Source organism: Rattus rattus, chromosome 5 (genome assembly GCF_011064425.1).
Source record: "Rattus rattus isolate New Zealand chromosome 5, Rrattus_CSIRO_v1, whole genome shotgun sequence".
In the NCBI taxonomy this organism is placed as follows: Eukaryota; Metazoa; Chordata; class Mammalia; order Rodentia; family Muridae; genus Rattus; species Rattus rattus.
The window spans coordinates 13,196,182-13,267,861 of record NC_046158.1 but is presented as its reverse complement, the minus strand read 5'-3'; the positions used below and the strand labels follow the sequence as shown (position 1 = coordinate 13,267,861).

The 71,680-nt window shown below is 47.3% G+C and overlaps 1 protein-coding gene and 1 pseudogene across 1 annotated transcript; one reads left to right on the top strand and one right to left on the bottom strand.

Annotated features, from left to right (window-relative positions):
* The first annotated feature begins 22,196 nt into the window (after positions 1-22,196).
* Ptgs1 (prostaglandin-endoperoxide synthase 1) lies at positions 22,197-43,781 on the top strand. The gene is made up of 11 exons (XM_032903168.1): positions 22,197-22,281; positions 22,380-22,475; positions 28,345-28,461; positions 28,787-28,927; positions 29,095-29,238; positions 31,810-31,991; positions 32,078-32,161; positions 33,908-34,154; positions 36,215-36,501; positions 40,755-40,902; positions 42,502-43,781. The coding sequence occupies exons 1-11, from the start codon at positions 22,275-22,277 to the stop codon at positions 42,855-42,857; spliced, it is 1,809 nt and encodes a 602-aa protein (XP_032759059.1). The 5' UTR covers positions 22,197-22,274; the 3' UTR covers positions 42,858-43,781.
* A 15,733-nt stretch (positions 43,782-59,514) lies between these two features.
* LOC116900113 lies at positions 59,515-60,021 on the bottom strand (annotated as a pseudogene).
* Positions 60,022-71,680: the final 11,659 nt, after the last annotated feature.

The following is a 71,680-nucleotide window of genomic DNA, read 5'->3' as shown; positions in this document are numbered from 1 at the left end:
ATGTCGTGTGTTGATTACATTTTCAAAGGGCTCGTGATCCACACACGCCTGTACATGTCACATGAAGATCACAACACTTGACATACAAATCCTTGTGGAAGGGTGTCCTGAGATGACTGATAGGGACACATGACTTTTGAAATTAGGGAACACATAGTTGAGATCTATGACATAGATGAACTTACACAGAGTAGTGACAGCCACTCAAGGAGCAGGCATGGCCTGTGTATAGTACAAAAACAGTGGACACACGTATTACACATGCATAGTTCTTAGATGTATGTGGCTGTGAGGGTGCGTGCGTGCGTGTAAACCAGGGTGTGGTGTGTGGATTGGTTGGTATGTTGTATCTGCTCTCAAGATTCGTCTGTTTATTAGCGATGCATGTTCTGTGCGCTGTTGCTAAATGTCGTCCTAAAACTAAATTATTAATAACGACTGCATTCAGGACAGCCCTGTCCCCACGACAGTCTCCTTATTGTGCTCTACAAAATATAACGTAACTTTAATGTAAGACATCACTCATTTTGAGTGGATTATGCACGTTTTGGTGGTGCAGTGGTGCGTGCCCAAGCAGTCAGAGAGCACAGGAGAGCATTTCAGTGAACGCCTACGACCCACCTGTCTCTGTTCTCCCACACAAATTGCAGAGGCACAGGCACCTGGATGACTTCTTTTGTAGACGCTGGGGATTCGAACAAAGGTCCTCTTGCTTGCACAGTGATTGACAAGCCCATGGCTGGCTCTCTTCCTCACTAGCTCGCTAAATCAGGTGCCTCAGTTCCAAGTGTCTAGCCAAGGGCCTGGGTTGCTGCAGAGGCCCAAGCTGTGTTTGCTGAAGCAGCACGACTGAGGCTCAGGCGCTGAGACACTGCGCTCCACCCGGGGAGTAGGGCCAGTGCCTGGCACCGCGGATGCACTGAGCATCCAGGCAATAACCTGGCCTCCCGGATTACTCCTGCGCGCTGCCCAGCGGGCTGGGGAGGCTCCTCCTGCGGTCTCCCGGGGCGCGACCTCGTGTACCCGAAGGGGGAACCGGTTTCCCGGCGGCCGCAGGGCGGGCAGGAAGCGGCGCATTGTTCCCTGGCTGAGGCCGGAGGGGAGTTCCCGGTCTGCGCGCACTGGGGAGAGGAGAGCTGCGTCCGCCTGCAACTCGCGCTCTGCTGACCCCTGGCATCCGCTCTGCTCTAAAGCTCTTGGATCTAGGTTCGAATCCCTGTATGCAGTCTCCTTTAATTTCCTCCATAGCCCAGCTCGGGGTCAGACCCGAGATGCCCTTAACTCCCTCTAGCCTCCTCACTCTTCAGCCCACCTCCGAAGAGGAGTTTTACTAGCTGTAGAAAAACTAGTAACAGGGCTCTACTGAGTTCTCTTGCTGCAAAAGGGGGTTTCCTACATTAGAGCCTAAAAGGCCCTCTTCTGGGCAGGGATTTGCCTGCGAGTATTGTGATGGATGGGGAAACTGAGGCCTGGGAGAGGACAATATTGGCTTAAGGTTGCCAATCACAAAGACTTGCTAGCTCAGAAGTTTGATAATCCCAGGGGCCTTCTCTATGTGTGCCTGAGACGGCCACCTTTGTGGCTGTGGGTTGTAGCAGATCGAATTGACACTATTCTAGGTGTTAGTAAGGGTGCTAATTAATTAATAATCATTGATTATTAGTTGGTACCTAGTTAACTATGAGGGTGAACGAACTGCACAGTTACTCACTGAGTTCCCATACCTTCTGCAGTGAGGCAGGAAGAATCAGAGACTCAGAGATGTCCTGTCACTATGTGGCTGAGGTCACACAGCAAAATGGCTGTGAAGTAAGGTGACCTCCACCCACAGTTGGACCCAGACCTCTCTTTCTGGATTCTGTCTCCTGCCTATTGAAATGTTGGGGACCTGTCCTGAAGTGCCTTGGATGGCTGGGCCTAGAGATTCTGATCATGGAGGAACTGCCTCTTCTCCACCCCTGCCCCCCACCCGGGAACCCTACACCGAGGGTAATTGAAATCAGATGTGGCAGTGACCCGCAGAATGCTCCCGGGAACCTGGAAGCATTTATTGTCTGCAGGGGAATCCAGGGCTCTCTCCCTGCTACCCTCCCTCCCACCCTTTCTCCCCTCTCTCCCTCATTGCCTCCTCCCCAGGCAGAGCCTCGGGTACTGCCTGGGGTTAGAGCTGGGCCTTGATGAATAGGGCTGCTGAAAGCGAGTCCAGGCTTCCTCCTTCCTGGGGATATGGTTACAGGGGGCCAGACTTCCTGCCCCTCTGGCAGCCTCTCCTTCCAGAGTGGATCTGCAGGCTTTCAGGATAGGATCTGAACAGCTGGCCCAGGTTCAGACAGTCTAGGGCTCGAATGTCACCTCCTCAGGGAGGCCCTCCTTGACCACCCCATAGGAACCAGCCCACCTACAAGCAGTCCTTCCTTCAGCTCAGATGCCTAGCAGTTATTTCTTCTGATCGTGTTTACCTTGCACCCCAGGTAGCTGAGGGAGAGCAAAGGGTTTGCTTTGCTCATGACCGTAGGTTGTAGTTCTGGGCCTACACATATGCTCAACAAATACCTACTGAATGCAGCCCCCTCCCCGCCTACGGAATGGCTCTCACTGACCTCCGACAATGGGATGTGACCTTGGCCCTGACCTCCAGACCCCACGTCATGACAACTTCACCCTCTTTTGGTTTCGGGCTCCAGTTTCTGTGGCTTCCTGTTCTAGCTGTGTTCTACTGTCTCTGGCCCTGACTTGGGAGCTCCAGGCTGACCTCTGATCTCAGGTGTCTCTTGTCGGCCTTGGCTTTCAGTTCTCCTGTGTGACTCTGGCCAAACCTCTTGCCTTTCCTGAGCCAGCAGGATTCTTCTTCAAACAAGAGCCGATCCGTGAAGCCCAGGATGGATCTGTGACCAGCAAAGGTGGAAGGCTGTGGGGCTGATGCCTGAGTGACCTTTCCCCTGTTCCCTGGTGGTGACCCAGGACACTCCTGCAGATCCTGCAGTTTGAAGAACATAGTTTGAAAACCCACTTACTTGATTTTTTTTTTCAAAATATTTTGTATCCTCCCCCCGTGCGTGTGTGTGTGTGTGTGTGTGTGTGTGTGTGTGTGTGTGTGTGTGTGTGTGTAGAGGACAATTTTCAGGGGTAGCCTTTCTTCTGCTGCTATATGGATTCGGGGGTGGGGGAGGGGATGGAACTCAGGCAATTACCTTTGCCTGCTGATTTGTCTTGTTGGTTCCTTCTGTCTTTCTGTGCCTTTTCTGAGTGACTGGCTGCAGCGTGTTGGCCCATCATTTCCTCCTGACACCAAAATGAATGGGTTCCAGTGTGCTAGTCTTGGTGCTAATCCCTTGCCTGATCTGTAAGCAGCCTGGCACAGTCGCAGGGGTACAGGAGGGGTCCCCGCTGGCTGAGCACCTAATGTGGCGGTGGGGAAGTCCTGTTGTGAGAGGGCACTCCCCCTCCTGCAGCTCCGTGAGCAGACAGGGTCCTTGGGTAAAGAAGGGACACCAGTCTTCCTAGCCGGTGAAGCTTTGTCCCTGGGTGCGTGCTGTCTGCAATTCAGCCCCACCCCTCTGTCTTCCTCGGTGCTGATCGCAAGGCCTGGAACTGTGCCCATAGATAGTAAGTGCTCAGCGAACAGCCAGCCAGGGAGGCTTCCTGCATGTGACCTGTGATGAGTTTACCGGCTGTCTGCCACCACCTCTGCATTGACCGTGATCTCTGTGCAGAAGCCACACATTTCCCTGTGCACTGGCCTCGGCTGGCTTCCACTTGGGGGAGGCTAGGCATACTGCTCCCAGGCAGTCAAGCATAGCCTCCTACCCTGGACACTCAGGTTCTGCTTGGAGCGCCTGCTGTAGGGCCGAGGTGCAAACAACAGGACAGTGTGGGGGAGAGGATACGGCACCTTTCCTGGCAAGCCTCCAGGGCTGATGTTGGGGGGGTGGGGTCCACTCAGTGGGGTGGGAGAGGGGCAGGAGGGAATTCTCACGGAATCAATAATGATGTGCGCCACAGATCGCCTGGTGCTGTTTGGATGCGTGGGCAAGACACTGGAGTGATAGGGATGAAGACAGGTGAGGGGGTTTCGGCTGTTCAAGGTTTCTCAACTCCACTCTAACAATAGCAGGCTGGTGTAAGTTTGGTCTCAGTTTTCCAATGTGGGTAGACTTGCGGCTGACTCAGGACTTTGCTTCAAACAAAAAATGTTACCTCAATTCCCTAACAAGCCTCACAGGGTAGGACACCTGCTCTGGCTAAGCAGTGCAGGAGCCCACTTCTCCTGCCTTCTTCACCGTGAGTGCAGGAATTTGTTTTTGAGAGGCCCTGGCAGAGGTCCCACTCCAGTTCCACCACGGTCAGGGGCAGACAAACCCTCCAGCCTGGCCAGCAGGAAGCCTCCTTCTCCAGAGTCTTGCCCGAACAGACATGAAAAAGGTGGCCTCTGCTGCCACCTGGTGGTCACTTCGGAATACGGTCCTGTGCGCGGGGGGGGGGGGTGCGCAAAGCTGCTCTAAGGACCGAGGTACGAGCCTATCACGTGCCTTGCTTTTTGTGTTTACTGAGCATGGGGATCCAGAACCCTGGCTATCTGTGCAGAAGCCTGAAGTTCATAATTAGCTCCTTCCTTTCTCTTCATTTCAAATCCAGTCTGTGTGGAAAATGTAAAAAGGAAACTCAGTATCTTTCTATCCAAGGGTTAAACAAGACACGTTTCATTTAAAAACAAATATAAAGAAGCTACTTGGAAGACAGTCAAATTCCTTCCTTGTCAGCACTTATTTTCTTAATCTGGAGTTTTGTTTGTTATGTATCTGTGTGTTTTGCCCACAAGCCTGTTGGTGTTCCTGATGCCCAGGAAAGCCAAAAGAGGGCGTCAGATCCCTTAGGATTGGAGTTTCAGGTGGTTGGTTCTCCCCGTGAAAGTTCTAGAAGCCGCGCTTCCAGCCCCGAGGTCAGCACTTCCTGAAGTAAAAAATGTGTGTACTAGTTGCTCAAAATCACATCCCGATTATCAACTGTGACACTTTAAATGAGCCGTCACGTAAGGATGTGAGGCGGAAGGAACCCTGGTGCGCAGGACCCATTTACAGCAGCAGTGAAAACCCAGCAGTACTCTCCGACTGATTTGGTATGACTGTGCACCCTCTGCACAAATCAAACTTACTGCCCTGCTGAAATACTTGGGATCGTGTGGTTATTTTCTTGGGACCCCAGACCCGCTAGGCAGCTACGGAATACATCTCCTGATATCCATCTTGAAGACCCGCTCTGGGCAGTGCCTCACAGTGGTCCAGGCCCGCATTCCAGTGCCTGGCTCCAACTTTCAGAGCTCACGTTTGGTATTAGATGGTCCTGCGACCTCAGTCGGGTTGCTTGACTCAGTGCCCCAGTCTAGAAAGCAGAGTAAAGATGACCGTGCCTCCTTCAGGGAGATATCTTTCGGGCGAGAAGAAATCCCATCTAATAAGTTGTGCTGGGTTGGGGTCGTCTACAAGGTTAGAGGAGCCATGCTCAGGCAGGGCTGTCTTGACTTGTGGCACTCCACCTGCAAGGTGAGGGGTTCCTTGAACCACTCTCAGGTCTGAGAATCCTCTAGAAGGACTCACAGAACTTCCCCAGGAGCTGGTGTGCTCAGTTTACGGGTTAGTTCCAAGGGGGGTGCGTGTGAAGGGCGACTGAAGGAAAAGACAGAGCCCTGTGTTACTGTCTGTCTGGATGTGCCGCTCCGGAGCAAGGATGTGATATTATGGAGTATGGCCAGGAGGTCACCTTTACCTGTTCTGAGATGATTTGCATGGTATTACTGGGATGGGGGAATCAGTTAAAGTCCCCACATTCTGTCTCCAGGCTGACAGATATTGCCTGATCCAAAGTCCCATGACTTAAGCCATGTGCTTGGTTTCTCCCACGGCCAGTCCCCCACCCTAAGACAAGGCAAGCGTGGTTAGCCCACCCCAGTCACATCTGTGAGAGTATCTAGTCTGCCCCAAGGAGACAGAACATTCAGAAGGTCCAGAGAACTTGCCAGAAGCCTAGGGTGAAGCCAAGTCCATGACTACACAGATGTATCTAGAATGCTGTGTGGTGCTTACGTGCATTCACAGTCTTAACCATTAGTACACAGTTCCCATCTGTTTCCCAGAGGCCCCGCCCCTCAACCCCTGGACCTTTGCACATGCTGCTGTCTCTGGGAAGAGCGTTAGGGTTGAGCTAGGTGCCTTTTGTGTATGTTTCTGCCTCTTCTATCATCTCCACAGCCTTGCCAGTTGTCTGTGCCCATCTCCCTCTGTCCTTTCCCATCCTGGTGCTCAGACAGAGTAAGCACCGGGCAGCCAGTTATTAAGTTAACTCTTAATTCCTCACCACAGGATGGAACTTGAAAACCAGATCTGGAGAAAGGATCTGCATGCAGAAGGCACAGGTCTAATAAGGAGCCTGTTACCCGCTCAAGCACAGTAACTGCACGACAGGTTTAGGGCCAAGCCTTCACGCCATCTTGTTTCTCATTTAGATCCTTGTGTGTCTGACTACCTCCATGTTAGAGAAGCTCACAGGCGAATCTCCCACGGGCTCGAGGGCACATGGAAAGCCAGGCAGGACTCTGGCTCCTGAATGGCCTTTTGAAAGGGGCTTGGTGGCAGCCGGCCTAAAGGGCCGTGAGGCACAGGAAGACAGGAAACAATGTACCACACACGGGTTCTGGAGATTAGAAAATTAAATTCCATTTTCATATGCTCCAGTGCCTTCCTAGGAGGAGTCTGTGTTCTGGTGAGGGGGGGGAAGACACACAGGGTAACCCCACTCATCTGCCAGAGGAGGGGGCAGGAGCCAGCACAAAGTGTAGCCCCCCTCCCCAAACTGCCTCAGGAAAAGGAGCTAGTACACAGGTAGCCCTCCCCCCCATCTGCCATGAGGTTGGGGGAGGGGAGGAGGCTGTACACAGGGTAGTTCTATCCTTCTGCCAAAGGCCGTTTGAGGTCCACACACTGCTGTCTGGGAGGCTAGGGCCTAGGGCCGGTATCTCCCTTCACATCTGTCCCAGTCTCTGTTGAGCCCAGGGTTGGGTGGAGAGAGAGGGCCTGAAAAAGGGGAAGGAAGATCGCCTGGGTAGAGGTCATCCAGAGAGCAGAGGGAGGAGGGAGGAGGGATGAGGGGGAAGGGAGGAGGGAAGAGGGAAGTGGGAAGAGGGAGGAAGCCCCTGGGAGGGAGCCAGGATTCAGGGTTTCCAGGCACAGGCTGAACTCTGGCACTGAGAGAAAAGGCACTCTAGGGTTTGGGAGTGGACCACTTGAACTTGACCCTCAGAGCAGGTAAGCAGAAATCAAGCCCTCAAACTGACTCTTACCCTGAGAATCTACTGGGAGAGTTCTGGGGGCCAGGAGCTCTGGGCTCAGCTCTGTAATGTGTTCTTGGTCAACCTTTCCTGTGACGGTGAGGGGGACCTCAGTCTCCTGCTGTTGAACAGAGGTGTGGGTGGGTGACTGCAGAGAGACTCAAGGGGTGCAGAGCAGGTCGCAGAGGAGCCTGGAGGTCAGGTTTGATCTGTCTTCTGTCCACAGGCTCAGCCCCACCCCCACCCTGCTTCTCCTCTGTCCACCACGGCGACCACAGCTTTTTCTTCTCCTTTTCTATTTTCAGATATCCTAGAGTTCCAAGGAAGAAGGGTCAAACTGTGCCAAAGAGCTACCTCCAGAACGCTGGTGCGGCGACACGGAGCACGAAGGGTCCTTCCTCTGCCCGGCCCTGTTCTTGGGGAAAACGGGTTCCTGTTGGAACCTGGACTGCCCAGGAGGCTGGTGGTGGGTGGGGCAGAAGGAATGCAGCCCTGGCTCTCAGCCCGGAGGCTTTTGATCTGCCTGAGACAGTCTTGGGGCGTGTACCTGGCTGGGCAGGGAGCTGTGACCAAGGGCTTGGTGGCTGAATTCTGAATTTGGTGTGGTAAACTCTCCTCTTGCCTGTGGTGTGTGTGTGGGAGGAGGTGGGTAGCCCTCAGCTTGGTTTTCTTTTCTGCCTTGGACCAGAGGTGTTCCTTCTTGTGTCTGGTGCGGCCCCCGCCCTCCCGGAGTTGGGAGAAGGCTAAGTTAGTGCTGCAGGTCAATCAACCACCAAAGCAGCAAACAGACTGCTTCTGGTGCCCTCGCCTCCCACGGAGACTGTCAGTCATGTGGCTTTTATGGGTGGGCTCTCTGCCCCTTACCTTCCTGCACCCGAATCTCCTTCCTCTGAGTTCAGAGTCTGGGATATGAAGCACCATGCTCCCCTCCCATTCATCTGACTCCTGTCGGTCCTGGGAAGCCCCTCACAGTCTCTCTCAGTGCTGTGCCTGCTCAGGTCTCCTGGCTGGGAGGGAGGGGCGCTTTAGCTCCAGAGTTTAGTACTCTAGGCACAGTGCTACATCCTCTAAGGGCTCCTCAGACAGTTTTTCCTGGTCGGGGTGTAGAGGGGGGTGGGGGTGGGGAGGAGGAGGGAAGGAGTGGGGAAGGCTGGAGGTTGGTGGTGGAAGGAAGGAGGCATCTTTGATTAGAATACTCCCCGGGGAAGTGTGGAACATGAAGCAAGTCTGGCCAGACACAGGCAGAGGAGGAAGAGTTAGAACCTGAGAGAGACGCGGAACACAGAGATAGCCAGAGAGGTCAAGTCAGGGCAGAGACGAAGAGGCGGGGCTACCCACGGTCAGAATGAGGGAGGGAGAGAGCACAGAATGCATAAATAATGACAAGAAAAGAGGGCAGGGACAGTAGAATGAGGTCTATGTGGCAGAGGAGCCATGGACAGAGCCATGTGGCTCCTGCAGTTGGAGGCAGACATCGCCCTGCAAGGTACTGGGCTGGGCCCTAGTAGAACTCCTCTGTGGAGTGATGGAGATTCCAGATCTGAATTCTCAAGTGGAGCATTGCCAAAGTATTGGAAGTAGTGAGAGATCACCTCCCAGTGTTTCTTCAGATACACACACACACACACACACACACACACACCCATACATGATGGACACAGATAAAATATCCCATGTGTACACAGGTAAAGTCACGTGGAAACACATACACACATAAATACATAAAATACATAAAAACACACATGAGCACATAAACACATAGGTACACAAGTAAATGCATGTATACATACATATGCAAATGCACAAATACACAAAAATATAGGCTCACACCCAAAAACACACGAACACATACATTTGTGGGTATATGTAAACAAGTATGTGCACACATTCACAAATACATGCTTGCACACATATGCACGGGGACATACTAAATGTGATGCATGTATAGATACAAACACACACCCTCCCAATACACATACACACAGATGACACACACATGAATACACACATGCAAACATAATAAACATGTATGGCTCTGTACATGCATGTCTACACACAAGCATGAAACATATATGCAGTATCTTGTACATGTGCAGACATATATGTAGGGGGTGGTTCTGATGATAAGGTCCTGTTCCCAATTGGTTCTTGATCTGTCAGTAAAGAAACCATGGGCCAAAAGCTGGGTTGAAGAATAGGTTGTGACTTCTGGGCCCTGGAGACAAGCAGACAGATGCAAGGGAGGAGAGGAGAATTTCATCATGCTTCTGATGGAGAAGAGTTGACTAGCCACTTGAGATCTCAAAATGGAGTAGTCACATAGGCCACTCCTATGGGTGGGTGGTTATGGGTGTTTAGCAGAAACTAGATGTAACTAAAGTTTAAGACAGGTGTGGAGCTAAGAGTACTGATAAGGGCGTGCTAGCTGTGGGAGCTTAATAATGTCCAGCAATTGTGCCAAGAAGGCAAGCTGAAAATGAACAATGTGCGTGTCCGTGTCGTTTATCTGTAGATAAGGGAAGCTGGGTGAGGGCTGGAAGTATGCCTGTTCCCGGAGCTTTGGTGGGGTAGCAAAGCTACACACAACACATAATATACATACATATGCACACACAGATTACATACACAAATATGATTACATGTGTGTGTGCATGTGCATACATTTACTCTCACATATGCAAACTAAACAAATATATGCACACACACTTGGATACATGTACACAAACAAGTTCACACAGGAATGTGCATATAGGCAAACATACATATATATTTGTACACATACATACACAAATAGACAAACACATACACAAGTATACATAATTACATATACACACACACAAAATCCACATACATAATATACACATTAGAAAATGCTGATACATGTGGGTGCATGTGCCTATCCACACATTGTCCCCTCAAAAGTTTGTGCACATACTTAAATCCACATAAAAGTGCACACTCATATACACATGTGTGCATAGAAACAACCATATATCAAACACATGGGCATATATAGAAATACCCATCCATTCATATCCACTCAGTCATATATACTTGTACACATAAACAAAAGCAGGCAGATGTAAGCACACATCTATACTACAATTCATATACCTATACTCACACAATATAGTTGCACACACATATGCATATGCAAATACTGTGCACTTACAGGCATACATACAACAAACACATATATATGTATATATTATATATGTATATATACACACAGATGTATGTGTGCACATCAGAGATGCACGTGCACAGTCAGACACCTATCTCTTTATACAGAGATACATGCACACACTTGCAGGAACACATACATGCACAAACTTCTGCAGACTCACCATGCAACACATACATACTTGTATCCATGCATGTGCACATACACACACTCATATGCACATATTGAATTACAAGCAGGAAGTTAGTTTGTTTGTTTGATTGAGGTTTTTTTTTTTTTTTTTTTTTCCTGGAGCTGAGGATCGAACCCTTGTGCTTGCTAGGCAAGAGCTCTACCACTGAGCTAAATCCCCAACCCCTGGATTGAGGGTTTTTTGTTGAGAGTTTTTTATTGTTGGTTTTAGTTTGTGTTTCTTCTTCCTCCTCCTCCTCCTTTTCTTCCTCCCCTTCCTCCTTTTCCTCCTCCTTTTCTTCCTCTTCCTCCTTTTGCAACAGAGTCTTACTGTGTAACTCTGGCTAACCTGGAACTCACAGAGATCCACCTGTCTCTGCCTGTCAAGTTCTGGAGTTCTAGGTGCAAATTTTCAATTTACATTTTTTTGAAACAGGGTTTCTGTGTGTAGCCCTGGCTGTCCTGGAACTGGCTCTACAGATCAGGCCGGCCTTGAAGTCAGAGATTCACCTGCTTCTGCCTCCTGGGAGCTGGGACTAAAGGTGGGCATCATCACTGCTTGACCTTGGAGGATTTTTTAAAGACCAAAAGGGGAAAGTAGAGGTCAGAATGCTTCCTCTCAGCCTCTTAGGCTCTTGGGGGAAAATGTAGTACTAACTGAACACCTACTGTGTGTTTAGTATTTTCACACCTACTGTTACATTAAATCCTTCCCAGGCTCCTTCACTGTGCTGTAGAGAAACTACGGCCTAAGGAATTGAAACAATGCCAGGGCCACACTGTGATGAAAGCATAGGTAGGCATGGTCTTCTCTGGCGAGAGGGTGAAAAGAGAACAGAAAGGCTGGGATGTGAGCTGAGGAGTGACAAACCAGCGGGAGAGGCATGGGTTTGAAGGAAGATGGAAGGTGACTGCCAGAGAGGACTGAATTAGGTGGATTTAAGGGCAGTAAAAGAAGAGAAGATGCCATTGTCCTTGGGATCTCTGTCTGTAGCTCCTGCTGGGCACATGCTGATTTATGACCTTCAGCACTGGGAGCTGGGACCCTCCTAAGATCTAGGCTGGTCAGTTCTTGCAAGGCAACCCCCAAACTCTTTCCCCATCCTTCCTCTTCCATTCTGGATGCACACCTCACAGTATGCCAGATTGCTGAGAGGACTGGTATTGGTGTCAAGGGGCCGCCTAGCAGCTGGCTAGGATGCCAACTGGGTATTTATGGGGTGGGTGGAATGGAGCAGAGCTGTGAGGTCACTCCTGTGTGCTATCCAGAAGGTGGCCTGGGGGAGGGCCCCAAGTTTTGGGGTTCTAAAATGCCCACATACCCAATCTGCTTCAGGGAGCGGGTGGTATGGGCATGTGGTTGACCAGAATTCAGTGTTTACCACCCAGTGCTTTCTTGTGGTCCTGTGGTCTGGGGTGGATGTTTTGCTTCCTTTCCAGAACCTCAGTGACTCACAGGTGCATGCTCTCTCTCTCTCAGTCACTCTCTCTGTCTCTCGCTCACTCTCTGTCTTTCACTCTCTCTGTCTCTCTAGCTTTCTCTGTCTCTGTCGTCTCTCACTCTCTCTCACTTGCTCTCTCTCTTGCTCTCTCTGTCTCCGTCTGTCTGTCTGTCTCTCTTTCTCTTCCTCTCCCACTTTAGCTCTCTTACTGGGCGGCCAGAGACAGTGAGCCTGGGGTTCGATGGAGGGGATCATGACTCCTCACAGCTATGAGTCAGGATGCTTGCAGAGGTTGGGGCCCTGCAGCTCCTTCATGCACTTGTTCATTTCTGGCTTAGAGGGCGTCTATCCACTTACAGGAGGTAGGAGATGCTGAGAAGGTGAAGCCTGCAGTGATGTAACTTGCAGATCCCTGGTGGGCCAACTCATTTCTCTGTGCAGAAGATGGCTCACTGCTCAAGGTGTATAGACCCCCCTCAGGGCCAAGGAGAGGCTCCAGAAAAATCACAAACACAAGAATGTGTGCAATGTGTGTAATGAGAACACAGTTACCCCCTACACACACACACACACACACACACACACACACACACACACACACTAGACATTCGTTCACTCTTGCTAACTTACTTAATAAATACTGGCGTAATGCACCAGGCAGGATCTTAGATGTTTTGCAAAACTCACGTGAATACTGTAACAGCCCTAAGAGGGTACTGGCATCACCTCCATTTTACAGATGTGGAAACCAAGGCCCAGAGAGGCCAAATAACTTGTTCAATGACATCCAGATAGTGAATGGTCCTGCTGGGATCTGTATGAGATCATTTCCCCTGGAGTAGTTCATTCATTCATTTAACATGTGCCTGCTAAGAGCTTTCTTTGTGGCAGGCATTGTGCCCAATGGGAGGAGCCCAGCTTGCACAGGGTGATGGAAGAGGGAGTTGGGACTGTAGCTGGGCCTGCAGGGGTATGAGTTTGGGCTGGTGACACACTATGATCACGATTAGCTCACTATTAGCTTCTTGTCCTGTGTAGGCCAGTCCCTCACAAAATGTCAGTTAGCACACATGAATAAACTATTTAAGAGGGAGTACAATCCTGGGAACCATTCCAGACTTGGGTTGAGCCTTGACTTGCCATTCTGACTGTGTGACTTGCACAAGTGACTTTGTCTTTGTGAGGCTCAGACACCACCTCTAAAAAAAACATAGTTAGAGACTGTGCTGGCTAGTTTTATGTCTGCTTGACACAAGCTCTAGTCATCAGAGAGGAAGCAGGCTTAGTTGAGAGAATGCCTCCATAAGATCAGGCTGCAGGCAAACCTGTAAGAAATTTTCTTAATTAGTGATCAATGGGGCAGGGTCTGGACCATTGCGAGTGGGGCCATCCTGGGCTTGTGGTCCTGGGTTCTATAAGAAAGCAGGATGAGCAAGCCATGGGGAGCAAGCCAGTAAGCAACATCCCTCCATGGCCTCTGCATCAGCTCCTGCCTCCAGGTTCCTGCCCTGTTTGAGTTCCGGATGATGAACAGCGATGTGGACTTGTGAGCCAAACTCCTTTCTTCCCCAACTTGATTGGCCATGGCGTTTCATCAGGTTGATGGGGACAAGAGATATAATCAGAGTTGGTATAATGCAGTTGAAGATAGGGGTTCGTATCTTAGCTAGAAGCCTGAAATGTCTTTGATCCTGTCCTGGCTGGAGTCAAGACATGCTGATAGTATGAGGGTTTTAGTTTCTGGTTTGGTTCCTTAATGGCTTTTGTCTTAAGCTTCAGAGAGAGTTCTAAATAGCCTTGGACGCTTTGGACCCCATCTTTGTTTCCCTGTTGATATCAATATTGTCCTTCCTTAAAATTCAGATTACCATATGAAAAGGTGGAGGATGAAGCCCGTTAAGGCAAAGGTACTTCCTCCCGGGCAAAAAATTAGTGTCTAAGTATCTACTTCTGGCCCTGGGAGGAGACCCAAAATCCTCCGGGCCTGTCCCTAATGCAGCTGGGCCTGTCAATCACTCAGCCAAGACCTCTCCAAATCTGAGTCATCTGGAGGAGACATGCTAAGGAGGGGGTTTGATGAATGATCTTAACGAGATAATATACTTTCCCTTCCCAGAAGCCCTGCCCTGGAGACAGATGCTTACAGAGCTTTCACCAGGCACCACAGTGGAACCCTGCCATGCTTGCCCACGCATCTGAGCCCTAACTCACTGTGTAACTTTTTCCTTATTTCTTAGATACTTACTGGCCAAAGCTGAGTGCTTTCCCAGACGTGAGGCTTTCTCACTGGTTCACTGAAGCGGCCCCCTTCCTCCCTTCGTGCCATGAGACTGTTTGCTGATGCCAGTTGTAAAAGAAATGACTCCAGCCCTGTCCCTGTATCTGCCTCTGCCTCTGCCTCTGCCTCTCTCTCTCCCTCTCTCCCTCTCTCCCTCTCTCTCATCTCTTCTCAAGGCAGCTGCCAAGATTTATAGCTTACCTGCCCTGTTGTTTCTCTTACACTCTAATAAAACTCTAGGCTCCGTTGCAGTCTGTTTTTCACTACAGAGACTAAGAAGCCAACAGAGGGAACCCTGGTTTCACCCTGTAACACTGGGTCTGGACAGTGTCTCATTGTCCTTGTGAGCCTTGGCTACTCTGCCGATGTCCTCTCCTGCTCCAGCCTGGACCCTAGCCTCTCCAACAAACCATCCTCAGTGCCTTGAGGGCAGAGAAGGAAAGGTCCTGGATGCTGCCGTAGGCTGGGCTCTCCTCAATATGTCCATCTCTCCATGCAGGTCCAAGGTCAAAGGCTTCCTTCCTTTGCCTTCCAGCTCTGGGATTGCCTGGAGGCAAAGCTTCCTTGCCACTTAGTGTATACCTGCTCTTTCCTTGTTGCCTAGAAGGAGAGAGGGACCCCAGTTGTTGTCGGCCTCTCTTCCTTCCTCTTTTAATTTGACTTATGTACAAAACTGTGTGTGCAACACATGTTTGTGTGTATACACGTGTGTGTATATATATATATATGTGCAGCCTGAGTTTGATAGTGGCTATCGTCCTCAATTGCTTTCTGCCCTATTTTTTGAGATAGAGGCTCTCACTGTGTCTGGACCTCACAGATTAGTCTAGTCTAGCTGGCCAGCAAACACCAGGGATCCTCCTGTCTCTGCCAAGAGCTGGAATTATGGGCAGGCACTGCAGCACCAGGCTCTTTATGTGGGTCCTGGGGAATCTGAATCTAGCTCCTCATGCTTGCAAGACAAGTACTTTACCAAGTACTGTCCAAGCCATCGCCCTAGTAAACCTGGTCTTCTTCTTCTGATAGCTACCTTCTGGTTTCTTGTGGAAACACCCTGTTCCCAAACCTGTCATGCAGAAGGCACAGTCTAACACTGATCAGCCAGAATAATCAGGGCATTACGTCTTCCTGGTGATAGCAGTTGGTTCAAGAGTGGCTGCTAGAGCTAAGGCAGAACTATCTGAATAGTCTCCCTTCTGTGACGCCGTTAGGGGAAAGATGTCATCCTATCTTACAGGACTGCATGAGGGCAGTGTGAACCTGGAGAAACTCAAGTCCTGGGAGAGGGGAATGAATATGAATTTGGATGTAGCCATATCTGTCCTCCAATTTTCAGCAACTTTGCCAAAGTGACCTTAAATGTCTGTTTCTTACATTGGAAACGATCCCTGCTTCTCCAACTCCCCCGCCCCCATTCATAGGTGAAACCCCTCACATCGAAGAGTTGCTTCGGAGATTAAACAAGAAGCCGGTTATGAGCGAGAATGTTTCCTGGCTATATATGGCTAAATGGCGCTGAGCGATTAACAAAACATTAAAGCTGGAACACATTCCGTACATGGGGCAAGCCAGTCCACTCCTGTCTGAGAGGCTCCAGACAGTGGACTTGTAGGGCTATGGCCTGAGAACTGAGGAGTTGTTTGAAGTATGAATTCTTGCCCTCTAAGTTTCTAAACCACACTGAGCAAGTTTGCCAAGGATGAGGTGCCCTGTGTCTAGACATGGCTGCTTCTTACATGATTGGTCCATTTTATAAGAGGCCACAGGGTACAGAGGAGACATTAAATTCTGCTACCTGCTGGCAGCTGAATTGGACTTTCTCTGGGTGCTCCTGGCTGTGCCTCACTATGGTCCTGCTATTTTTGAACTTCTTCCTTTGGCTGGAAAGTGTGACTCGCCTTGGAACTGCAGTTTCTGATTGTGTCTGTGTTCTTCAGAGGAGTCAGCCCACCCCACAGACACTCTTTTTTTGACTTTTGACAGACATCTGATAGCCAGCCGCCAAGCTCCATTCCACACTTCTTGCCCTTTGCTTGTCCGTTACAAAACTCCATTTCCCAAGCTCCTTTGCGGTCAAGGGAGACCACGTGACACACAGTGGCGGAAGAGAAGTGGGAATCTTTGGGCTACACTTGGAGCGAGGTCCCTGAGGGTGGCAATACACAGATATAGCCAGCATAAGGACTGACTGACATGACAGGACTGACATAAGGTCCTCATGACATGACTGGACTCGACTGGAATCTCTGCCATGACACTTCCTGCCATTGGAATCCATCTTTTGATTAACATTTCCCATGGTTTTTTTTTTTTTTTTTTGTTTTTTTGTCATGTGCAGCTAAACATATCCTGACACAGGAAGCCAGCCCATGCCTGCCATCATTCTCTCTAAAGTTCTCTCTAGATAGCCATAATCTAGGACCGCAGTGACAGACTCGAATTCATCGTATAGTTATTACTTATAATTATGACACCAAGTACTGGTCATTTCCCAAATGCCTCCTGGGAGCTATGAGTTGGGCTAAGCGATCTCTTCATTGTAGCTATTATTGTCTTCATCGCCCAATGAGGAAAACGGGCTCAAAGACATCAAATGAGCTACTTAGAATCACACAGCTCAACCGTGAAAGTCAGGTTCTAAACCTAGGTAGGTCAGACTCTGGGGACCACCCCCCCAAGCCCCTAATTCCTCATACTCAGTAGCTCGATTATCGAGTAGGGAAACTGAAACCTGAGAGGGAAGGTGACTTACTCAAGGTTGCACAGGAATTTCAAGGGGTTTAGTTACAAGAAATCAGATCTTCTGGGTTCCCCATTCCTTGGCTCTTTAGGCAGTGATAAGGCTAGAAGTCTAGGCTAAGGTCTGAGGGCAGTGGGAGCTATGGAAGGTTCTAAGCAGTTATAAAGGTAATTCACATATCAAAGGAACGCTGTGGCATTATCTTTTCTTCAACTGTGATTGGGGTAGGCTGGGGCAGAGTGATATTTTATAGTCACAGCCACCACTTGAAAAAATCTGGTCCCTTACACACACACACACACACACACACACACACACACACACACACACACACACACACACACTCATCATGGCTTCTCTGTCACAGGCAACTGAGCCCCCATGATCTCAGGAACTGATATCTGATTCTCTGTAGATTCCTCAGACGGTAGGGGCAGGGTGAGGAGGACACTGGTAGAAGGACCACAGGGCTAATCGGGTGGTGAGATTTGTCCAGACACTGCAGTGGAAACTTCCCAGAGGAACAGGGAACTCTCCACACAACAGCCTCCTGCCTACCTATTTGTTCTGCTCATCCCTGGCAGGATCTGGGTGTTTGTCTCTTGGAGACTCAGGACTGGGAGTCCAGGAGAGGCAGTGATAGAATGTGGCAGGTTATTAAACCTGTAAGTTGAAATCCAACAGATCAGGGCTCTGATCTCAGCTCCATCACCAACAGCTTGTAGCTTCTAGCAGGTCAGCTTGCTCTCCTGTTCATAGAAATAGGAAGAAGCAAACCTACCACATGGGGCTGTTGTGACTCGAAAGAGATGATGCACGGAAGCCCCGAGTTCCCTGCTTGTGGCTTACAAATTGCTGTGGTGGTGGCTGTAGTTCCTCCTTTTTCCCTCCTCTACTCAGGCAAGGTTTAGAGGAATCCTTGAGCCTCTGCCTCTCCTTCTGCATTGTGATACTTTCCTCTCAGAGTTGTTTTGGGGATTAAGTAAGAAAGACAAACAAGTGGATTTTGTGGCTTTCAATCCTTGGCTCTCTGGTGGACTGAGTTGTGTAACTTAATGGGACACCCCCCTCCCCTAAGTCCCCATCCCAGCTACCCACTGCCTGCAGGGGTTCTGTTTTCTCTTAGTGTAACCTCGAACAAACCACTAAAGTTCTGGGCCTCAACCTTCTTTCTCTGTATATGGAAACGACACTATTGGATTCATAGTCCAGTGGGAAAGGGACACACACACACACACACACACACACACACACCCCTCGGAGGTGACATATACATAGTAGGATACATAAGAAATCCTATTTTCATTTTTTTTTTTAATTCTTTTTTTTTTTTAATTCTTTTTTTCGGAGCTGGGGACCGAACCCAGGGCCTTGTGCTTGCTAGGCAAGTGCTCTACCACTGAGCTAAATCCCCAACCCCCTATTTTCATTATCTCTAATACATAGTGAAAGGTTGGCACTGAGCAGGTACAGAGGAGAGGAAGGGACCTTTCCACGAAGCCACTCCTGCTCAGGAGGGAAGGAAACGAAGGGTCAATGCTGGTGAAGGCTGGATGCCCACCTGGGGTGACTCCTGCAGAAATGGAAGTAGTAACCCCATTTTTCAGATGGGGGAAACTGAGTCTCACAAAAGGCAGCAGAAAGCCTAAGGCAGTGGTGAGAGTGGAGAGCAACCAGAGTTTGGGACCAAGCTTTGAGGAGATTTGAGGCCACTGACGACAGAACTTTCCTGTTCCCTGAAACAGCGGCCGAGGTGGGGTGGGTGTAGCTGGGCTCATAAATGATTCAGGTGAGAGTCAGCTTGGGATTTCCAAATGCTGGGTGGGGCCTCCCCAGTAACTTTCAGATGTGTGCTAGGTAGGCAGGAGGGCATGTGACTGGTGCGTGTGTGTATGTGGCAGGGGGTGGGGCCCTCAGAGAGAAAACCTTGTCACTCACTAGTGGGGGGTAGGGAAGCGGCTCTTGCTACCTTGCCTCAGAATAGCTTGGGTTCTTTGGTCATCTCCGGCTCTGTGTCCAGAGATGCTGGGAGTGTTGACCAGGGGGTTCAGTGGGAAACTGAGGCAGACAACGACATCCTCGTGGTTACCCTGGCAGACGGATGAACCAGCTGGCACCTTGATGAACTTGGCTCTGGTCTCCTCAGTTACACGAGTTTTCCCTGTTCATTATTATTTGACCATTTTTACTTTAGATTCTTTTTATTTTATGTTGTATTAAGTGTTTTTGCTTACGCACACACACACACACACACACACACACACACACACACACACACACGGGTGCGCACGCGTGTCCCATAGGTGTGACTGGTGTTCAAAGAGGACAGAAGAGGGTGTCAGCTTCCTTGGGACTGGAGTTAGAGACAGTGTGAGCCACCATGGGGCTGCTGCTGGGACCAAGCTCAAGTCTTCTGCAAGCACAGCAAGTGCTCCCAACTGCCCGGCCATCTCTGCAACCCCTTTCCTGGATTATTCACACCAGCGCTCGTCCCATACAAGCAACCAGCCTCTTGTGACATTTTCAGTCATCTAGACCCTGTTCTTGGGTTTAAGGAGGCCAGAGTGACCAAAACATTGACAGCTCAAAGGGGGAATGGAAGGACAACTTCGATCTAGTCCCATCTTGGGTGGTAGAATTTCCTTCACCTGACCTGGAGCAGCAGAGACATCTCAACAACCAGAGGGTCAGCTGCCCTCTACAGGGTCCACATTCAGGACGTTGGCTCTGGAACAGGAGAGCTGGGAAAGGTGACCCTGAACTGTGAGCCTTCTAGCAGAACAAGGATGTTCCCCCAACCTGGGTATTCACTTGCATGTTGGACCCTTTCTTTGAGGTGGACCAAGGATTAACTGTACATTTTCTAGCCACTTCCTGTCCCTGAGTGTTATCCTTAGTAACCAGTAAATGTTTACCTCTTTATCCATACTCCAGACCAACTGGTCAGGGGCTGGCATCTCAACCACCATTTCCTTGCCTACTTCTTCCTCTGCTCCATCCCCCTGGCTAGGCTTGGTCCCTGGAAGTCTGTATTGGCACCCTGGCTGGTCTCTAGGCCTCTGGCTTCTCTACTGTACCCGCCCTTCAATTGCACACTCCCATTGCGTCCCTCCTTCACTGTATCCCTCTTCTGACGGAATGATGGGCCGCAGAATGTGGTTACAGCAGGAGCTCCTTTGCTTTCTACTGGTGTGGGTCTTGCCCTCCATCGCTATCCACCTACTGGTATTCGAATGAGAAGCAGGCCCTAAGGGCTTGTCTACTGTCCTGTCGAAGAAAGGAGACTTGAACTCAATTTCCTTGATTCCCAGGCTAAGTCTCCTCCCTCCAGGGCCGTGGCTGAGACAGTTAGGTTTTGTTGTTTTCAGTACAGGACAGGGGTCTGGGAGTGAGCTACAGGTGTGGTAACTCCTGGGTCCAGGCCCAGGGTGAGGGCGAGCCAGGGAGTGGAGGCTGAGACTCATGCTAGCTCTTCTTTCATTTCTTGATCACCAGAAGGTCCCCTGTCCTCTGGGGAACAGAACCTCATCTTTCTTCCCAGATCTCATTATTTTGCTGACAACCACTTGAGCCATGCTTCCTTGCCCAGGTGGGTGGTTACCAGAAGGGTCCTAAATCTGGGGATGTGGAGAAGCTGAGGCTGGTCTCAGTATCCTGGGGCCCTAGTTCCTCCCCTGGTCTGTCCTGGCTTGCCCTGTCTCCTTAGAGCAGTTGGCTTTTGTCCCAGTGGAGCATGGGAACAGCTCTGGTTTGGGAGCAGGAGGGGCATCCCAGCAGGCCTTACCTTTCCCACCTGCTGGTGTTCCTTTCCTGAGCCCAGAGGAGCCTGAGGGCCAGCACAAGAATGAATAGGCCTCTGGGTGTGGGTAGAGGACAGCTGGGTGTGCTGGGAAGACGAGGGAGAGAGCTCCAAAGGAATAGGACCAGGAGACACTGCGGCTTTGCTCCTGTTCTTGGCTCCTTCTCGGCTCAGTTTCCCCAGCTGTGAAAAAGCCAATGAGCCAAACGCTTAGATCCTATAAGGTTGGCAAACGGCCATTCATCTGGACGGTGGTATTTGGTCAGCCCTGGAATCTAAGTTAGGTCAACTTTGAAAAAGGCCTTTTGACCACAGAGTAGCCACTGCAGGAGAGGTTTGTGTGTTTGCCTAGGGTGGGTTTTTTTTTTGTCTCATTAATTTTATTTTGTGTAAGGATAATATATACAAATGTTACATTTTTCTTTTAAAACAATTCCCTTCACCTCTACCTATCAGTAAACAAAATTGCCTTGTGTCACATATTGCTTTTTGATATCTGCCTTATATCTTTTTAAAATTTTATTTTTTTTAAATTTAATTTTATTTTTTGCTTATTCACTTTACATCCCACTCACTGCCCCCTCCCAGTCACTCCTCCCACAATCGTTCCCCCACTGCCCCCTACACTTCTCCTCTAAGCAGATAGGAGCCCCTTGGTATCCCCCACTGCCTGGGGTGGTTTTACTTGTCCGTTTTATAAATAAGTACACTGAGGACCAGCAAAGTCTAGTGCGTACCTCATTTAAGGTGAGCCAACTGGCAGGCTGTGTATTCAGAATGTAAACTACAGCTCCTCATGTCTGACCTAGGAGAGAATGGTTCAGCAGGCAGAGCCCAGGGCACCGGAAGGAAGCCCTCCTGTTGGCTTGCAGGAGTGGCAGTAGTGTGCTTTTCATGCAGGACCCCGTGTGCAGGCTGGGCTGGACTGCAAGGCTTCTCACCTCCTTGCTTCTCATCTTCCGCGCGAGCTATGGTTCAAACCAGCCTCTTCCACCGGTTGTTCTGCCCCCAAGCCCTGTCCTCCGTCGTGCCCATCCTCAGAGAACCTCAGTTCATTATATACCAAATGGATGCATTTCTGACACTAGAAAAGGGTCTTGCACCTCAAGGATCGTGAGTGACGGTCTTAGCGGTCATCACGCAGTAATTAATAAAATGTCTTGGCTAAGGCTGGAGCAGAGGAAGTTGGCGGTCGGCCTCTCCGAGGTGACAACTAGAGGGAGGAGTGGGGGTGGAGCCGAGGGATGGGTGGGAGGGGACCCGCCGGTGCTGGGGCAGTGCTGGAGTAACACCAGAAGAGCCAGCCGTTGGCGTTGCACATCCATCTACTCCCAGAGTCATGAGTCGTGAGTCCGACCCCAGCGGTGCCCCCACGCGCCCCGGAATTCGGTGGCCTGCAGGCGGAGCCTTGAACGTCAGGCTCAACTCTCTCTTCCCTCTGCAGGAAGGAGTCTCTCGCTCCAGTTTCCCCTGCTGCTGCTCCTGCTGCTGCTCCCACCACCCCCGGTACTGCTCACAGATCCTGGGGTACCCTCACCAGGTAGGTGGCCCCCTGGATGTTCGTGAAGATCCCAAATCCTGTGCCGTGGGCTTGGCCCATCTCCATTTTCTTCCTCCCGTAGGTACCCCCTGTTCCCCTTTCGGCTAGCGGCGCCGGGGAGTAGGGTATTGAGTTAATGGGATGGGGTCCCTGGAGAACTCCAGGGGTGTGGCCCCTGGCTAGGGCCTACCTGGGATCTCTCTGGCACACAGCCGACTGAGATCCTGAGCCGGCAGGGGGAGCAAGTTCTTTAACTTCTCACCTGTTCTGTGGTCCGACTTTCCAAGCAGCCTCTGTAACTCCCTCCCCTTCCCCAGAACCCGGCGGTTTCCTGTGGGGGCTCCTTGGGGAGGAAGCGGCAGGCGCCAAGGGGAAGGCAGGCTGGACAGTGAGTTCCCTTTCTTTAGCCTCTAACTTTTGGGGAGTCGGTCTTAATGCTCAACCTATCACCCAAACAGTAGATACTGGAGGTGGGGGCAGCCATCCTGGAAATGGGGACATGGACTGAGGCTCAATAGGGCAATAACAGCCCCAGCTCACACAATGCATAGCAGGCTCAGGGTTTGAACCTAGGGCCAGCCTAATCCAGGCATTCCCAATACCTGGCTCTAGAGAAGTCAGTTCTGCAACTCTGTCCCGTTCCTCTCCCTCAGGGCAGAACCCGATTCTAGGAAAGAAAAATACCTCCCTCCCCATCCTCTCTTCCCTAGTTCCCCACCTTTCCTTCCTCTCTCTCTCCAGTTTGGATGCCCATCTTTAAAATGGGGCCAAGAAAGATTGGCTGTCGGGAAAAGGAGGGAGTAGGAGTCCAGGCTTGCTACAGGGCCTTGGAGCTCAGAGGACAGAGTGGACTGAGAATCACAGTAGGCTTCCTGGAGGAGGGGTTTGAGTGAGGAGAACTGGAGTCACCTGTGCTAGAACAGAGACGGTCTGGGTGTTGGGAAGGAAGCATTTCCGACCCAGCACTGCAGTTTACCAAGATTAGCTGCGTGTGCCTCTTTGGTGCTCACTGAAGCCTTGCAGGAGGGAGATGCTTAGGTCCATTTTATAGATCAGAACTTTGAGGGGCTGAGGAACTGGGGCCATTTGTTGGAGACCCCATAGTGAGCTGATGGTCAAGCCAAGGCTGATTATGCTGGTTTTCAGTTTCAGGATGAGCCCAGCTCTCATCTGACCCCATGTACCCCACCTCCATCCCCCTCCGTTCCAGACCCTGGGTTTGACTTGGTGTCCTCCCTTTAGCCAGGGAGTAGGCATGACCTGGTGGCCCAAGCTGTACCTGGCCAGAGTCACAGAGTCCCTTCTGCCTGTAGTGGAATTTTTTGTTTTGCATTCTAAGGGCTTCTCCTATGTGAGCCTTTGGTTAGGGCCTGGTGACGCAGAGGTCACAGTCTGATGTGGAGTGATGTAGGTGCCCAGAGTGATTCTGGAGTCCACAGTCTGATGGTGGAGACAGGCGCCAGCAGATTGTTTCATAGGGGCTGTGGCTAAAGGTGAGGAAAATATATGGATGTCAAAGAGGGAGTGTTTGCCTCTGTGTGAAGAATCGTGGGTTGGGGGCTGCAGGCCGCTTTCCTGGAACTCACTATGTAGAACAGGCTAGTCTTGAACTCATAGAGCTCCACTTGCCTCTGTCTCCCTAGTCCTGGGATTAAATAAGAGTGCACCAGCACGCCCAGCCCATTTGTGTGCCCAGGGAGAGGGCATGGTCTGGTGAGTAGAGCTGTGAACCAGGCTTGGAAGCCTGAGGCTAGACTGACTCCAGCATGTGGGGTGAGACTTGAACACGGGCCAAAGCCTCCCTGTGTCTTGGTTACTCCTATCTCCAGCCCCAGCTAGGTCTGTGTACCTGGAGGGCCTCACTTTCCTGCTACAGGCGGCTACTTGGGTCTGCCATGGAGATGTCTGTCCTGGATCTGCCTACAAGTGTGGTGTCAGGGAAGACCTGGGCCCGGCTACTCAGGCTTGCTCCCCTCTTTGACGCCAGCCTCCTAGAGCTTCTGTAAATATTATTCTTACAGGATTCGGGTGCATCATCTTCTGCCTGATGTTGTGCACACATCCTGGAGAACCTTGTGTTCCTTAGCTCTACCTGTTCCGTTCCCTGCTTGGCTGTGAGTCCAGATCCCCAACTTTTGGGCTGGAGGACATTTTACTCAAATCCACGGATGACTTTTAGAGCCGGGAAATCTTGCTCAGGGGTTATCTGTGGGAATATGGGTTGGCTGCTTTGGCCTTTACGTTTGTGTGTTTTGCTGGCACCACAGTGGCTGTCCATCATCCTGCTTCATGAGTGGCTGGAACTCAATGGGACTGGTTCCAGAGTTCTGTGCTGAGGATGGGAAAAATTTAGAGGCGTGGCTTGGCTTCCTCTAGAGTGCAGACAGGGTGGGGAGCCCCTTTGAGATACCCACTCTACCTGCTTATGGAGCAGACAGGAAAACAAGGCTCTAAGTGTGGAAGGCACTTGTTCATGCATATGGCCAGGGACAGGATCACTTCTGAGTTCATCTTTCCTCTATTCTTCCGCAGTAGCTGACTTGTGCTTGAGTGTGGCTCACTGGAAGTAGATTAGACCGTGTGCCTGGACCTCCTAGTTCTCTTCTCTGATGGCTCCTTGGTTCCATCAAGAAAGATGGGTCGTCTCTGTAGAGAGGACCTCTCTGTTGGCCAGGGAGCTGGGTGGTTTCAGCAGAGATCACCTCTGCTGTGTAAAGGAGTTGCCATGTGTGTGGGTTGCCATGGGGATCATGCCGAGGTGGAGTCGGGCTGAAAGGACAATGAAAGGACAACCTTCCTGTTGAATGTCTGGAGGTCTGCTTTCGAGAGGAGGCCAGGAGGCTGAGGCACCAGGCTCTCACACTCACTTACAGTTTACCTTGAGGAAACAGCAATGCCTTTAGCCTTTGGATCAGCATTACTGCTGTATCCTTCCCCTAAATCCAGTCCCAGACATTGCAGGTGGAGTCAGGCAGGGGGAGGGAAGGAGGTTCAAATTTTGGTTTTGCAGCCTGGAAGCTGTGGGGTTTGCGTGTTAACCTCTTGCCTTCTCTGAGCCTAGACTTCCTCCTTGTGCTATGGGAGACTTGCGCATCTTCCTGCTGGGCGCTGGAAGACAAATACACCCTGGGGATTCTCAGTGACAGCCCCAGTTTCCCCAGCCTGGCTGCCACAGTCTGCTTGGCCAGTGGCACCCGGTCTCCTCTCTGCACACTTTCATATCCCGGAGCTCCTGTGGTTGTTGTCCCTGTCCAAGTGAACTTTTCCTGTCCCGAGGCAGTTGGTGTTTATGGAAAGAGTGGGGAGGAAGGAGGGAAAGCTGGCCACAGTTTGGTCGGGAGGGAGGGAGGGCCCTCTTTTGGATTGGGGCGGGGCATGAAACCCTGGTGACGTCAGGAGGCCTCACAGCTAGCCTCAGGGGGCTGCTGGGAGGATGAAAGCGTCTCTCTGCCCAGCAGGGGATGGCTAGTGTCATCCAGACATTTTATTAGTTCCACATCCCATTTGTTAAGCTTCCATCACCAGTGGTTTCCTGAAAGCTGGTGGGCCAAGCCCAGGCTGTGAGCCAGGCCCAACCGGGAGATGAATGACTGGGAAGGTATGGCCTTCCCTCAGGGTGGACTCCTCAGGGAGAGGAGGACTTGGGGAAGCCTTGGGCAGAGGGCGGAGCAGGATTTCTTGGGGAAGGCTGGAAGATGTGTGAAGGAGAAACGTAGTCTTAGGTAAGGGTGGGGGTTGCTGTACCCCCTTTGAGATTCTGGACTCATTGAGACTTCAGCTGAGGTAGAAAACTGGGCCAGGAGGAGCCCCTTCCTTCTTCTGTCCCTGCCTTTTGAGTAGCAAGAGTGTATGGTGGTAAGAGAGAGCCCTGGGTAAGAGAGAGTGAGAGGGGGTGTTGGTGGGCTCACAGCAGGTGAGCTGAGCTTGATCAATTGATGATCGGAGGAGGCCCAGACTGAAAGTGGATCCAGGTCTCTTGGATCTTTCTGGGACTGTGACTAACTGGAGCGTGCGGGGCAGTATTTGGGGGATGTGGATCTCTGAGGTCCTGGCAAGTCTCATCCTTGGGTTTCGCTTGCCAGATCTACCTGTGGCAGCTTGGGAAGGCCTCTTTTTGTCCAGCCTTCTTCCCTCTAGCCTCTCTCTTCTATACTTCTGCCAGAGATCAGGGCAATGCCATTGTGGGGTTGTTCAAAGTCTCCAGGGCTTAAGCAAAACTATTTGCATGCGTGGCCTGTATGATTTCTGCTGGTATGCGTGTGGTGATGGTGGTGCTGGGGGCCTCTGGAGGCCCCTGGAGGTGAAGGAAGGGTGTTGTACTGCTGAAGGGAGTCTCTGCTTTGAGGCGAGGAGGCTGGAGGGCCAGGCTCTGCTGCTGCTCAGGCCTTTTGATGCTGGCCTCCTTGATGACTTGCCAGTTCGTGCCAGGCTGATCTGACTTCTTGCCACCCTCTTGACCCTAATCATCACTCACACACAGTGTTAAAGTTCCCTATGCTGTTGGCTCTGTGCCCAGGAACAGCTGCGTTCACAGAAAGGATCTGACATTTCTGCGAAAGCCAGAGCCAGGTGCCTCCTGCCAGCAGCCAGGAGTCCTGGGTCTCCGCGGCTTTGCTCTGCTTTTGGCTAAACCTCTATCTCTCTCCAAGCCTCAGTTTCCCTGACTGAGCAGTGGGTGGAGACAGGGCTGGACCTGGATGAATTGCATGACTATTGAACTTGATCGCTGAAGAGTTTCTGAGGTCACAGAGTTATAGAAAGAGGGTGGCAGTCAGAAGGATGGGGCTTAGACACAGGGAGGGACTATTTATTATTTATTTATTTATTTATTTATTTATTTATTTATTTATTTATTTATTTAAAGTACACCACAGCTGTCTTTGAACACACCAGAAGAGGTCATGTGGTTACTGGGATTTAAACTCAGGACCTCTGGAAGAGGTCAGCTTTTAACCACTGAGCTATCTTTCCAGTCTGGGAGGGACTTTTGTTGTTGTTGTTGTTGTTGTTGTTGTTGTTGTTGTCGTCGTCGTCGTCGTTGTTGTTGTTGTTGTCGTCGTCATCGTTGTTGTTGTTGTTGTTGTTGGGGGTTCTATGAGGTGAGAATAGGGAGGAAGGGGTTGGATGCAGAGTTCATGCACTGCTGTCTCAGAGGATTTCTCTCCAGTCAGGCTTCTTGTGATCGCTCTTTGACTTCTTCAAGATCTTAGAGTATAGACCCCAACTTTACTTAGGTCAAGTTACTGCTTTTCAGGGTAGCTGAAATCTTGGGGTCACCCTTCTAGTCTCTTATACTTTATCCTTGGTTCTGAAGAACCTCTTTCCTGAAATTGATTGCTGAGTCTGGGGAGGCGGGGTGGAGAGGAAGTGAAGTAATGGACAGTTGGCCTGATATAGCCATTTCCTGGTGACCTTTTCTGGCGTTATTTTCCTCATCTGCAAAGTGGGCATAACGAAGCCTGACGTCCCCTCCCTTCTGCAGAAATGGAAGGCCAGGCAGATCCTGTGTTCTAATACCCAGGTGCTCACAACCTGGGTGCTCATCTGGTAGAAACCTTCCCACACCCTGGTCTCCTTTCTAGAGCCCACAAACACACAGCCTTGCCACTGGGCTCTGCCAAGGCAGGAAGTGGGGCCCATTGCACATGGTCTTATCAGCTGTTTCTGAGCCTCATTACCACCAGCTTAGCTCTGGATTCTTCCCCTGACCACTTTAGTGGTAGCAGGGAGGGATCCCCTGCACCCCTAGCATGAAATAGGCTGGAGGTTCAGGGCACAGGATGGGGTTTCTGTCTATGGTGTAGGAGTGGGGCAGGGCAGGTCAGGAGACTATGTGGGGGTGTCTCTAATACCTGTTTCTCATCCACAGTCAATCCCTGTTGTTACTATCCATGCCAGAACCAGGGTGTCTGTGTCCGCTTTGGCCTCGACCACTACCAATGTGACTGTACTCGCACGGGCTACTCGGGCCCCAACTGTACTATCCGTGAGCAAGGCCTCCAGCCCCTCTCTCTCCCACTCCCCGGATCTTCTCTATACCCTCACATCTGCGTTCTTCTCTGGACATGGCTTCTTGTCCCTCTTTGTCTGGCTTTGATCCTAGCTCCTAGCTCTTTTCTTAGTCCACTCCCACCCTGTGGTAGTTCTTCGTGCTCCTTGTCCCTTGTCCTATTTTGGGTCCTGGCTCTCTCCTGTGTCATCGCTCCTAAGGATACTTCCTATAGATTCCTGCTTGGTCCCTATCCTCTCAGCATGGGTAGTTCAGGTCTTGCCAGACGGGATGGACTCAGTGGCTCCCACCACCCCTGCAGCTGAGATCTGGACCTGGCTTCGGAGTTCCCTGCGGCCCAGCCCCTCATTCACCCATTTCCTGCTGACACACGGGTACTGGATCTGGGAGTTTGTGAATGCCACCTTCATCCGAGAAGTACTCATGCGCCTGGTACTCACAGGTGGGTATGAGTTGGCCCCACCGATCTGGGGATCTTGGTAGTTGATAAAAGCAGTGGGTAAAGCAACTGTGGTTACCACATAAAGCAAGGCTTGACATAGGAGGAGGCAGGGAAGGGGGTGTCACTGAGGTTCTGAATGCTGTGCCATCTTTATTTTTGTCCTGCAGTGCGGTCCAACCTTATCCCCAGCCCTCCAACCTACAACTCAGCACATGACTACATCAGCTGGGAGTCCTTCTCCAACGTGAGCTACTATACTCGCATTCTGCCCTCTGTACCCAAAGACTGTCCTACACCCATGGGAACCAAAGGTAAGGAAGGGGCTGTGGTAAGGAACTGGCTTGAGTTTTCCTTTTCAGGCAAAGCCATTACTGACCCATTTCATAGATGGGTGGAGCAAGGCAAGACAGCATGTCTAAGACCAAGGAAAGGCAGAAAAGGCAACTAAGGGTCTTGCCTAAGGTGACAACGAAAGTCAGAGGCAGAGGCTGACTATGGCTCTCATGGTACTCCAGGGTGTCTGTCTATTTAATCCTTGTCTACTGATGAAGGGGCCTTCTGTTGGCTGGTAACTTGAAGCTGAAATGGAAGAAGGAAGGAGTAGAGAGTTCCGTGTTCTGGGTGCTAACTCAGCTTGATGCCTTATTGCTACACTTTCTAGGCTCCACCAAGGCTGGGAGCAAAGAGTGTCACTTTCTTTTTCTTCAGTTGCTCAAGACCCATTTGGCTTCCTGGGGCCCCTTTTCACTCTCTCCCAAACTGCTAAGAGACCTTTGCGGTTGGCTACTCAGCTCAGAACCAATCCTAGGAACCAACGCTATTCACCAAAGACAGGCTGGTCAATCCTGCACTGCTGTCGCTTCACCCGCTGCCACACGGTGTCACTGTTGGACACAAGTCCCCTACAGCCTTGTAGTCTCGGATACCCTGAAGCTTAGGTGTGTGCTGATGTCCCTGCTTGGGTCTCCAGGATGCTACATTGATGGTTTTCATTCACACGGTTACCTGCTGTTCCCCAAGTATGGCCAATGCCACCGAGACATCTGATTCCTTCCAACACTGCAGGAATCAATCATTCCCAAGGATGATTCCAAAGTGTAAGATAGATATTGTTCCCTCTGTTTTCTTCTGGGGTGACTCCTGTCTGAGGAGTCCAGTTGACCACGTTAATCCCCATCTATTGACCCTGAGTCTTCAACACAGGACTTCACATGTGGGATGGCGAAGGGAAGCTTTTACTAGGATGCAGGAAGTCCTGTTGCCTCCTTCCGTGAGGGCAGTAGGCAACAGCTCCTCTGACATGGACATAATTAAGGAAGGTCTTTTACTTTGTAATATCTTGGCAGACTTCCATGATGACTTGTCTTTACCCCAGGCTAGAAAGGCTGACATTGTTTGAAATAGGCAAATTATAGCCAATTTTGTAACTGAAGTTTTTTTTACCAGGACACAGCCACAGTTATGCATGCTGCCCATGGCTGTGTTCATGGTATAAGAGCAAGACAGAATAGATCTGAGAAAGACAGGGCACCTGCTCCCTGTTGGGCTTACGTCCTCTCACACTGTTCCTCAGGTCCACTGCGTCAAATACCATCACCCTCTTTCATAGATGAAGACAGTGAGCTTATCTCCGCTTACAGAGTTAACAAATAGTGTTGTCAGATGTAAATACAGGTTACTTTGCTCCAGGGCAATGGGAATCTGTGATATTTAATTTTAAAAATAGACTTACTATTATTTTACATGTATGAGTGTTTCACCTGCAGTTCTTGCCCTATGTGTGTATGGGGCCTACAGAGGCCAGAAGAAGGCATTAGCTTCCTTGGACCTGGAGTAAGGGATAGTTATGAGCTGCCATGCAGGTGCTGGGAACTAAACAGGGTCTTCTGGAAAAGCCTCCAGTGCTTTTAATCTCTGATCCATCTCCCCAGACCCCAACTTTTTGTTGTTGTTATCTCATTATGGGAAAGCTGAAAATGCACACAGAACCTGAGAGGAACGGATGGAGAATCATGTTCTAGTTTCAGCACTACCCACAGTTTACCCAGCCTTACTTCATCTAGCCCCACCCCCCACCTTTTGATCTCATTATGAAACTCTAGATGGTTTGGAACTTCCTGTAGACCGGGCTGGTCTTGACTGCCTACCTTGTCTCCTGAGTGCTGGGATTAAATACATGTTCCATAATATCACACCATTCCACTTTCCATTTTCTAATGGAGGTTTTTAAATGTAAAAATCAATAGATTATTAGCGTGTGTGTGTGTGTGTGTGTGTGTGTGTATGTGTGCACACGTGCAGAAGACAACTTTTTTGGAGTTGATTTTTCCTATCACCTTAATGTAGGTTTGGGGGCTTGAGCTCAGGTGGTCAGGTCTCTGTCCTAGGTACTTTTTTTTTTTTGGTTCTTTTTTTCGGAGCTGGGGACCGAACCCAGGGCCTTGCGCTTCCTAGGCAAGTGCTCTACCACTGAGCTAAATCCCCAACCCCTGTCCTAGGTACTTTTATCTGCTGAGCCATCCCACTGACTCCGTCTTGTGATTTTGAGATATAGTCTCTCGGTGTAACCCAGGCAGGCTTTTAACTGGAGATGCTCTTGCCTCAGCCTCCTCAGTGCTGGGATTATGGGTGTACACCTCTAAGGGACTTAAAAACAAATTCCAAATACCAGGCCATATCCTTGGCAAATACTTCAAGGTCTTTCTTTTGGTAGAGCAGGTTATAGACTACCTGAGGGGAGGGAGGATTGGCTCCGAGGAGGAGTCTCTGGCCTTTCTGCTTGGGCTAGTTTGCCTAGGGGACTTCTGGGAGCTCAGTGATCCCTAGGGTAGGAAGGTACAAGCAAGACCTAGGCATCTACTGCTCTTTACCTCCCCAACTAGGGAAGAAGCAGTTACCAGATATTCATCTTCTGGCCCAACGATTGCTGCTGAGAAGGGAGTTCATTCCTGCCCCGCAGGGGACCAACGTCTTGTTTGCCTTCTTTGCACAACACTTCACCCACCAGTTCTTCAAGACTTCTGGAAAGATGGGTCCTGGCTTTACCAAGGCCTTAGGCCATGGGGTGAGTATGCATGGGGGTCCTTAGGTATCACATGCAGGCTATCATCAGAGTCCATGTGATCTGAGTGGCCCTTTCCCTGACCTCAGGTAGACCTTGGCCACATTTATGGAGATAGTCTGGAACGACAGTACCACCTGCGGCTCTTCAAGGATGGGAAACTTAAGTACCAGGTAGTGTTGGCTTGGGGATGGGACAGTGGGGAGGGTCTCCCTTGTTCTCTCTTACAAAGATGTCTGGGTAGGCAAATTGAAGGTGAGGGTATCCAGGAGGGCGGAGAGTAAAGGCTGGTTGGAGTTAATAGGGCAAAAGCAAATAAAGAACGAGATGGATTTCTGTGGCCTCCTGGGGATGCTTTTATTCCTTAGCCGTTCCATGGATGGGCGCCATGATGGGACTTAAACACTGACTGGGCAGTGTCTGTCTTAGCCGTGAGCCCTGCCAACCTCATGCCCATCAGGGGTCGCATACATGACTGTCAGGATACAGGCTGTAGCAAGATTTCTTGTGTAAACCAGAGTTGTCCAATAGTAGCGTGAGCCTTGTATGGAATTCAAATTTCCTAGTGGCTTCAGTAACAAAAGTGAAAAAAAAAAAAAGCCCAGATAAGATGGATTTTAATAATATGCTTTACTTGGGCTGGTCAGATGGCACTTGCCACCAAACCTGACAACCAGGGTTTGGTCCCTGGGAGAGAACTGATTCCTGCAAGTTATCCTCTGACCTGCTTTGATACCAGGGTGCTCTCGCCTCTGCACACATAAATTAAAAAAAAAAAAGTAGTAAAAATTGAAAAGGTTTTCATTGGAGGTGGCTTTCTCTCTAGATTTCATAAAATCTGTAATTGAATAAGTAGAGTCACATGTGCAATAGCTGAACCATCAGCTTTAAACACTTAAAACGAAAGGGCTGGAGAAATGAGTCAGCAGCTAAGAGCACTTGTTGATCTCCCAGAGGACCTGGCCCTGGTTCCTGGCATCTACATAGAGGTTCGCAACTACTGTCACTCCAGTTCTAAAAGATCTGATGCCATCTTCTGGCTTCTGTGGCCATACTCACACTGGAGGCACACATACATACATACATACATACATACATACATACATACATAAACACACACATACAAACAACATACACACATGTACATACAGAAATAAACCTTAAAAAGGAAAATTAAAAACAAAATCAAGTAAAATATAAACTAAATGAAAATAGAGGTCTTCAGTCTATCAAATTTGGAGTCTTGGGGCCACAGGTGGCTAGTGGCTTCCACATTGGATTCTGGAAACCTGAAAGGACTGAAGGAAAATTCACTGGGGCATCTTCAGAGTGGAGAACGGCACTTGCATATAGCTTGGCAGTGTGTGTACTTCATGAATAGACGAAGATACCACCACCTATCTCATTACTCTTGTGATAACTGCCACCAACCAGTTGGTACCATTAGACGGTCTGGAGGCTGGGACTGCTGCCCTAGGAAGTTAGAGTTGCAATGGAATTGAGGAAGCCAAGAACGGGCCATGGTCATCTTCTCCTTGCTCCTGGGGGGTTTAGCTGTGAGAAGGCTTGGAGGCAGGAAGATCCAGGAAGATAAGCGATGTCTGGGTGAGAGGAGGGAACTACTGTGGGTGATTCTAGCCACCTCTGTAGGGATGTGTTGTGTGGAGGAGGGAGTCTCTCCTTTCCTCCATCCCTCCCCCTCCCTCCCTCCCCCTCCCTCCCTCCTTCCCTCCCTCCCCTTTCTCTATACTTATTGCTGTGTACCCAAGAGGTAAGGGCAAGCGTCTAGGGCAGGCACTTAGGGAGCAGCAGGCAGGAGGGCCAGGGCTGAGGAAGTCATAGGAGCCGGCTGTGGAGAGCTCCAAGAGGGATCTTGGAGGAGGGCCGGAGTCAGGTTGCCAGGCGGCCTCATCCCACAGGTGCTGGACGGAGAGGTGTACCCACCTTCCGTAGAACAGGCGTCCGTGTTGATGCGCTACCCACCAGGTGTCCCGCCCGAAAAGCAGATGGCTGTGGGCCAGGAGGTGTTTGGGTTGCTCCCGGGTCTGATGCTCTTCTCCACGATCTGGCTGCGCGAGCATAACCGTGTGTGTGACTTGCTGAAGGAGGAGCATCCTACATGGGATGACGAGCAGCTCTTCCAGACCACTCGCCTCATCCTTATAGGTGAGCACGTGCCCCGAGAAGGGGGAAGGCAGGCAGGTTAGGACCCTGGTGTTACCGAATCTGGAGAGTCGCAGAGTGAGCCCAAGCCAGGTTTGGCTATCCATAGTCAGTAAACAAATTAAAATACAAGCAACTTAATAGTGAAAAGCAGAAAGAAAAAAAAAAGATTTAGCCAATGTGGTCACATTGGTGAGAGGGACAACTGGTGGCTAAGACCTCAGGCCCAGGTCTCCAGGCTGTGGCTTCAGTTCCTACACGGGTTGATGGAAGGATTTGCTAGGAGGCCTAGAGGGAAGAAGGCGCTGAGTACATTTGATTGGCCACCTCAGATCCCAATTTGCTTCCTCTTTGTGCTGTACCCAGTTTGGCACTGACTTCCTCTTTACACCAGTATAAAACCCCAGCTTACCCCAGCCTCAGGAAACCCCCAGTTTCTCTCTCTATCAACTTTTGTCGAATTTGGTAGATTCTAGGTGACTCAGGGACAAGATATTTTTGTGTCTCCTACGGGGGTGGGTCCATAACCTAAAATGTCAGATGGTTTCCTGCCTGGACCCTGACACCTCAATCCAGACCATGCTCTCCTAGTCTGAGTCACAACTGGACATGACTGGTTCCAATTATAGAGCCTAATTCACCGGCTCCTGGAAGAGTTAGGCACTGGGGATAAGAATAGTCCAAGGGTGGACAAGCTGATTCTTCTGAGGTCTGTATTTCACAGACCTTTACCAGAGAGGCCTGGTCTGTGGCTCGAGGTTGCCCGGCACCCTGCTGTGTGAGATACTGTTATCAGAGCTAGGACTTCTGCTCACCCGTGTTGACACGGCTGAGGTTGCCAGTCCTGTGCCAGCCGCATAAATGCCTCTGTTGTCCGCTCCTCACATGACCTGATACATGGTCTTATGGGCATCCCATGACAATCAATAGAACCTACAGTTTACAGGTGGGGAAAGTGGGCTCTGGTGAGACAAATAACTTGATTCAAGCTCTGACGCCCACATATTGAGAAGCTAGGATTTGAGCCCGTCTCTGCTAACCGAAAGTCCTGCAGCTCCAGGTCAGTTTACTAAAAAGTCAGTTTATCTGTTGGCTGATTGGTCTAGATAACAGTTTCCTTTAACTACCCAGCTGGCCAGTTTTTTATATTGTTCTGCAATGTTCAAACTTCTTTCTCGGCCGCTTGTTTTGTGAATAGCTGCTTCCTAAGGGATCAAAGGGAAACCCCTGCCCATGAGATTCTGACATATATAACAGCACATGAGAAATATATTACATTTAAACAAGCACTTAGGGCTGGGCTCCCCAGCTGTGTGGCTTTCTTTGGTTGCAGCAGCAGCTGTCAGATGGGCTCTCTGAAGCCCTGGTCTCTCACTGAGGGCTTCAGTAGAATGACATTCTTTACTAATGCAAACTGTGTTTTTATATCTTTCAGAGTTTCTCAGCTTACAAAAAAAATTTTTTTTTTGAGACAAAGTCTTTTAGGCCACCCTGGCGTCAACTTTGGAACCCTCCTGCCTCAGCACCTCCAATGCCTCCAAGTTCTGGGTTTACAGGATTGTGCTACCATTCATGACTTCTCCAGACCCTTGTCACGGTCTGTAGGAGGGAGGCTATATCAGGCTTGGGTTCTTTCTTCTTTTAATTTATTTTATATATTCTTGTACTTTGGCCTTCATGTATATCTGTGTATCACGTGCATGGCTGGTGCCCATGCAGCCCAGAAGAATGCACTATGCAGGTGCTGGGGATTGAACCTGGGTCCCCGGGAAGAGCAGCCATTTCTCTCTAGCCCCTGGAAACCAGTTCTTGGATGACTCCTTTCCTGTGTCCAAGGCCTCCCTTTGGAGCAGCAGTGCCCTTGTCTGGATCTCTCAGTCAAGTCCGAGACAGTTCTGTTTTCACATCCCCTTACAAGAACCCAAAGCAGAAGTGACCAAGGGGAATAAATGAGCACCGGCACAAGCAAGGAGACAGAGCAAGCACTTTTTGTGAGCTGTCTATTTCCCACGTATTGAGCTCTGCTGACCTTGTTTCTTATCTGTCCCCCCCGTCCCCTGCAGGGGAAACCATCAAGATTATCATCGAGGAGTACGTTCAGCACTTGAGTGGCTATTTCCTGCAGCTCAAGTTTGACCCGGAGCTGCTGTTCCGAGCCCAGTTCCAGTATCGCAACCGCATCGCCCTGGAGTTCAACCACCTCTATCACTGGCATCCGCTCATGCCTGATTCCTTCCAAGTGGGCTCACAAGAGTACAGCTATGAGCAGTTTTTATTTAACACATCTATGCTGGTGGACTACGGTGTCGAGGCACTGGTGGATGCCTTCTCTCGCCAGAGGGCTGGCCGGGTAAGCTTCAGAGGAACAGAGGCATCGGGGGTGGTCTCTGGGAAACCCCGGTTTCTTCAACTGTGGAACAAACACAGTGTTACGTCTACAGGTGGCTGTAAATATCCCTTTATGAAGTCTCTCATCTGGGTGACAGTACCAGGTTTTTTATTAGTTACTTTTATGTTACAATGACAGAAACCACTCAGAGGAGGAAGGATTGGCTCACAGTTTCGGGGGGCATTATAGTCTGTCACAGTGAGGAAGCCATGGCAGAGTGTCCCAGTCTGTGTATGGCAGCAGGGAGCTCAAGGCAGAGGCTGTTCACATCCCAGCAGAGCAGGAGATGAGATGGGAACCAGGGGCCTGAGCTGTAACTCTCAAAGGCTACTTTCTAGGCTACCCATTTGCTTCAGCTGGGCCTCATCTTCTAAAGGCTCCAAAAGCACCCCTGTTGTTATAAAATTATATTAAAATGCTGTCTTTTGCTCCCCGCTAGATCTGGCACTGCAACGCCCTAAGATATCTGGTAGATATCTTGCCAGAAACACATATCCCAACTCTGTGGTGGCCCACGGTCTCTGCCACCGCACACCCTTCAAAACTCAATTCTCCACAAGAAAGAACACACAACACAGTAACCTCTGATCCAACTGATAAGATATAATTGCCCACCTAAACATACAAAGCTCCACGCGCATCCATCCCTTAAGAACATTCATAACAACCTGTAAGTACACAGAGTGGAATCTTAACGTCAGCCTCCATGTTCTCTCCAAGGCTTCTCTGCAGTCTCCGCTGGCCTCCCATCATTCCATTCTAGTCTCCTCCTCATCCCTCAAACTTTTCACCTGCTCATCCTTTCTTCTTGTCCAATGACAGGCCTCATTCTATCTTGTACCTGCCTCACTTATATGACATCATTCAACACGCCCCCTCCCCCCCAAGTAGTGCCACCATCTGAGGAGCAAGTGCTTAAAACAGAAACCTCTTGAATACATTTCAGGCTCAAACCATAGCACAGGCATTACTCCAGATGCCCGGATATATGTGGCGATGAAGAAGATTGATGTGGTTCTTGGACCCTGTCCCTTTGGCATTCTCCCCGTAGAAGAGAAACCATCCTGTGACAGCTACCGTCACTTGAGTACTTGTGTAGAAGGGACCATGGCAAGTGCTTTCTAATGTCCTCAGGATTCTAAGAACGTGTTGAGGACCATCGTATGGAAAGCAATGGCATCCGGGCATCTCCGTGAGCCAGAGTCGAGTGTTAGAGGTGACCAGTGAGATGGTAAGGATGGGCAGGCATTTCCCATGGAGAGCTGTGGTGCTGCTGATAGGAGATGACCCTGTTCTATGTGGAGAAGACGGTACCCGCAAAGGCCTGAGGGTCAGAGGGCATAGCCTCTGAAGGGCAGGAGGACCCTATTAGGATGTGCTAATGTACATGAAAGTGCCTACATAAAGTGCTTTTTTGAATTCCACATTTCCTATCAGCTGAATTGTCATCCCCCAAAGTAATACGCTATGGTCCCAACCCCGAAGACCTCAGAATAACATTGGAAGATATCTTTAAAGAGACATTTAAGACTAACTAGGAAACTGGGGTAGGGCCTAATCCGACGTGATTGATGTCCTCATAAAACAAGGAGGTTAAGACAGTCTCGCCCAGGAAGAAAAGCACATGCAGGCACAGGGAGGAAGTGGCTGTCTATAGGCCAAAGAGATGCGCTTCAGAGGGAGCCAAGCACCAGACTCCCTAACCTGCTCAGTGTGAAGGAAGGGATATTGTACGTTTGTTAAGGCACCTATGCTGTAACCCTGGCAAATGAATACATTTTCTTGGGATTTCTAACCAACTGCCTCTGAAATCCCTTCTTCCTTACAGTTGGAAGCACCCCTTCCTTCACCCCAGCTCTCTGGACCCCTCTTTGTCATCTTCAGCCCTCTGTTTCTCTGTCATCCTTGTCTCTCAGCCCTGCTAGGAAGCTGTGTCACCTAGTGGATTTAGATTTCCTCCTGGTAATTTGACTGCAATTAGCCTTAGCTTGTTGGCAGGTTTTTTGCCATCTGCTCTCTGTGGCAACATGGGTGTGAGAAGAGATAATAGCCTTTGTGTGGGGCTATGTTGACCGTGGAGTGTGTGAGAGGTTTGGGTTTTGAAATTGCCAGAAGGTAGCAGGTGTTGACTCTCAGGATAGTAAAAAGGAGCAGGGATGGGCAAAGCAGACTTTGTTTAATGGTTATCACAGATGGCTACTGTCTGGGGATGTTGCCATGGGACTGCACTATGACACTGTTTTGTTCCTTTATCCCCTTTATTTTACTACGACCATATTGGGTGGATGCTTTCGCTTTCCCTATTTTTTGCATATGAGGAAACACTAACTTGGTCTGTCCTTGTGTTTGTGTGCTGGGGTTTCCCAACAAAAAGCCTCAGAGCAGGTGGGTTAAGGTAACAAAGATGTATTCTCTCATGGTTAGATGGCAGCAGGGACATGCTAACACTCCCTGGGGGCTCTAACGGGGACCTGTTCCATGTCTTCTCCACTGGGATCCCACAGTTTCTGGTATTTCTTGGCTTGTAGAAGGGTCACTCAACTGTCTGCCTCTATCACCTTGTCACATGGTGTCTTCTCGGTGTCTCTAGTACCATTTAAAAGGCACTGCTTGGATGGACACAGAGGCGCACTCAGGAGGTGGGAGGAGGAGGATCAGGAGTTCAAGGCCATTCCAGTTCCGTAGCGAGTTCTAGGCCAGCCTGGGTTACATGAGACCCTGTCTCAAAAATCAAACACGAACAAACAAGGCATCACTTCTTGACTAGGATCTTTCCTAATGAAGCAGGTCTTTATTTTGGCTATACCCATGAAGGCTATATAGTTCTCTTATCCATAGGGAATACATCCTAAGACACCCCACACCCCATGGATGTTTGAAATGGTAGAATACTAAACCATATATATGCTTTTAGTCCTATACATACAAACCGTGGCGAAGCTTAACTTATAAATTAGGTTAAATTAACTTATCAATTAGTAAGAGACACAGTAATAATTGTAAAACAGTTTTCTGTAATCAGGTATGTAATGTGGTCTTTCTCAGTGGTGTACTCTAGTCATCCCTACAGGATGATGTGAGTTGACATTGTGTCTATGCGAGGACATGGATGTGATGAATGACATAGGTATGTGATATTTAGTTTACTGCGTAAGGGTTACCTGGGTGTAGCCCTCAGTTAACAGGACCGCTGAGTTGATAACTAACAGATGCTCAGTGATTGACAAGTCAGGGAGCTTGTGCAGTACAGACATGCTGGACAGAGGAATGATTCATATCCTGGGCAGGATTGAGAGAGTCCTCATTAGATTTCATCACGCTACTCAGAATAGCATGCAATTTAAAACTTAGGAATTGTTTGTTTCTGGAATTTTCCATAGACTATTATCAGATCGTAATTGCCTGTGGGTGATAGAAAGTGTGTAAAGCAAAGCCACCAATAAGGCGAGACTATTTTCAGCTAAGGTCACGATTGTGGGTGCTGCAGGTTAGACTTCAGTGCATCTTTGAGGGGCACAAGTCCAGCCCCACAGCTTGGAATGGGTAGACCTGGGGCTGGAACCTCTCTGCACACTGTTCCAAGCTTGCTTTGCTCTGAGCCGTATGATTTCAATTCAGCGATGTTTTTCTTTCCTGCTCAGTTATTCTTGTCCTATTGAAACAGATCACCATCTTAAACATTATCATGATTATTTCAGGAGAAGTAGAACTTCCTTAAGACTTTTTTATGGGCGTGTGTGTGTGTGTGTGTGTGTGTGGGGGGTCAGTTGTGTGTGTCACTCTTCAGGAGCTGTCCACCTTGTTTTTCAAACAGGATCTCTTTCTTATTTGGCCTGGAGCTTGCCTCGTGAGTTAGCCAGACTGGCTAATAGGCCCTGGGGATCTGAAGTCTTCATTTTCACAGGGACTTTTTTTTTCTTTCAATAAAGATGACACTACCTGTTGGTGTGACTCCAAGGACTTTGAGTTACTGGAAAGTGGAGCTTTGCACACTTGAGTGTTGAGGAAGCAGGGACACTGTGGGCCTCTTGAGTGAGAATGACAGGGTAGGGCTAGAGCTAGACTGCAGCGTCATGATTACTGGGCAACACTGCATTCTCTGTCTTGGTTCAGGAAGAACTGGAGCCTTAGAGTTCTTCTCTTAGACCTTACACAGGACGGTATATAAGAGCTTGGCCTGACTCTGAGACTGACGGCGTGCTAATCTCTTGCAGATTGGTGGGGGTAGGAACTTTGACTACCATGTTCTGCATGTGGCCGAGGATGTCATCAAGGAGTCCCGAGAAATGCGCCTGCAGTCCTTCAATGAATACCGAAAGAGGTTTGGCCTGAAGCCTTACACTTCTTTCCAGGAGTTCACAGGTATGTCAGCTGTGTCCTGGGCACAGTCTCTGCCCTTGAGGCATGCCCAGAAAGTGAAGGAGATCACAAAGAGAGAGACTGGGATGATGCAGGTGGCTAGTGCTGTGGCTGAGCATTGTTAGGGAAGACAGTGAATGTGACAGTGGCTTGTCAAGAGATACCACCTTCCAGGTGGGAGTGAGGGATAAATAGGAATTTTCCAGGTAGAAAATAGAGGGAGGGGCGCTTCAGATACAACAAGGGGAAGACAAAAGGACAGAGGTGAGAAAAGTAGGTACCTCTCTGGAAGGATAGTCACAGATGTGGTGGAGCAAATGGCTTGTCTTGGGAGATTCTAGGTAGCAAAGGGAGGTTGTCACTACACTGGGATCTAGGATGCTGAAGGCTTGGGTTGTATCCTATCTAGTGGTTCCTAAGTACTGAAAAAGATGATAGAAGTATCTGGTTGGTTGGTGGAGCTGTGGTTCAGTGGTTGAGAACTTGCCCAGCATACAAGAGGTCCTTGGCTTAACTCCCTTGACAAAACAAAACAACACACACACACACACACACACACACACACACACACACACACACACACACACACCCCCAAATGTTTCTCCTGGAGATCGTGATCAAGCGTGATCAAGTGTCTGTATACAGGGGACTGTATAAATGGCTCAGCAGTGAAGAGTAAAGACTGCTCTTGCAGAGGACCTGAGTTCAAGTACAAGTGCCAGCACCTAGCTTGGGAAACTCACAGTTGCTTTTAATTCCACTTAAGGGGATCCAATGCCCCTGGCTGCCACAGGCACCTGTCTCACACGTGTATGCCCACACAGAGACATATATAATAAAAATAAAATAGGCCTGAAAAGATCTTTTTTCTCTCCTTCCCCCTCTCTCTTTCCCCAAATTTCCCCAGATGTTGGACAGTCCAGTTAGAGTCCTCTTGTCTCCAATGTTGTGACAGAACCCTGTACCCCATAGGACGATGGGATTGAGGAAATAAATGGAGAAGTCCATATCTGTCTTTCCTTCTGTCTCATGTGGCCACCATCTGTGGAAATGCAATTGTCACAGAGTAGAACAGATCCTGGGATCAGTAGATGCCAGGTCCTGGAGCAATAGTCTTGAAGATTCTCATGAAAAAGGGTTCCAAGGAGCAGAGAGTACACTGGCTCTGAATACTTGTGTGAACTTAAACACACACACACACACACACACACACACACACGAGACTCTAGAGTAGGTAATAGGTAAGGCCTTGAGATCTTACTTGAGGGAATCAAGACAGGCTGTTTTCTTCATGTTACGATGGCCCAAGAATTAAGTCCAGAGAATGGGGTTAGTTGCTTGAGGTCACAATCTATTTGGGGGCAGATTTAGATCTCTGTCCTCTTATGTCACTACATAGTCTAGATTGAAGGGCTTATTTATTTTTTCTTTCCTGACTATTCCCTGATGGTAGTAGGGTCAAATTTTAGGACATTTCCCCCAGTTACTCAAGTTGTTCTTTTGTAGTCTCTGTCATCCCCAGAGGAAAACTGAATCTAGAAGCTTCCATCCCCAGGTCAATCTTAACAAAATTGCGAGTGACTATATCCTCTTGCTCCACAGGAGAGAAGGAGATGGCCGCTGAGTTGGAGGAGCTATATGGTGACATCGATGCTTTAGAGTTCTACCCGGGGCTGATGCTGGAGAAGTGCCAGCCCAACTCCATCTTTGGGGAGAGTATGATAGAGATGGGGGCTCCTTTTTCCCTCAAGGGCCTCCTAGGGAATCCCATCTGTTCCCCAGAGTACTGGAAACCCAGCACATTCGGTGGTGATGTGGGCTTCAACATCGTTAACACAGCCTCACTGAAGAAACTGGTCTGTCTCAACACCAAGACCTGCCCCTATGTTTCCTTCCGTGTGCCAGATTACCCTGGAGATGACGGGTCTGTCTTCGTGAGGCCGTCCACTGAGCTCTGAGGGGGCTCTTCTGGAGGGAGGAGTTTTGTTCCTGAAGAAGTCAGTCCTTGATGTGGGTTTCCCGGCTGGGCATTGTGAGAGCTGACATTGACATTTGGAACTTGAGGTCTCACCCTTGCCTAGAATATTGTGATTTTTTTTTTTTTTTTTTTTGCCATTTTAGGATGCTGAATTCTTTGCTAACTAAGAAAGTTAGGAGTGGTTTTGTCTGGCGTCTCAGAACTTGGCTCCTTGTTGGCAACACAGAAAGTTAGATTTCTGGTTGATTTGGAATACAGGCTTAAAACTTTATATCATAGGGCAGGGTGTGGTTCCATGCACCTTAATCCCAGCACTTGGAAGGCAGAGGCAGTTGAATCTCTGTCAGTTTGAGGCCAGTCTGGTTTATGCAGTGAGTTCTAGGCCAGCCATGGCTGCATAGTTAGACTTTTTCTCAAAACAAACAAACAAACAATCAATCAAACACACAACTTTAGAATGTAGAACTCCTTAAAAAATTCCCTTGAAAGTTAAAGGGGTTCTTAATTTTCTTCTTAGCATCTGGAGGCCCCTTAGAATGTTGACTATCTGACAGGTGACTCAGAAGGTCCTGTTCCAAGTCAATGATCTAGAACATGGGCCAAAACATTCCCAACTTGAATGTCTAGAATGTGGAATTGGTTCATTTTCCTGTTCAGTGAAATGGACACAGAACAAAAGAACCCAATGTCCAGCAAGGGTTGCTTTGCCCAAGTCTGTGTCTATACCAGAGGGCAAGGCAGGAAGGTGTTCTTGGGTGTCACGCTTAGACTCTTTCCAAAGATGTGGAGGGAACAGGTGGACTCGTCTATGATTTTGGTTGGAAGCCACCACAGTTCTATCCCCATGCAGGTCTTTGCTTGTGGCAGCCGTTTCTCGTGAAGCTAATAAAATTCTCTTCCCAAAGTTGCTTGTTATGCATCTCTTTGTGTCTCATCTGCAAGTTAACACGGATGAGACTCTCCTCCCACCCACCGGCCAGGGGTGCCAGAGGCTCGGAATGAGGCTTTTCAAGGGCATTGCAGGAGCTTATCCTTGTATGTAAGCCTTACCTTGATGCTCCATCCTTCCCTTTGGGCCATAATCTGCCTTTGTCAGTCTGTTCACCTACAACACCTAACTCCCAGGCCCTAGAGATGTAGCAACCAGTTTCTGCTAGCTGATTACATTGATATCGTCTTATGGCGGAGAAGGGACAGCTGGGAAGAAGAGCACACTACTCTAAGCCAACTTGGCACACCCAGTTCTCACGTATTGTCATCATGACGGAAGGTAGTATAACCCCAGATAGGACTCTAGAATGGCCAAGTGATGTGCTGGTCCCACATGACCCAGGACCAGGTTTGGAAGCCAGTTCCGTTCTCTTCTAGTTTGGCTCTGTGCCAGTCCTGATGTTTGGTCAACATCAGAGGCTTGGGGGTCGCTTACACTTTATGTGCTGTCTACGTGTTCATGAGCGGTGTTTATTTGTACACTGAGTAGTTTGGTGGGGACACAGCAGTAAGCAGACATGTGGATGTGGTGTCTGCTCTTCAGAGCTCACATTTCAGTGGGGGAGGGGAGCAGACAACAAATAACACAGTGGAGAGTCAGCGGTTGGCACCCTTACTCTCTAGTCCTGGCCTAACTTCCTTTACTGTGCCATATACTATCTGTGGCCAACGTGGAAGCAAGGACAGACAGCTAAGGTGAGAAATCAGGAAAAGCCTTTGTGCTCTATTCTTTGGGTCAAGTACACTTCCAGACTGGCCATGAAAGGGGGGGAACTGGTTTTCAAATGGAGGTCTTCAGTGCTGGTCCACTGTCTTGTAGTTCAGAAAGCCTATTTCTGGTTGGCTAGTTAGGGGCCCCTCTTACCATTCTTCCTTGGCCCTCCTGGACACAAAGACTGTGATCTTTGGCATCCCGTATCCCAACTCTAACATATAAGTATCCTTTGGCTGCCAAACATGGCCAGAGAGCACTTGAGTCCTGCTCTTGCTCAAAAAGTTTCTATTTTCCTAGTTCCGTACCTGATTCTTTGACCATCTCTGGCCCATTCTTTTTCTTTTTGTTTCTTTCTTGTTAGTTTGTTGTTGTTTTGGTTTTTCTATTTAACAGCCCTGGCCATCCTGGAACTCACTTTGTAAACCAGGCTGGCCGGTAACTTCTGGCTTTTTCTTACTAATATCAGTCTTTTAAAAACTTAATTAAAATATAATTACATCATTACGCCTCCCTCACTTTCTTCCAAGCCCTCCCATGTCACATGTACCCACTCCTCCTCAAATCCATGGCCTCTTTAATTATTTTGTATATAAATATAATATATATGGGTATAAATATATGGATAAATATATAGATAAAACATGCTGAGTAAATTTAGTGTTGCATACCTATGCATGTATTCACATGTGTGCACGCACGCACACACACACACACACTCACACTCACCACACATGCTTTTAGGGATGATCATTTGATATTGGAATATTGGACACCTATTTAGAGAGCTCATCCTTGGGGAAGACCAATTCTCTCTTTTAGCTGTCATTAATTGCTTGTGTTTCTTTATCTTGGCTGTGTGAAATTTCCCTTACCCACATGGCATGTCATTTTTGCTCTTATTAACAGCTCCTCTCCGTCTGTCTGTCTCTGTTTCTGTCTCTGTCTCTGACTCTCTCTGTCTATCTGTCTGTCTGTCTGTCTGTCTCTCTCTCTCCACCACCTCTCTTTTTCTCTGTCATACACACTCTCTCTCCAGAGCCTCATTCTATATATCCCTGGATGGCCTAGAACTTGCTCTGTAGAACAGACTGGCCTTGAATTCATAGAAATCTACCTGCTTCTGCTTTCTGTTTCTCAAGTGTGCTATATGCCTGGCTTAATTAACATCAATTTAAATAATTATATCAGGAGTATATTCTGGCCAAGGGTAGGATGTGAATTGAAGCCAGGCAGTCAGACACTCTGACCCTGAAAGTTGGTCAGGGGACGTATTCCATAGATTAAGATGCTGACTGACTCATCCCTGAAGCTGACTTCTCAGAAGACTGGCAGCTTCTGCTTTGGTGATCCGAGACAGTCCTGCTGTCAGTCTGATCTCAAGACTTCAGCTTTTAAGCTGGTGTGCTGTGGTGTGATGAGGTGTGGTGTGATGAGGTGTGCTATGGTATGGTGTGATGTGATGTGATGTGATGTGTGTGTGTGTGTATGTGTGTGTGGTGTGGTATAATGTGGTGTGTATTATAGGTGGTGTGGTATGGTGTATGCCGTGGTGTGCTATGTGGTATAGTGTGGTGTACAGTAGTGATGCACACCTTTAATCCTAGTGCTCGGGAGTCAGAGGCAGAAGGATCCCTGTGAGTTCGAGGCCAGCCTGGTCTATAGAGCTAGTTCCAGGGCAGTTGGGGCTGTACAGAGAAACCCTGTCCTAAAAACCAAAACTAAAACCAAAACGAAAACCAAAGCAAAAACCAATCAAAAACACTTCAGCTTTTCCTTCCACACTATGTCTATTTCAGAAGTTTCTCTTTTGCTTCTATCAAAGTTGGTGTCTGTTGCTTGCGACCAAACAGTGCTGGCTACAGGCCTGAGGTGTAGAAGAGCTAAGCTGGGTCTGTAATGGGGAGACTTTAGTCAGGGAGGCATGATCATACTACATAATTACCAGCCCTGATCACTGCTTTGGGAATAGTAGTCTCTGGTGGTTGGGCAGGAGAGTGAACCAGAAGAACTTTGTGGTTATAGTCCAAACAAAGAGACAGCGGCAGCTAGGTTAGGCTTTGACAGGATGGGCTACAAGGGGCGCTGCTCTCTTGGGTGCTACTGCCTTGATTTGCTCAGTATTCAACTGTGCAAACATTTAAAACGATTCTCATTGACTTACTGTGTGCATCCACAACTTTTAGGACTCTTTTTATCACGTCAGTTTACCAGGCATTGAGCCCAGTGTCAAGTCAAGCTTGGATCCTGAGTCATTTCTCAGGTTTTTTTTTTTTCTCTCTCAAACCAATCATGTTGGTTTAAACAAGAAGTCTTGATCAAGGTGAAAGGTCACACTCATCCCTGGGGTTTTGGGTTGGTGAGTATGGTGGGGGACTGCAGGGACTTTTAGGTTAGGTGGATCTGTGGAGATAGTCTATGGATGCGGTTTGTATCTAGAATCAGCCGGGTTTAGGAAAGATCGTTGCTCTTGGCGATGTAGGCGGACTTGTTCTATCTAGTCAGCTGTAAGGCTTCCGGAACGAAAAACTGAATTACTTTGGAAAACAAGAAAGTGCTTCATGGCCCACAAGCGCCATCTTCACTTGAATCTCTCTCCTGCATCTAGATTTCACGTTGGCTAATGCTAACAAGTGTGTGAGCCAACGTCCCCATGTGGAGAGTCTCTTCCCCATGAATGTATTATATGACAGTTTGGTTCATTGATTGGGTTCATTTCCCTGGGGAGAGATGCTGTTATATTGGTCAACTCATTCAGCACTTCCAGTCCAGACGAGGAAAGGATTTGTTACGGGCTCTATACCTCACAGACACCTTGGCAGGACCAGAATCAGCTGGGGAGCTTCTTGCCTAAGCACAGCGGCCACTGATCTGGGGAAGGTGCCTTCGAGATGCCACAGGATGCTGGCATCTCAGACCACAATTGTGTTGCCGAAACTCCTCTTCCGGGGCCCTGAGAGCTGGCAGCTACTCACTATCTTTGCCAGAAAATGGGTTCTGTGTGGCGTCTGCAGCTCGCTTCTTCTTTTATGGTCATGTTGTTTCATAGTTGACTGCTTATGTGTCGGTGTACAGCTCTAAGATAGGGTGAAGAGGTGACTTTTGTGGCTGACTTGGATCTTGGAGAGGAGGGATTCATCGTGTGGGAAGTTGCCCATGATGAACAAGTAGCCAAAGGCTGGAAATGTGTCCAGCTTTTTTGTCTCTATACCTCGTTTTAGAATACTCTAGAGGCTGTTAGAGGGTACCGGGGACTGGTGACAGCTCAGTAGAGCTGTGAGCACAGCTCTGAGGACTGTGAAGTGCTTGTAGCCTATCAACTAGCCATGGGTGTGGAAAGTATCCATGTATTAGACATGCTCATCTTCCCTCTTAACCACACTCAAAGAGATTCAGTTAAAACAGCCAGCGTGAATGACCACAGGAGCAACCAGAACTCAGGACAAGGAGATGGATTAGTGGATAAAATGTCTGCTATGCAAGCCTGATGTCCAGAGTTCGGCTGTTCAGAATACATGTAAAAAGCCAGACAGAAAGGTACATGTCTCTAATCCCGGCACTCCTGGATGTGCAGTCATGAGACACCCCCACCACGGACCTCAGGGTCTGGCTAGCACGGGGTAATGTGTAGCAGTGGCTTAACAAAGAGACCCTGCTTCGAAAACAAGGTGGAAATACAGACTGTCCCCTGGGATTGTCCTTTACAGTCCACATACATACTGTGGTGTGTGAGTGCTCTCACACACAGTATACACATACATGTACACACAATGAGTCTATATATTAAACCTTACTGCTGTGTGTGTGTGTACGTGTGTAAGTGAGTGCGGCCATGTGCATGGTAAAGGTGTTTATGTGCGTAGATCGCTCCTGAGAGACACAGCCAGAATACAGCAAACACAGAGGCGAATGCCAGCAGCAAACCACTGAATTGAGAATAGGACCCCCGTTGAAGGAATCAGAGAAAGAACTGGAAGAGCTTGAAGGGGCTCGAGACCCCATATGAACAACAATGCCAAGCAACCAGAGCTTCCAGGGACTAAGCCACTACCTAAAGACTATACATGGACTGACCCTGGACTCTGACCTCATAGGTAGCAATGAATATCCTAGTAAAAGCACCAGTGGAAGGGAAGCCCTGGGTCCTGCTAAGACTGAACCCCCAGTGAACTAGACTGTTGGGGGGGGGCAAGGGGGGGAGGATGGGGGGAACACCCATAAGGAAGGGGAGGGGTAGGGGATGTTTGCTGAAACCAGGAAAGGAATAACACTAAAAATGTATATAAGAAATACTCAAGTTAATAAAAAAAAAAAAAGGTGTTTATGTGCAGGTCAGAGGACAACTTTCGGGAGCTGGTTTTCTTCTTCATGGGATTTGGGGATGGGACCCAGGTCACCATGTTTTCTCAGTAAGTTTTATCAGACCACCTTACCAGCCATAAACAACGCTGGAAAAAAAAGAAAGAAAAGAAAACAAAACAAAAGTCACTTGTGGGGATGCAGCAGGCTATTTTCCTCTCTCCTCTCACTACCCACCCTTCTGGTGTTATTTGAAATGATTTCACCCCCAGGCTTGGCTAAGTATTTCTTTGGCTCTCTGTCTTTATGCTTTTTCTTAAATGTATGTGTGAGTCATTTGCACACCTTCAGGCTTGGTATTTTGGGTTTGGGACTTCACAGTATGTCTTTTCTTTTTCATAGTATGTCTTTTTTTTCATAGTATGTCTTTTTTTTTCATAGTGTGTCTTTGAAGACATCCATGGCAGGTCCCCACTTCCCACCTCTAGCTATCGTAGTATAACGTATAAAATGCCAAGCCTACATACACACCCTGATGGGTTTCTTATACATGTAAGGACCAAGGACATCAAGGTGAGACGTGTTTTCGGCCTTCTCTATTGTGCTCCTATGTGGTCAGGAACTCCCCAAAGCTAACTGCTCTTCTAACGCCTCTCATCGTAGTTAGTTTTGACTACTTATTAACTTCATTTGAATATTGCCACATGGTTATGTTTTTTTTGGTGTATGCCCGGCTTCTTTTTCTCATGGGTATCTGTTTGGCTGTGTAAATATTTAATGTGTATGTTTGTACTCACCTGCTGATGGCCTTTTATGCTGCTTCCGTTTCCAGGACTATTATGAATAAACCCATTAATATGAAAAGTCATCTTTTATGCTCACTTATCATGCCATGTGGATCCTTCCTTTATTCACTGTCTACGTCCACGTCCTCTCCTACTTTGTGGGCTGGTGGAAAGAGAGAATGGATTCTCTGGAGGAGAAAGAGACTATGTTTATCAGGAGTCTGCTCTGAGGCAGGCTTGCCTGCCTCGTGGCTCTCCTGACAGTATTATGAGCAGGATCACGGGCAAGGCTTCTCTGTTTCATGAGGAATTTCAGAAAAGCCGAGCAAACTGGGGCTGGGAGATGGTTCCAAAATTAAGGTGCTCGCCATACAATAGTCAGAACTAAGTTCAGATCCCCAGAACCCAGGTAAAGCCAGGTACAGTGGAGATGGAGACAGAAGGACCTGCAGACACTCGCAGATGGTTGAGCTTGATGGACACAATGTTCAACAACAAAAACCCATCTCAGACGAGGTGGAGGGTGAGGACCACCCTTGACTCCACATAGCATCATGAGACACAGATGACTGCACTCACATATGAACACACACACACACACACACACACACACACACACAGACACACACACAGAGAGAGAGAGAGAGAGAGAGAGAGAGAGAGAGAGAGAGAGAGAGAGAGAGAGAGAGGAAAGGAAATGAGAGAGAATGTTCAAAGTCGGACGTCTCTGAAGTGGCATGGGGTGGCGGCAGTCTGATGGGTAGTCGTTATATTCCCAAGTGTGCACTAGTCATTTCCAGAGGATTCAGAGGGAACTCTGGGCTCCATATCATGCCGCCTTGTGGTTGTGCCTTCCTCAGTGGGCGAGTGACGATCTCTTCCTCTCCATGACTCATTTCTTCCAGGCCTGCTATCTCCTTCCGATCTGTGACTTGCACTCTGCACACCAACATGACCATGAGAGAGTTCACTGAGCACAGCTGGTTCCCTGGGGTCTGGAAAGTGATGCCATTTGTTTTCTTATCCTGCTCTGTTGCCCCTCCCTTCCAGCCACCACCAGGGGACCCACTGATCCAGGCTCTGCTCCCGCTGCTCCCTTCCAGTCACGGCCAGTGACACCCATTGACCCAGACTCTGTGTTCCCTACCACAATGCTGACCTTTGTCTTGATTCTCAGTTCTTGTTCTCATAGGAGGAATTCCTGACTGGTTCTAGGTTCTTCCTTCTTTTCACCCCATGGGTATAAAGGCAGGGAGCAACTACTGTCGTTTGTCTTTTATTGTGGTAAAGTAAATGTAATATAAACGGACTGTTTTTCTTTCTTTTTTTCGGAGCTGGGGACCGAACCCAGGGCCTTGTGCTTGCTAGGTAAGCGCTCTACCACTGAGCTAAATCCCCAACCCCTAAACTGACTGTTTTAATCTTGTTTTTGAGGTGTGAGGATCAAACCCAGGACCCCATCCATGCTAGTCAAATGCTTTACCCCTGAAGTATATCCCCACTCCCCCCATTTTAATCACGTCACACCGTGTAGTGGTATGTTATTCGGTACGTTAAGAACATTGTGCAATCATCGCTGATATTTAGCCCCAGAGCATTTTTATCATTCCGTAAGAAAGTCAGTATCTACTAAGCAGTCACTCCCTGTTTTCTGTCCTTCCAGGCCCTGGTGACCATTAATTGTTCTGCTTGACTGTGTTCTGAGCATTCTCTTTGTGCCAGGCATCGTGCTGACCCTGCTGGACACACACCTCGAGGACTGGGAGAGTGGCTCTATGCATGAGGCTGGGATTCTTCCACTCACAAGGGAAACACATGGTCTCAGAGAGAAACGATGTATGTTAGGTCAGAAAGCCTGTAACCAGCAGGATCTTGACCAGAGCTCCAGGCCCTGTTTCCACCTGATGTCAAATGATGGGCAAACTCTGAGACCTTTCCCAGGATAAACACAGATGACGCAGGTCTGGCTGACTTCTAAGCCCACATTACTCCATTATGAAAGAATATTCCTTCCATTCCACCCCAAAGGTCAAGCAGAAACAAAAAAAAAATGGAGCACAGACTCAAATGACTTACGCCTTAGGAATTTTCCAGGCTTCAGGATGCTGAGCTGAGGGAAACAGTTTGTTACTACAGTCCCAGTGGGACAGAAGACACTGTCGGGTATCCTTGAAAACTTTGGGATGATGTTCAGGGCAATGGTGTAAGAAACAGAGGGAATCCTGTGTGCTACCCACTGAGGGGCCAGAGGAAGGCTATAGCTAGTGCTAGATGTCTGGTGTGAGTTGAAAATTCTCTGTTCAGGAACGTTGGACGTCTAGTTGCCATGAAGGATGACTTCCATTATGATTATAGAAGTGAAAGTTACTGCAGTGACCACTAAAGTAAGTAAAATTAAATCAAAAAGGAAAGAAAGACAGAGAAAAGGAGGATGCAGGGAGGTATTCATTCATTGAACAGAGTGTGGTTGTGATGTAGTCAAGGCGATATTTTCCTGGCATCGTGCAACTAAGGCAAGTCTCTTTTGCATGCTCCTTCACCAAGTACATTATAATGTACCACTGTACCAATTTAGTATTATTTACATGTGCTCATTTACACCCAGGTATAATTTATATGTGTATACTTTAAACACACATATGCACGTATATAATGTACTTATAAGGCTATTTTTAGTGGATTAACATTTCATTTTCTAGGCATTTACATTTTTGTTGTTTCATTTTATTTTAGTACTTTTGAAAAAAAAATGCATCCTTTCTTCCAACTCTCAAATAATTCTGAAAGCAGTTGAGGAGCTCCATGGATTGAGACACCAAGTCCAGGGACATCTGAGATAAACTGGCTCTCTGTGGGTCTCTCCAGATGAGAATCCTTTTGCTTTCTTTGGAATCTCACTATTCTTGTCACCCAGCTAGATCAGAGCTCAGAGGAGAGGGCTCTGAAGATTTGGAAAATTACTGACCTATTCAATTAATAGTTTTTGCATACTCTACGGCAGATCTTGTAGCTGCCATTCAAAATGGCTGCCTATTTGAATACCAAATTACTAGCAAATAAAGGGGAGAGCGAAAAATAGTTCCATGGAATGGGCTTGGAGCAGAGCAAAAGCTGTTATGGTCCTGGCCACTTATAAGCATGACTTTGCTAATAGAAGAGCAGAGAATAGGTGAACTCTTACAGGTTCAGGCCACAGTCCATCACTATAGGAAAGTCACAGCACCAGGACACCAGATTACATCATGCCCACAGCCAAGAGCAGAGAGAAATGGACATAGGTGTGCTCACTGCTTGTCTAGTTTCCTCTATTCGTACCCAGTCCAGGGCCCCAAGCTGGGAATAGTGCTGCCTGTTTTCAGGCCAGGTCTTCCCACATCAGTTAATTTAAGACAACCTCCTGCTCCCAAAATGTCCACAGGCCTATTCTGATCTAGACATGTTCCCACTAAAGATTTCTTCCCAGATGACTCTAGACCATGCCAAATTGATGATTCAACAAACCATTACAATAGTTGCAGCAATCGATTTTACACACACTGCACTGCACAAATCTTTCCTGCTCAGTGTAAACCATGTTTGACCCACGGAGGTGGTTACTACTGGTTACTAGACACATGGCCCAATCAGCTTCTTCTTAACTTTTGTACGGATGACAGTGTATCACGCACACGCGTTTGTTTCTTCTCTTGCCCAACATCATGTCTTGTGAAATTACCCATGCTCTGTTTATCAGAAGTATGTTCTTTTAAAAACCTGGGCAGTGTTCCATTGTGTAAACATACAGTAATCTGTTTATTCCTGTAGTTGTTGATGGACGTTTAGATTGTTTCTTGTGGGAGCTACCATATACACACCAACTATGAACATTTGATACAAAACCTTTGTGGATATATATATCTTAGTTTCTGTTGAATAAATATTTGGAGGAGAACTGCCGGATTGTGTAGTAGGTGTGTGTGTAATTCTGTAAGAGACTGCTAAATAGTTTCCCCAAATGGCCCTGCTATGCTGTGCTCCTCAGTAGTGTGTAGGAATTCCGATTGTTCTGCATCATGGCAACTCTTGTTCACTGTACTCTTAAAAGAGCTATTTTATTATTATTTTTAAACAATATACTATTCTTTGAGATTTACATTTAAAAAAATGTATATAGGTATTTTGCCTACATGTATGCACATGGATGCAGTGCCTATAGAAGCCAGAAGAGAGTGTTAGGTTCCTTGGAACTAGAGAAACACTGTTTAGTGTCTGGGAATTCAGGCTGTGCATGCTGGGAATTGAAACAAAAGACAGTCCTCATAACCCCTTCTTTACCCTCATTTTATTATTTTTAAATTATGTGTATATGTGTGCATTTGTGTAAATGTGTGTATGTGAGTGCAGAGTCTGAGAGAGTCAGAAGAGGGCATTGGATTCTCTGGGGGGGTTAGAGCCACAATGCTAGGTTATGTCTCTTTTTTATGTTGTCTCCTTCCGGTCACATTGAGTTGCATCCTTATCATTGGTGTAAGGTATGATCCTAAAATGATATTTCCTTATTTGTGTGTGTGTGTGTGTGTGTGTGTGTGTGCATGTGTGTGTGTGTGTGTGTGTGTGTGTGTGTGAGAGTGTGCATTCCCCTATGTTCACATGCCTCACTGTGTGGAGATAAGAGGACAACTTGAAGGGGTTAGTTCACCTCTTCCGTCTTGTGGGTCTGGGGTTGAATTCAGGTAGAGTTGGTGGCAAGTGAGTCTATTCCCTGAGCCTTCTAACTGCTGTTTTTGTTCAAGTCTTGCTATGGAGCTGAAATTGGCCTGAAATTGGCTCATGATCCTTCAGATTCCATCTCACATTCCGAGGTTGCAATCATGTGCCACCATGACTGGCATTTGATTTTCTCAATATGGCTTTAAAGAAAAAAGAAGTCATAAAACATTTTAATAAGGTCCAACTCTTCCTTTCCCCGGCCCTCTCCTCTTCCCTCTTCTCTCCTCTTTTTGGCTCCAGGAAATCATTTATTTTTGGCTTTTATGTTTTGTATATTATCCACTTCCCTACTACAACTTCATGTTCTCTCTCCTACTCAAAAAAGAGAAAGCAGTAACCAAGATAAAAACTAAAACCAAAACCAAAAATGCACAAATAAGCATGGAACCCCTCTTGTGTCGTACAACTCCTCCTGGGCATGTTGCCTGCCCTGGAATGTTGCTGATACACCCAGTGACATGCCTTTGCAGAAAACTGATTTTTCCTTTTCCAGCATATATCAACTGTGAAGATATTCTTTGTAAGGGCTGGGACTTTGTGTTCACTTTCCCCTTTATGTGCTAGAACTTTGGCTGGTTTGAACTTGTGCATATCTTCATAGTCTTTGTGAATTCATGTGTAACAGTTTCTTTGTGTTTGGAAGACACTTTTTCTTTTTTGAGTCGGCTGTCATTTTTGGCCCCTACAATTTTCCTTTCCACAAAAATCCCTAAGCCTTGAGGGAGGGGATTTGATAAAGACACATCCTTTAGGACTGAATGCTCCAAACTCTCCCACTCTCTGTGAACAGTCCAGCTATGGGTCTCTGTTAAATACCATCCACTGCAAGAAGAAACTTTTTTGAACTATGTTGTCTTAGTCATTGTTCTATACCTGGGAAGAGATACCATGACCAAGGCAACTCTTATAGAACAAAGCATTTAATTGGAGTCTTGCTTCCAGTTTTCAGAGGTTTGTTCCATTATCATCATGGGGAGCATGGCGCCATGTAGGTGTGCTGCTGAAGAAGTATCTGAAACCTATATCCTGATGCAAGGAGAGAGAGAGAGAGAGAGAGAGAGAGAGAGAGAGAGAGAGAGAGAGAGAGAGAGAGAGAGGAGAGCTGGCATAGGCTTATCCCAAAACCACTTCTTCCAACAAGGTTAGCCACATTGTCTAATCCTTCTCAAATAGTGCCACTTTCTGATGACAGAAGGGGGCATTCTTATTCAAATCGCCACATATGAGTATACCAATATGACATCAGAAATCTCTTTTGCTAATTTCCTTTAGCAAAATAATAATAGGTTTTGCCCTAGGACATACCTAGAATACGTGTCTAGAATCATTTTTCCTGACCACTTTATCAGTGTCACGCACAGGTTCTATCTCATGCAGTGGGCCTTGAATCCAGTCAAAAAGTAGTTGGTTAGTCCCACACATTTCATTACTGTAACAGTGTATCTTACAGGCAGGTTGTTGTAGGTTGCAGGGTTTGTAGATGAGTGACATTGTTTATTTTCTCCTCCAGTAACCTACAAAGTATCTTCCAGTGGCTTGAACACTAGTAGGGGTGAAGCTTTTAGTTGGGCGCTGGCTCAATTTATACAGGTGATATAAATAAGTCTTATCTTCAGCACTTGGGATTTGCCATCATGTTATGGAGAGAAAGCAATGATATTTGGGGGAAATATAAATTAAGACTACTTTGAGATTTCATCTTACCCCAGTCAGAATGGCCAAGATAATAAAACAAATGGTAGCAACTTCTAGCAAGAATGGGGAGAAAGGGAGACATTATTCATCGCTGGTGGGAGAGAAAACTGATCCAGCCACTATGACAATCAGTATGGAGGTTCCTCAAAAATCTGAAAATTGTTTTACAACAGGATTCAGCTGTAGCACTGTAGGGTATATATCCAAGGACTCTATATCTTACTACAGAGACACACACTCACCCATGTTTATTGCTGTTCTATTCATAATAGCCAGAAATTGGAAACAACATAGATGGCCATTAGCTGATGAATAGATAATTAAAATATGGTACATTTAGTTTACATGATGGAATATTATTCAGCTGTTAAAAAAAAAAAGAGCACTTGCCTAGCAAGCACAAGGCCCTAGGTTGGGTCCCCAGCTCCAAAAAAAAAAAAAAAAAAAAAAAAAAAAAAAAAAAAAAAAAAAAAAAAAAAAAAATGAAACCAAGAAATTTGCCACTAAATGAATGGAGCTAGAAGTGGTCATCTCGAGTGAGGTAACTCATAGGCCAAAAGACAAGTATCGCATTTTTTCTCCTATATGTTGATGTTACTTTTTAAGCTTCAGCCTTGTCTTATTTAAATTGGAATACCCATAGAGATTAGGTAGCTAGTAAGGGACCATGAGGGAGAAGGGGATCTTCCAAGGAAGGGAAAATAGTGTACAGTGCTGCAAAGAGATAAAGTGGAACTAAGAGGGAGGGGATGAGAAGGTAGGATAAGGGAAGAATATAGGGAGGAACAACTGATACTAAAAAGCCATGTACAAACCTGTTATTGTAGAAGCTTCTATCTATCTATCTATCTATCTATCTATCTATCTATCTATCTATCTACCCATCCATCCATTATATAATGGGGGACACAATGTCCCAACTAGACAATTTGTGCCACTATTAAACCCTCTAGTGTTTGGTTGAATCATTTGGCCAAAAGGTTCCAGGAGACCTCTATCTCTAAACATCATAGACTGTTGCCAAGATTGTTGGTTGTTCACTCTGTTTAGCCATTAAAGAAGACCTAACACTACTGTGCCTTGAACTGCTTTAGCAAAAGTAATGGGAAAATAAAGTCTTAGTAAACTATCCAGATCTTTCTACACAGACAGCCATGGTGTGACACCAAAGTTCTTAAACATGGATGCAGTAAGAAAGCAAATGACAACAAAGCCCAAAACAAAATAAAACAAAACAAAAAGAACCCAAACTATGAACCGATTTCCTTCATGAACGCAGAGACAAAAATTCTCAAAATTCTGCAAACCAAAGTCAGGAACTTGATCAGAGACAATGGCCAAGTTGTTTCCATTTCTGGGGTGCAAGTGTACCGGGGATGAACACTGTGTGGCCTGTGGCACTTTCATCAGTGAAGTGTGGCTGAAGGAAAAGGTAGGGACTGAGCGCTACCTTCGAGTCTGTCATAACCCAGGTGGCAGCTGGAGCAGCAAGAATAGCATGCTGGGGGGAGTGCATCAGTGGTTCCCCGTGGGAGTGCATGAGCCAGTGAAATCTGGCCTCACCGAGATCATTGGAATAGAGAGCTGTGTAGCCTCCTCATGGCAACAACAGCACCCCAGAATGAAGAGATTAGTAGTTCATGAAAAATTACTGGATCACATATGGATCAATAGAGTAGTGTCTCCCACGCATGCTGCTAAAGACAATGCTGCTCTTTAAAAAAAAATTAAGTTTATGTGTATGGGTGTTTTTTGTCTGAAGGTATGTATGTGCATCCCATGTGTGCCTTAGGCCTGTAGGGGTCAGAAAAGGATGTTCGATCCCTTAGAGCTAGAGTTACAGATGCTGTGAGCTACTGTGTGGGTGCTGAGAATTGAACACTGGTCTTCTGCCAGAACAACAAATGTTCTTCACGGCTGAGCCACATCCAGTCTCACCGCTCTTTTTTGGAACAGCAATAGTGTGGATGTTTGAATAAAAATGGTCGTCACAGGCTTAGTATCTAGGAAGTGACATTATTTGAAGTGACTAGGAGGTGTGGCCTTGTTAGAGTGAGTGTGCCACTGGGAGTGGGCTTTGAGGAGGTTTCAAAGCCAAGCCAAGTACCTTACTCTCTGCATGCTCTCTTAGCTACTTCTTCAGAAGCTGGTACCTGGGAACGAAGTATTGCTGTGGTAGGCCTGACCATGCTGCTTTGGATTAAGAAACCAGATGAATGCTTTAGGGGGGGCTAAATGGGCCTTACTGGTAGGAGCACTGAAGACAGTGGTGCTGACAATAATGTATATTATGATGGTCAGACTCAAGAAGTTTCAGAGGGGAAGAATATTAGTAAGTGGCCCAAAGTATTATGGAAGTATTATGGAGCTAAGACCAGTGCCCAAGGAGATAAAAAAAATGTAAAGAAAAGCCTTGTGCTACATGGAATAAAGGGAGTGGTGACCTTAGGGCAAGAGCTGTGGAAAGGAATTAAAGAAAAGCTTAAGTATCAAAGGAAACTAGCAACTTCAGGAAGCTGTTGCAAATGTAATTTAACCAGGGAGCCAAATTCCATCCTCATCAAACAGCAAAACTTGGCAGTTTGGGTCACACGATTTTGATGCTAGAGCCAAGGATACAAGAGAAGAGTTGGTAATGGAATCTCCCTCCACAGCTAAGGAAAACCTCTGAGGCCAGGAATGAGTCTGAAGTGTCCTTGTATAAGGACCAAAGAAGCTACTGTGAGAGGCTGTGAAGGTGAAGTCTGGATATTGTTAGAGACCCCCAAGATGTCAATTATGGTATACCTTCCAAGGAGAACTTCTAACAGGGCGTGAAATCAGTCCAAGAAAGAGGTGTGTTGCTGTTTAACAAAACTGAAAGGAGTTGGAATCTGAAGAGTGCTTTGGCATCAGACATGGAGAGTCAGAATTTGGAGTTGGCCCTGTTTGGTTTTTAATCTTGCTTTGGTTCATTATTTCCTCACTGTTCCCTTCCCTCCCATTTGTAATGATAATGTATTTTCTGTTGGAAGTATGTGATGTGCTTTTTGATTTTTATTTTACAGGGACTTATAGTCCTTATAAGTCCTTTAAGTCCAGGGACTTATAGACACGAATACCAGAGACTTTGAACTTTGGACTTTTTTTTTTAACTAGGCAAATAATTTAAAGAATTTTATTAACCTTTTCCCAAACTTTATTCCCAGGCATCTTAAGCTTAATTTGTTGCAAAGAATGAATTAGGCGTAAGCGAAACTGAAAAGAGCTGCAGTGTCCGGGGCAGGGGGTTGGGCTTAAAAATATTAGAGATCTAGATTTTATCAGATCCATAATAAACAAAAAGATTTTCAAAAAGCAGTCGTGATATAAAATAGCAGCTCCTGTAACTTCTGCCAAGGGTCACCTTCTTCAGAAGTCTCTTCAATTCAGTTTGCCTCCTTCTTAGAAGCTTCATCAAAATTCTCCACCAGATCTAGAACTTCATCCTCCTCCTCCTCCTCTCCAGTAGCAAGTGGTGCTTTTCCATCTACAGATTGTTCGGGCAGAGCTTTAGCCAGTCTCCTCAGACTGGTCAGACTGTCTGCACCAAGCTGGTTGAGGATGCTGGGAAGTGTTTCTGTCAGCTACTTTGTCTTGTCCTGGCGTGAAATGGTGAAGGTGTTTGCCGCCAGAGACGCCTGGACTTTAGGGTTGTTAAAAGGGATCACTGTTCCTTGGTTTGTAAACATGTTCACCTCTTCAATACCAGAGATGTTGTTTACCCCTAACTTCTTTAAGGAGAACTGCAGTTTTTTATCGTCTGCCTTGGCTGTTCTGTGAACCACCTGCTTCTTTCTACGAGCAGTTCCTTTCCCACCAATGCGCACTCGTGCCTGCAGTTTGGCGAGTTTTTCCTGGTTCATGACCTTTTCTTTCATCTTGTCCGAGTGGAAATGGGGCCGCGCGCGAGGGACTAAGGTTCACGCTCAGGGGGTCTTGGGCAGACCAGCTGAGATAAGGCGCACACGTACGGGGACGCAAGATGGCGGCTTTGAACTGTGAATTTTTTTTTTTTGGTTCTTTTTTTCGGAGCTGGGGACTGAACTGTGGACTTTTAAACAGTGTTGACATTGTGATAAACTGTGAGGACTTTTGGAATTGGACAGTGTCTTCGTTAGAGATTCTGTTTTTGTGATGTTGGGGAGAAAGGGGTTTATCTGGCTTACACTTCTACAACACTGTTTATCATTGAAGGATGTCAGGACAGAAACTCAAACAGAGCAGGATCCCGGAGGCAGGAGCTGATGTAGAGACCCTGGCCTGCCCAGACTTCTTTCTTCTAGAACCCAGAACCACCAGCCTAGGGATGGTACTACTCACAATGAATCAAGCTCTCCCTTATTGATTATTAAGAAAATGCTATACAGCTTGACCTTTTGGAGTGGTCTCTCAGTTGAGGCTCCTTCTTCTTTGATGACTCTAGCTTGTGTCCAGTTGATAGAAAACCAGCCCAGTACAGATGGGATGCATTTCTGCATTATGACATGAGTACAAGGTTATGGAGTAGAATGTGGTGATTTGAATAAAAATACCCTGTAGAGACTCATAGATTTGAATTATTGCTTACCAGGGAGTGTCACTATTTGGAAGGATTAGAGTATTGGAGTAGGTGTAGTCTTGTTGGAAGAAGTGTGTCACTGACGGTGGGCTTTGAAGTTTCAAAAGTTCGTACCAAGCCCAGTGTATGCCTCTTTGCCTGTAGATCCAGATGTAGAATTCTTAGCTAGTTCTCCTGCATCATATCTGCCTACACGCCGCCATGCTCCCCACCATGATAATAATAGACTCAACCTATGAAACTGTAAGCCAGCTCCAATTAAATGCTTTTCTTTCTAAGGGTTGCCTTGGTCATGGTGTCTTTTCACAGCAACAGGACAGACAGGTATAAGAGATTCACTCATTTTATCTTGTTAATGTTTCTTTTTCTAGTATCTGTCCAAGACCAATTGTCACTTGACTTGAGGGGGCAGTGGTGGACCTTCAGAGTTCCTTCCCATCCTTTGTAAAAAAATATTTCAGTTTTTAAATGCTGATCATTAAATATCTTACAGAGAAAAGCAAGGAGGAGGGTAAAAAAGTAGTCCAAGTACCGTTTGTGAGTGGGAAAAGACGCTCTACAGAAGCCATAAAGTTGCCATATGAAAACGTCAGTTCCGTGAGACTTATTTGTTAGCCAGAGAGGCCTCAGCCCTCCCCACCCCCAACATTATACTGCTGTTACTTGTCTGCCAAAACTTGGTGAAAATCCCTACTGCAGAATGCACGACAAGCTTCCAAAGTTATGTAAATATTTAAGGATATTTCCAGGATCTGGAGAGCTAGGATTTTATTTCCCCCCGTTGACTCAAGCACCAAGTGTGTGTCTTGGAGGACAAAGGACTCCACATCATACAACGAAGACCAGGTACTAGAAAGAGCGGCTGGGTGCCATTATTGAAACCGAAACCAGAACAATTCCCCAGCTTCCCAGTTGATAAACCATGGAAAATTACTGTGACTCCATATTCAAAAAAAGCTAATCATAAGGGTACCCTAACATCATTCAGGCTTATGTCCAACTCACAGAGATCGACCTGCCTCTGCAGTCTCTTGAATCAGAGAATCCGATACTGTGTTATAAGTCAACACTGAAGTCTGATGGACTTTCATTGCTGGCTTGTAGATTAGTGCAAACACAAACACACACACACACACAGGAACACATACTTAGACATACAAGCATACACACAGTCACACACACAGACACACATTACAGACACACACTCACACACACAGACACACATTACAGACACAGACATATAGACACAGACCAACCCCAAAATATATAAGCATACATATAGATACACATCACACACACACACACACACACACACACACACACACACACACACCAGAAAGCCCCACCTTCCAAAATTTCCACCACTATTCCTTAATCCTGGTCACCTATCAATGTTGAAACTGAGTCTCAGCTCTGAGATCAGACCAAGGAGGCTCTGGGAATATTCTAGTATCAGGGGAGAGGAGTTGGTATTCTTTATCCTTCTGCCTGTGTATTGCTTTCCTAACCTTGAAAAAGAATTTGGGAAGAGTTCCCAAAGGGGTTGGCAGGGACAGGGACAGGGACAGGGACAGGGACAGGGACACAGGGATAGGGACAGGGACACAGGGACAGGGACAGGGACAGGGACAGGGACAGGGACAGGCTATGTGCTGCTCCATCAGTGCACAAAGGACTCAGGAAGGCCTGCAAAGGACTGAGGATGCATCTGTCCTCAAGTTGGCAGCTCCCCTGCCTCTGTGATCTGTATGAGGAGTGGCACTGGCACTGTAGACAGAGTAGGGGAGGAGAAACGAAGCAGCGTAGTGTCGGGAAAACCCGATGGACATTAGCTTCTCCCTTCTGCCTCCCTTGCTCTGATCATGAAAGGGGAGAGTGGGGGAAGTGTCAGTAGGCGGAAACCTTTCACCAAGTAAACGTGAAGAGATAACATGGAAAAGACTATTGCTCTCGGAGAGTGCAGTGGAGAGGTAACATCCATCTACAGAAAGCTCCTTTAACTAACAGCAGTGTATACCACACACGCCTAGCAGTCATGCCTTCCTCACTGCCAGCTGTTTGATCTGTGGGTTCCAAAGTGCCCACAGATCAAACACTGTCAAGAATCATTTTGCACATTTTGATAAGATTTGGGTGAATCGGGAAAGTGTTATCGGTGTTGGTGTCCAAATTAACCGAACGAAATCAAGCGCTATCCGTGTGTACAAAAAGGAAGTGGGTGGCCACTGTGACTAAGCCTCTGGTTTTCATATGTTTGGTTATTATAAGTGCATACAAGGCAAGCTTCCCAAAGGTTAATTACAACGGACTACTCACTGAGCTAAAGTATCTGGCGTATTGAGTAACTAGTGGATGTTTGGGGATGGAGATGCTAACACTTGTCTGGCAATGGACTTTTTAAATGTTTTGTTGTTAGATGTTCTTCTAAAAAGTTTTTATTGGTTATTTTATTTATTTACATTTCAAACATTATCCCCCTTCCCAGTTTCCCTTCCACAAACCCCTTATCCTATTCCCCTTCCCCTGCTCCTATGAGGGTGCTCCCCTACCCTAACTCGACCTCACATCCCTAGCATTCCCCTACAATGGAGCATTGATCCTTCACAGGACTAAGGGCCTCCCTTCCCATTGATGCCGGACAAGGCCATCCTCTGCTGCATATGCAGCTGAAGCCATGGGCCGCTCCATGTATACTCTTTGGTTGGTGGTTTAGTCCTTGGGCATTCTGGGAATTCTGGTTGGTTGATATTGTTGTTCTTCCTATGGGGTTACAAACCACTTCAGCTCCTTCAGTCCTTCCCCTAACTCCTCCATCAGGGTTCCCATGCTCAGTTGGCTGCAAGTATTCGCATCTGTATTGGTCAGGCTCTGGCAGAGCCTCTCAGCAGACAACTATATCAGGCTCCTGTCAGCAAGCCCTTCTTGGCATCAACAATAGTGTCTGGGTTTAGTGTCTGCATATGGGATGGATCCACATGTGGGACAGTCTCTGGATGGCCTTCTCTTCAGTTTCTGCGTCACTCTTTGTCCCTGTATTTCCTTTAGATAGGAGCAATTCTTGGTTAATATTTTTGAGATGGGTTGGTGGCCCTATCCTTCCACTGGGAGCCATGCCTAACCTCTGGATATAGCTCTCTCTTCCTTTAGTTGGGTATTTCAGCTAGTGTACCAGACGTTCTTAGGTGGGTATTTCTGTTATCCACTTTGCAAGAAACTGTGTTGAAGCAAGTTAGGCAGCTTGCCCCGGACCTCTTGCTTGACAAGGGGCAGGACAGCATGGTTCACACACTCAGGCTTCATGTAGCATTATCCCCACATCGGGCAAAGCATTTCCTCTCTTCTGAGAGAAGCCGAAAGGCTGGGCTACCAGTTCTGGCTCTGACAATGAAAGTAATAATTGAGTTCCTTGATTTCTCCTCTCCCTTAAAACGCAAACACGAGAAAGCTACCACATTAGTTTGTGACCACATTACCAAAGGAAAGAGGATGGCTCAGACAACAGAAATTTGTCGCTTCATGATCTCTGAGAGTGTCTCCCAGCTCAGAGACTCAAGGAGTCTGTTTCAAAGTGTAGCCTTTGAGAACCAAGAGGCAGCATCATGGAGGGCCCCTGCTATTCCGTGCAGTTCATCAAATGGAGCAGTGGTCTTAGGTGGTGGTTTGAAATCTGCTGCATGTTTTCATTGCATCTGTTCGGAATCCTCAGTGGCAATCCAGGCGTTCTTTCACTCTGAAAATATTTATCAAGGGACCATTGTGTTCTAGGCATCCTGCCATGGTGGGTGGTGTAATCAGCAACCAGATGCAGGCTTCGTTTTTGGGCCGCTCACAGTCTAGTGAGGAAGACAGTATTGTAAGTACTTAGATTCGGTTCTTTGCCAAACCTTTTGTACAAGAGGATGGTAGAATGATCTGGGACTGAAGGAAGAATGCCAAGGGAGAATTCTGAGACAAAGTGATAGCTAATCTGAGCCTGAGGGGGAAGGAAGAACAGATCCGGTAAATGGACATACTCAGGAGAACAGACTAGAGAGTCCCTAAGGCATGAAGGAGCAAGCCATAGCTTACGGTTAGAGCCTGGAATGCAAGTAGCAGGAGGAGAGGCCAGGGCTGAGTGTGCCAACTTCAGCAGGAGCCATATTGCCCAGACTCGGTGAGCTCAGGATTTTAGGCTGCAGTTAACAGGGAGACTTCACATTGACCAACGCAGTCACTCTAGCCTGATTGTGTTTTGAGAGAAGGGTAAGCGGTAGTTCCCATTCTGGATATCTGAGTGTGGTCTTAGCTATAGATTTTTGTGGAGAAAATCAGGTTAAAATAGGTCATTAGGGTAGGTCCTAAGCCTACCGGACAGTGGTATCTCACACTAGGAAGTTTGGAGACAAAGACTCACAGACACAGGGGAAGGTGGTGTTCAGACACCGTGTCCTTAAGAAGCCTAGATCCAGGACTGGGCTCAGCCAACCTCCCCAACACACCATTCGAAGAGACACGGAATGGCAAAAAGCAGAACCACGAGATTTAACCAATGTGGCTCATGGAGAAGAGGAACTGGTAAAGGGGCCCAGTGACCCCCAAGTCCCCTTTCAGGGTACTGACACAGCTGTAAGTTTAAATAAAGGAAGAGCAGGAACGTGACAAGAATAATGAAACAAAACCCAGGAAACCAACCCATATTATTTTACACTTGTAGCTGACCAGCGAGCGTCTCTCAAGGGCAGCTACTCGATCACCTGTGAGCGTTGCCACAGCAGTGTGAGTCAGAACCACGTGGAGTGTCTTCTCGGGAGGCAAGTTCCTCTTCTGATGCCAGGGCTGTGGCTGGCACCCAGAAGTGTTTCAGGACATCTGTTACACTGTGAGGTCGGAAGCGGACGACTTTCCCGATAACCAATACCTACAGTCGGGCCTTTAGCATCCAGTATGTGTCAAAACCTTGTCTAGAGAAGCTTCTTTTTTGCAACAGGCAAAGGTTAATGGAGAAACTTATGGTTTATGACCTTTGCGTGTGAACCTACACGGGACTTCTCTATCCCTGCCTGTGGTGGCTTGAATGAGAATTGTTCCTCAGAGGTTTGGCTGGGTACTTTGCCACTGCCTGGTGGTGCCGTTTGGGGAAGTTTAGGAGGTGCCGTCTTGCTGGATGAAGTGAAATCACCATGGGCAGGCTTAGAGTTTCAAACCTTTGCTATTACTCTCTCTCCTACATGCTTTCCATTGAAGACAATAGCTCCCGGGTTGCTAGGCCTGCTGCATGCCTGCCACTTTCAAACATTCCTCTACTCTGCCTTGAAAGGTTCTTACCTCTCTGGAGCTGTAAGCCAAAATAAATTCTCTCTATAAGTTGCTTTTGGCTAGGATGTTTTATAACATAAAAATAATGAATATATCTTCCTTCTCAAGGGTCAGGGGGTGTCATGGAAGGGGTGTCAGGAAGAATGTGAGAGCCAGAAGGCAGGGATGGAGTGTCATGAAAGACTATCTCTGGATATGACATGGCCACAGCACTCACGAATTTCACAGTGGCTACTGGTTTACCTGCACAAGGTTGGGCCCTGCAGTGTAGTGTTCTAGCTTGGATGGAGGAGGTGCTCATGAGGCTCCATACCTTAGCCAAGGAGCTACTGGCAGTAAATGGCTGATGAATTGCGCATGTTCCAATCAACAGCCCTACACCCACCCACAGGCCAGCAGCTTTAAACTCAGATATAAATATGTATATTTATGGGGCCTGTTGAGACAAAGAAGGGAAGGAGATGGGGCAGGGGAATGAGGCATGGATATGACAAAATATGTTATATATTCATATGAAGTTGGTGAAGAATAAATGAAAATTATTCAATGATGATTAAAAACAGGGACTTTCAAAAGAAAGACACAACAGATAAGGTTGAAAATAAGTTAAAAATAGGGGCTGGAGGGTATAGCTTAGTGTTATACCATGTATTTAGCATGTGAGGTCCTGGGCTTGATCCCCAGCACCAAAATAAAGAAGCCAACAATAAATAAATACTGGCTGAGATATAAGAAGTAAAAGAGAAAAAGTGGAAATACTCTGGTGCATGTGAAGCAAGGGCACAGAACACAGAGGCAGGAGAGAGGGGGCGTGGCAGGTAGGCACTAGTAGGCAGGCTGATAAGGCATGACAGGACAGACTCGCCCAGCACCAGCTTTACTTAGCACCATGATCTGATGAACGCCAGGCAGCACAGCTGCTTGTGATATGGACGTGGTTTTTCTGGAATTCAAGCTGAAGTTGGGTCCCTAGTGTGTCAGTACTGAGAACTGGTGGGTCTTTGAAAGGTGTTTGGGTCCCAACGGCTTTACTTCTGTGAAGGGATTCGTGGGCCTAGGCTATCAAACCTGCCTCTCAGTGGCTCTTCTTCCAATAAGACCCCAACTCCTAAAAGCTCCATGTTTTAGTGTTCCACCACTGAAGAGACACTGTGACAGTGGCAACTCTTATGAAGGAAACATTTAATTTGCAATGACTTACAGTTTCAGAGTTTCAGGCCATCATCGTTACGGGGTTGCAGGGGGGGGGGAGGTGGGGAGAGAGGCAGATATGGTAGCACTGACCTAGAAAAATAGCTGAGGGCTACACCCTGATCTAATCTACAGGCAGAGAGAGAGAGAGAGAGAGAGAGTCAGATAGACATAGTCAGAGACAGACAGAGACAGGGAGACAGAGACAGACATAGTCAGAGAAGCAGAGAGATAGACAGCGAGAGATGTAGTCAGAGATAGAGACAGAGACTGGGTGTGGCTTGGGCTTTTAGAACCTCAAAGGCTACCCTCCAGTGACACACCTCCTAAGAAGACTAAATTTACTCTTTGTCTTCTTTTTTCTTATAACACTTCCACTGATTTTCTGAGGGTTTCACATCATTGTCCTCTCCCATTCTCTCCTTTTCCTCCCCACTTGTGACCTCCACCTCATTAAAAACGTAGAAAACAAAAATAAGAAGAAAAAGAAAAACCAAGCAAGCAAGCAAGCAAGCAAGCAAGCAAGCAAGCAAGCAAGCAAGCAAGCAGGCAAGCAGATCCTCTTTGCGTTGTCTATACACCACTGGGGCATGGTCAAACTCTCAGTGGCCTGTCCTGCAAATGGACCTGAGCCCTTTCCCTCCCACGCCTTCACCAGAAGCCATCAGTTGTGGGGAGCTACACTCCTTCACACTCATCTCCTGTCCTTTAACAAATAGTGCCATTCCCTGGTGACTAAGCATTCAAATATATGAACCTATGGGGGACCATGCTTATTCAAACCGCCATACTCTAAAAATGTCCAAAATTGCACTTGTTGGGCTCCATGTGTTCCAAAACATGGAACTGAGAGGTATATTTCACACTCAAACCACCACATTTTGGACTTACTTTTTTCCCTTCCAAGCAGTCTTACATTGCAGCTCAGACTATCCTGAAACTTAATCCTTCCTCGGCCTCCTAAGTGCAGGAATTACATGCACGAGCCACCATATCTCCAAAATTAATTCTCAATTAGGTCAATTCTATAATATTCAAAAAATAGTCAAATTAAATTATAATCTCAGAAAAGTAAGCAAAACAACAACAAAGAAAACCTGTGTGACCATAAGAGTGTCTCATCTAATGGCAAGTTGGAAACTCTTCCATGAATTTCGTGTTTTATATGACTGTATTCTCTATATTTTTGTTTGTTTTCCAGTTGCATTTCTTCGCTCTCCTTTCCCCCCCATTGTCACACCCATTTAAAGAAATAGTCCTTGACCATGGCATTGGGTTACAAATATCTTCCAAGTTAAGTTTATTTTTTCTGTGATTAACACGTATTTGTGGAAATTACATCAGCTAGAGATTACAGTTTGGCTCAAGATAACTTCTTACTCAGGCAAACATTACAAATCTTTGCCTTATCTTCATGTCTCAGCTTATGTTGTGAGTGGAATGTATTCCCTAAAATTTTATATAGTGTAAATGTAACACTCAGTAGGTTGGTGGTATTTGGAGGTGGGGCATTTTCATTAGAAGGAGATGAGGTAATGAGGGTGGAACCCTTGTTATGGGATTAGAGCTGAGTGGTGTCTTTTTTCAATGCCAGCACACAAAGTCTTCACTAGGCAGTGATGTCTTCATCTTGTCTTGTCTTCACAACTTCTACAACTGTGAGACACAGATTCTGTTCTTTTAGTGATCACCCAGTCTGTTCCATTATGAGAACAGAAAACGGACTAAAACAGCCTACAGATTCTGTCTTCCATCACATCTCATTGCAGAGGGAATATATTAGCTGTTAAAATCATGGCCATTGCCTGACCTTACCAAGAAAAATACTGTTCTCTCATCCTCCATGCATTTTCCATAACAAGTGGTTGCTTAACAAATTCTAGGTTCCATATAATCTAGGGTCATGGCTGTCCTTCATGCCCTAAGGGATGAGTATGTTACATACTAACTCATGTATATTCCATGGGGCTAATCCAATGAGGATCCTTAATGACTGCAAGACAAGGGCACTGCAGAGAGCCTGAAAATCTCTTCTAAGACCCTCTGGCTGAGGGAGTAGTAAGAAATCGTGCTTATCAGTCATCCTGTCCTATGCTGAAGTATTCTCACAAGGACCACCTCTTGCCTGAGCCTATAACGCCTCTGGCTACTGCTGTTTAAGTAGATGCTAAAGCTATCAACGTGGTGATTGCTCTTTGATAAAGGGCATATGTTTTCTAATCCTGAGTTACTGACAAGCAAGATGCTGAGTCAGTCTAGCAAAGCTTGTAATTCATCCAAATATCCTTTCATTGTATTTCTGGGCCAAGTGCCAAGTTCAGCCAGTTTCTTGGAAAAGGCCACCCTCTAGTGGCTAGTTTGAGTACAACAGCAATTCTTCAGGAAAGTCGAGTACTTGAAGCAATACGCAAAATCAAATTCCCAACCTCCCAAGTTCCATTTAGCACAACAGACCACCAGCATGGTATATGCTATCGTGAGTGTTGCTACCAAGCATACTTATGGTGCCAGTCTAATTTGAGTGTACTTCATGATCCAAAACTGAACTATGCTCCCAAGATATTGCTACTGAATTCCCAATGCAATACCGTTCAAGTATTCCAGTTTTTTGGAAGTTTCAAGGGAAAAAAAATAATTATTGGTGTGACAATCATGTTTTGCCAACATTTCCTTCTTGGGCATCAGATGTTCCATGAATATTGACTTCTATTGTTTTCCATTTGTCACAGTTGAAGGAGCAAACTAGACCCCAGTGAATCTAGTCATCCCTGTGCTAATCTGCCTTGTGCGTTGGTACCCAGTTGCCCCTCAAACTTTGGCTTATGGTATTAATCTCGAGTGTCCATCTTATCTATATGAACTGATTCTAAGATCGCTAGAGGGTGACTAAAACTGAATAGTATCAAATGCTACTTATAAGGTTGGGGATTTAGCTCAGTGACAGAGGGCATATGGAACAAACCCCAGGTGCTTTGGTTCACAGTTCCAGAAAAAAAATGAACAAAACACCCTAAAAAAGACACCTGGACTCAAATGTTCTTTTCTCACATAATACCTGTACTAAAGTTCAGAACCCCTATGTGAAAGTTAAGAACACTTTAGAACTTCTCTATGGCATATCCCAAACACCACTCTTGCATGTTGGGGCCATCGTTACGAAAGATAAGGGTTACTTGAGTACAAGCACTTTGATACCACAACAGCATGTCTGCATCTGATAACCAAGAGTATTGCTGAGTGACTAATGCATGGGAACTGTATACAACAGTGGCCCTGCTGGACAGAGGGGATGAATCATGCCTTGGACAGGATGGAGCAGGACAGCAGATCTCACCACATTGTTTATCATTGCCACATCATTCCAGTTCATCAAACAGTGTATGAACTGTTTTTATCTAAGAATTTCAGCCTAGAGATGTCTGTGGGCACCACAACCACAGTGAAAACTTGAATGAATGAGGACTCCTCGGTTGTGGTGATTTGTGGTCCAACATCAGCTATTCTTCTTCACCATCATCAAAGACTTCCTTTGGGTCTTTCTTTTCAGTCAACTTCTTCAGTTCTGCTGGAGATGTGCTATGAATGTCTTCACTGGCAGTGTTTACATTGTCCAGTACAAACCTGTCTGTAAAGTTGTGTAACTAATAATTACTAGCAGCTTAACGGCACACCTGAAAGCTCCAGGACATTAGACACAAACACACCTGTCTTAGTTAGGGAGAGACACCATGACCATGGCAACTCTTATAAAGGAAAACATTTCATTGGAGCTTGCTTACAGTGTTAGATGTTTAGTCTATTATGACCACATTGAGCAGTGTGGTAGCATGCAGACAGATGTGGTGCTTGAGGAGGAAGTGAGAGTTCTATATCTTGATCTGAAGGAAGTAGGAGATGGTGTGCAGAAGGAGACTAGTTATAGTTGAGCATAGTAGACCTCATAGCTCTCCCCCACAGAGACACGCTTGCTCCAAAAAGGCTATACCTTCTAATAGTGCCACTCCTTATGGGCCAACTATTCAAACACATAAATCTTTTGGGGGGCATTCCTATTCAAACCACCACAATACCCAAAGAAGAGTAAATGGCAGGAAATAATCAAATCGAGGACTGAAATTAATAAAATAGAAACAAAGAAAAGGAAAGGACAAAGAATCAAGGAAACAAAGAGTTGATTCTTTGAGAAAACCAATAAGATAGACAAATCCTTATTCAAACTAGGTAAAGCCACTGAAAGAATATCCAAATTAACGAAACCATAAATGGAAAGGGGGACACAACAGACACTGAGGAAATCCAAAGAGTGATTAGGTCATACTTTCAATTTCAATTCATCAACATACCCTAAGGAAATGGAAGCAGTTATTAAAAAGTCTTCTAACTAAAAAACCCCAGGGCCAGATGGTTTTAATGTAGAATTCTACCAGACTTTCAAAGAACACCTAATACCAATACTCTTCAAATTATTCTACAAAAAAGAAGCAGAAGGAACTTTGCCAAATTCATTT

Bases quoted from the DNA above. Each gene is read 5' to 3' on its own strand.
- Ptgs1 (XM_032903168.1), top strand. The intron at 29,239-31,809 runs GTAAGGAAGGGG...CTCCCCAACTAG, and splicing joins TACACCCATGGGAACCAAAG to GGAAGAAGCAGTTACCAGAT. The intron at 36,502-40,754 runs GTAAGCTTCAGA...AATCTCTTGCAG, and splicing joins CTCGCCAGAGGGCTGGCCGG to ATTGGTGGGGGTAGGAACTT.